Source organism: Nicotiana tomentosiformis, chromosome 6 (genome assembly GCF_000390325.3).
Source record: "Nicotiana tomentosiformis chromosome 6, ASM39032v3, whole genome shotgun sequence".
NCBI lineage: Eukaryota > Viridiplantae > Streptophyta > Magnoliopsida > Solanales > Solanaceae > Nicotiana > Nicotiana tomentosiformis.
This window is the reverse complement of record NC_090817.1, coordinates 9,055,622-9,112,237: the sequence shown is the minus strand read 5'-3', so window position 1 is coordinate 9,112,237 and position 56,616 is coordinate 9,055,622. Positions and strand designations below refer to the sequence as shown.

Sequence of the window (56,616 nt, the reverse complement as noted above, 5' to 3'; positions counted from 1 at the left end):
AATCGTGAAGTGATATATGGTGTGAAAGGTTAATAGATGAAGGTATTTGTACTTTTATTTCCAATATGTTATAAGCCCCTACGTTCTTGCGAGTAAAGGCTATGATGTTCCTAAATGTTCTAAATGCTCTTAATGTTCTATGATCACCCATGGCAAGTATTATGTTATGAAATCCTGTGGACAATCTATGAAACGCATAGGTATATTATGTTATGAAATCATGTGGACGGTCTATGAAACGCATAGGTATATTATGTTATGAAATCTTGTGGACGGTCTATGAAATGCATAGGTATATTATATTGTGAAATCCTGTGGACGGTCTATGAAACGCATAGGTATATTATGTTATAAAACGCACAGATGTATTGTGTAAGTAAACACTGTAAACGGTCTATGAAACGCACAGGTATATTGTGTAAGTAAACACTATGAATGGTTTATAAAACGCACAGGTGTATTGTGTAACTAAATACTGTGAACGGTCTATGAAAGACATAAGTGTTTAATATGACATGTGAACATTAAGGACGGTCTATGAAATATATAGGTATAAGATAAGAGAGGTATATGGACGGTCTAGTGAGACGCATTGTTAACGCATACATTACGTGCCATTTTCAGTGGCCTTGTTTGAATATGATGTTTCAATTATTTTGTATTATGTATTCCACGCATAGTTCATATAGCTCAGTTAATCCTAAACGAAATTTAAAATGATGTAAGCATAACGAGACTTGAAATGTGAATCTATGGGATATTTCGTAATTCTTGATGTACTTCATATGAGTCTTATTTGAATTACCATGATTTCATATGTTGTTCTGTTTGCCTTACATGCGAGTACTATTCCACATGTACTCACGTCCCTTTTGCCGGGGGCGCTGCATCTTTTAATGGATGCATGTATACTTCTACAGGATGATATGGATCTTTGGTAGGGATCTTTTGCGCAGCAGATTATGGTGAGCCCGCTACAATTCCAGTGGGCATTCGAGTCTAGTTGGTTTTATGTACTTAGGTATCTATTATCATAGAAGCTACATATACACTGTAGGTCATGTATTTAAGTTTTGAGTTTCGTCACGTATTTATGTTCACAAATATTTATGAAGTTATGTACCCATCACGAGAGAAACAAAAAAAAGAGAAGAAAATATTTATGGGCCATTGAGCCAAATGTATTCGATATGAAAAAAAAGATCTAATTATATTTTTGATAAATCATGCACGAGTTATGATGAGAGGTTGATGTAACGTAGGCTTGCTCGACTGGATTCATTCGATTGAGCGTCGGTCGCGCTCCTCGGTTTCGGGGGCGTGACACAACATCCAACAGCTAGCTACTTTATCATGTACTTCGCCCATCTCTCAATCTTTTCTTCTTCTTTGCAATCTTCCCTTCAAGGAAAAAGAAAGGAAAGGAAAGAAAAAATAAAATAAAATGGAAGATTAAAGAAAATCTGCTAAAAAACATCCCATTCGTTAGAGTCGATAAAGATGGAGGGGAAGACTTGAGGGAAATGGAAACCTTACTTGCCTTCTTATAGTTCTTCCTTGGTCTACGTTTCTTGAGCTACCATTTCACTCGTCTAATTAACTGAATTAGTCTAATTAATTATCCAATGTAACTCTTCAAAATTCTTCATATTCTTTGTGGCAACAAAGAGATTGGCTAACGTAAGTGTCGTTAATGTACTCATTTAATTCACTGGAATGCAACTCTTTCTTTCTTCAGATATATTTAGTAGCAATGAAGAGATAGGCTAACGTAAGTTTGGTTAAATGTACTAATTTAGTTTACTGGTTTGTGAAGAATAATTGAGTTAAATCTCATCCGCAGATTGCTCAGAGGACCAAACCAGTAAATGTTGGAAAATGAAAAGGTGATATTCTAAATAATAATTAAGAAAATTTGCTAACCTACGACAATTAGTGGCAGATGAAACAATCCTCCCCCATTTACTCCGTGATTTTTCTCATTTAATTTAGTAGAAGGCTTTTTTGGCTCAAGGGCAAAATTGTCACTTAGTTTTTAATGGATAAATTCGTAAATTAACTTTTGATTTAAAGTCTTCTTTTAGTATAATAATACTAATTTATCGGCACGTGACTTGCATGTGTATGCCGAATCATGTAGTCAACAATTTTGTATTGACTAAATAATTATACTTGAAAAATAAATTACATGTGAAGATTAATATGAACTCTCGTATCTTGACTTATCCGTTGAGGGTCAATGTGAATGGATATCGTTTGAATCTAAAAAAATGAACAAGCAAAATATAATTAGATTAAAAAAATTACTTATTTTTTTATTTTATGAGGTACAAAATGTAATAAAGCGTGTTTCACCTAATAGCTCCTTATAGCCGATATTTCTGGCGTATGTTCCTTTTATTCATTAAGGTTGCTCTGTCATGACAAGGACATAGAGTTAAAATTATTGATGTTTGTAGCTCGATAACATTAAATTGACATATTTTTAACCAACATAAATGATAAAATTGTGACGACGTGCTATTTATTTATTCTAAACTCACATTATTTACAATACTATTATAATGGTTATTGTGGAGTATTACTTATTATTTATTATGAAATGCTTTTACGTTTTTCTTCCTTGAGGTTGAAGGCATATTTAGTTATTCCTAGTTGACGTTCCTTGAGCTTTCCTTTCACACGTTTATTAATTGAATTAGTCTACATTTAGTATCTAATGCAACTCTTCATAATTTTACGATAACTAATAGCAACGAGGAAGCTGTCTAATGTAAGCTAGGTTCTTGCATTGATTTAAGAAATTTATTAATTTTCTTAAGGGTATTATAGTCTTAGTTTTATAGGGTTATTTAGGTCTTTTAATTTTCACTTTAGGCCTTCACAATTATAATATAATATGATAATATAATATATAATATATAATATGAATATGATACGATGACATGGTTTGTATACCATGAAAATATACCTTTAAGTTGTGTACCTTATTTTTATGGATAAATGGGAAGAAAGAACAGCAATTTGCCTATCCATAGTGCAAAAGTACACAAATCTAATATTAACGCATATTCGAACATCAATTCTTATACTAATAAAAGTACAATTCAGAAAGTAGAAAACAATCAATCTGTAAAAGAACTTGTAAAAAGATTAAAAATCACAATTAAAGCAGTACGAAATAATGCGAATAATCAAGCCCTTTTCACAAATATGTAGAACTACTATCGTTCTGCTTTGCACATTATCTGTAATCTCAGATCATACAATACTAATTGAATTAAACTTTTACTTCGCAAAACATTAATTACCAAGACTTCCACTCCCAGAAATAAAACGCTAATGAAACTAATGACAAATCAAATTAATCCAAAAAAAACTGCAGAAACGCATTATTTAAGACTATAGACTATATTTTAACTTCAAAAATATTAAAGAATACTATTTTTTATACTTATTCTTCCGTATTATTTGCAAATTGCATACCTCTTCAAAATCAGAGCAAAACACAGCCCACCATTTTTTTTATGTCGAAACATCCAAACAGCAACATAACAATCTTCATTTTCCTTCAATTTATGATCTTTCAACAGCTTTTTCCACCCATTGTAAAGCTTGTATATACTATTACGATGAGTCTCAAAAATCATTTCATATCAAATTCACAACTGATCAAAACTGTTCACTGAAATTCCAGTACCAAGATTACCAATTTCATGCTCATTTAACAAAGGCAAAATTGTCCTTTTCACATCATCTCTGTTCAATGAAAACTTATCTTGATCTTTGTCTAAATCAGTTTTTGTCAATTTTTTCTCAAAAGGGTAACTGCATTTTCCAATAATTTGCTCTAAATTCTGAATAGGTGGAAATCTTGGTAACTTTGTTCCATCAATACTGTACCCAAATTCTGGTTTTGGTAAATACTTTTTAGACCTTGGCTTTGAACTTTCTCCAACTTGGGTTTCTCGGGTTTGTGATTTTTCTTCAAATTCAGTACCAAGATTTCTTCTTTTTGATACTGATACCATTTTCTTAGCCTTTTCTTCTCTTCTTCTCTTCTTTTTTCAGTGCGCTTAAACCCTGCAATAGTTAAAGCAGCAGCAATATCTTCTTTTGTCATTTTCACCATCTTTTCTTTCTTTTCTCTGACTTTTTCGTCACGAGTATTGTCACGGTCCAATTTAGGATCATGACGGGCACTTAGGAGCAAGTGCCTCAAGTAAGCCTCATCGATATTTTACAGAAAATCGGACAGCGTTTCCCCTGTTTTTAGATTATTCCAAAAAAAAAATTGTCTCAAATCAACAACCAAACATCCTAATATCAATTCAAACGATAATGGCTTTATCAATTAACCAAAATAAATATCTACCACTAATAGTCCACCCACTAACAACTAGAAATACTACTTTATCTCTAACTTTGATAAGAATGAGCGATACTCAACATAAGTCTATAATAACAAAAGAATACTCAAGACTCTAAAAGAATGACTATGCAGCGACTCTAAGAGTTCAAAGAAAATACCATAACAATAAATAAAATCTCCGTCCAAGCGAACAAGTGTGAGGCTCACCAAGAATTATCAACATGTGCGCTCTAATTAATGAAATTCCCGCCCGCGTCAACTGCTGTCTCTGTAAAACAATTAGCGGGGATTGAGTCGCTAGTTCAGTGAGTAATAACACTTAACCACAACCATTTTTTATTGGGAACAAGTCAGAAAACATGCTAGTATATTAAACAGAAAATCTCATAAAAATGTCCTTTCAGAAACAATAAAAAATTTCAGTCTCATAATGTTTTTCTTGTAGTATAATACAATTAACAATTCAATAATAAGCTCGGTAACCATTGTATAATATCCATATTCACATTTGGGAGATTTCAATGAACGGATCATATAATCGGTATAACTGTGGACTTCTTCGCAAGAAGTCAAATATAACGGTAGTCCCTACTCGAGAAAAATCGGTAACGGTATGCTAGTTCTAACTTCCCACTAGCGAGGGCTATAACGGTAATTGGTAATTACAAGGTCCACCAGGTATAACGAACCCATCGTTAGCTACGGGATCTTTCAATGTCTACTCCCATTTATACTTGTCTCTGTAATCTGTATATACTTGTAGAAAATATTTTAAAACAATATAGGACATTTCGGTTCTTATCAAATCATAAAATTTCATTTCGATAACAGTAAATTCAAGTAACGGTAAAATAGATCTAGTGACAACGGCAATATTTAAAACAAGGTAATCATCTCAAATAACTATTTCGGTAACATATCGAGTAAAAGACTTGTCCCACATGCAACTCAAAATAATCGGTAACATATTCATATTAAAAATTATGTGTAAATCATGCAAGTTATGAAAACACAAATTACGGTAAGATTACTACTCACATTACTCGTGCCGAAATACCAAATGTTTCACCTCGAGCAATTCATACAAATTCCTCCAATCAATCTATAATTACATAATATCGATCTCATGTTAATTTTCCTGTTTAGGCTAATTCATAGCTAATTTAGAATACCCAGTCATCGGAGTTCATGTTTGAGTTTTAATTTGTGGATTTATATTCTCATAGAACTAGTCCAAAATCTATAAATTTCAAACTATTTAGTATACTTTATTCCTCCAAAGTTAGACCTATCAGTACTTAAACCAAACATTTATAGTCTTACCGTCCATAGTAGTTATTTATTTATTTATTAACCAAAAAAAATTAATATTGAATTCTTTTGTACTACATGAAATCGCTTAGATGTAGTGAAATAATTCAACTGATAAGAAGAAAGGTAACGTCTTAAGTCGAAGAAGAACTTTATACTTTTAATTTCAACCCCGGTTCTTCTTAAAGCCTTTGTCCGAAGCTTTCTTCTTCCTCTCTTTTCTTCTTTTCTCTTTCTTTCCTTCTCTGCTTTTGTTTTCTTCGTTTCCTGTAGCAGAATGCTTCGTTCCCCTTTCCCCTGACCCTTTTCTATTTTGCTGTTACTTTACAATGGGCTTTTGCCCATTTAATTGGCTAGTTTTTTTTTGTTTGTGTTTAAGTAATATTAAATGACAAAAATACATCAACTTAAATGTGAAGTATTACATTCACCCCATCTTATGAAATTCGGGCCCTTAATTTATAACAAGTGCATACTTGTAGAATAAAATAAATGGGGGTATGTGACTCGCATGACATCTTCAATTTCCCAAGTAGCTTCTTCAACTGTATGATTTTTCCATAAGACTTTCACGAACTCAATTTATTTTAACTGTAGCTTTCTTACAATCATGACCCAAAATCTGACATGTCATGATGGCGCCTATCTCAATACTAGGCAAGCCGATAAAATCAATAACCCCCGATTTTCTTTAATTTTGAAAAACATAATATTTAAATACAATATAAAATCCCATAAATATTGATACAAACACTCCCCAAAATCTGGTGTCACAGAGTACATGAGCATCTAATATGAATACAAGTCTGGAAAATATGGTCTATAATAGTCTAAGACCAAATACAGTAAACAAGGAGATAGGAAAATGAGAGACAAGGTCTGTGAAACACGGCAGCTACCTCTGAATCTCCGGAAAATTAACTGTGCGAGAGAATCAACACCCGCTATGTACAGAAATACCTGGATCTGCACACGAAGTGCAAGGTGTAGTATGAGTACAACCAACTCAACAAGTAATAATAATAAATAAGGAATTGAAGATAAAGACGAGCTACACAGTTATAGTTCACTTTCAGTAATTCCAGCAAAGAATAGACATGCTTTCACATCCAGCAGTTTAAGTTAAATCAATTTTATACAATTCAAGTTCATGTAATCCGTATATAAAATCTTTCAGGGAATTTCACAACAATGACGGATAGCAACTAAGTGCAACAACAAATGCCAAACAAGTACATCCTCTCAGGGGCAACAGTCACTCCACTCGTCACAACAACTCAACCACTCGGCTCTCAGCCCTCAGCACTCACACTCAATGGGTACCCGCGCTCAGTGGGGGTGTACAGACTCCGGAGGGGCTCCTACAGCCCAAACGCCATAATCCGCACGGACAACTCACGTGCTATAATATCCTGTACGGACAACTCACATGCTATACTATCCTTACCTCACCGACAGGCCCTCGGTCTTACTCAGTCCTCAACCTCTCTAGTCTCTCGACTTTCAGAAATCACAAAGATCAATCCAAACAAAGATAACATAGTGTATTAACAAAATCAAGAAAGACTGAGGTATGATACACAAGTAAAATCATGACTGAATACAAGACAGCAATTACATCAAATAATTCAATAAGTACGCGACCTCTGTGGATCCCAACAATACTATCACGTAGCCTAAGCATGATTTCTAACATGATTTACAGTCAAATTGCTTCAACACATAGAGAGCATATAGCTAACAACAAGTTATTCAACTTTACAGTTTCACGGGACGGACCAAGTCACAATCCCCTCGGTGCACGCCCACACGCCCATCACCTAGCATGTGCGTCACCTCCAAAATAATCACATGATACAAAACCCGGGGTTTCATACCCTCAGGACAAGATTTATAACTATTACTTACCTCAAACCGTGAAATTCTTTACTCTGCAATGTCTTTTCCTCGTGAATTGGCCTGCAAACGCCTCGAATCTAGCCATAAATAATTCAATTCAGTCAATAAAATTTATTGAAATTAATTTCATAAGAAAATACTAATTTTCCATAAAAATCCGAAACTTAGCTCAAAACTCGCTTGTGGGGCCCACATCTCGGAACCCGACAAAAGTTATAAAATATGAACGCTCATTCAACCACGAGTCCAACCATATAAATTTTACTCAAATCCGACATCAACTCGACCCTCAAATCTCCAAATTAAACCAAGAGGGTTTTCACAATTTTCCAACTTAATTCACTAATTAAATGTTAAAAACAACCATGGATTTGGGTTATTTAACCAATATGAAGTTAAGAACACTTACCCCGTTATTTTTCTTGAAAAACACCCAAAAATCGCCTCTTCCCAAGCTCCAGTCCATCAAAAATAGAAAATGGGGCGAAGTCCCATTTTCACAACTTAAACTCTCTGCCGAGTCATTTGCTTTATGCGATCGCGAACACTCCCACGCAATCGCGAAGAACAGGTTTTCATTGCCCAGATTTAACCCTACGTGGTCGCAGACTTTCCCACGCAATCGCGATGCACAACATCACAGACCTACGCGATCACGGACTCGTCCATGCGATCGCGAAGCACAAAACGCGTGACTTCTATTTTCGCTCCACCTACTCTATGCGAACGCGACCTTCTTCACGCGTTCGCGAGTCACAAAATCCCAGAGCTACGTGATCGCATCCCTCTTCACGCGATCGCGTAGAACAAAACTCAGTAGCCCCTAAGTTAACCCTACGCGATTGCGGATATCCCCATGCAATCGCATAGAACAAAACTCCACTGCCCAACTAAGCCTACGCGATCGCAGACACATTCACGCGATCGCGTAGAAGGAAAACAGAATCAGATATCAGAAAATTCCAGCAATTGTTCAAGTCCAAATGTTTTTGATCTGTTAACCATCCGAAACTCACCCGAGCCCCTCGGGACCTCAACCAAATATACCAAAAAGTCCTAAAACATCATACGAACTTAGTCGAACCCTCAAATCACTGCAAACAACAATAAAACCACGAATCATACCCCAATTCAAGCCTAATGAACTTTGAAACTTTCAATTTCTACAAACAATGCTGAAACCTATCATATCACATCTGATTGACCTTAAATTTTGCACACAAGTCATAAATGACATAACAGACCTATTAAAATTTTCAGAATCGTATTTCGACCCCGATATCAAAAAGTCAACCCCCCAGTCAAACTTCCCGAAAATTCAACTTTCGCCATTTTAAGCTTAATTCAACTACGGACCTCCAAATAATTTTCTGGACATGCTCCTAAGTCCAAAATCACCATACGGAGCTATTGGAATCATCAGAATTCAAATCCGGGGTTGTTTATACATAAGTCCACATCATGTCAACTTTTCTAACTTAAATTTTTAATTATAAGACTAAGTATCTCATTTCACTCTGAATTCCTTCCGGACCCGAACCAACTATCTGGTAAGTCATAGAAAAATTATAAAGCATAAATTGAGCAGTAAATGAGGGAACAAGGTTATAATACTCAAAACGACCGGCCGGGTTGTTACATTCTCCCCCTCTTAAACAAATGTTCGTCCTCGAACGGGTTTAAAATCATAACTGGAGTTTCAAATAGGTGCGGATATTTGCTTTGCATCTCCTGCTCAAACTCCCAAGTAGCTTCCCCGACTGGCTGGCCTCTTCACTGTACCTTCACTGATGCTATGTTCTTTGACCTTAACTTTCGAACCTGCCGGTCTAAAATAGCCACCGGCTTCACATCATAAGTCAAATTACTGTCTAGTTGTACTGTACTGAAATCCAGAATATGAGGCGGATCCCCGACATACTTTCGGAGCATTGATACATGGAACACTGGATGAACACCTGATATACTAGGTGGCAAGGCAAGTTCATAAGCCGTCTCTCCAATTTTCTTAACTATCTCAAAAGGCTCAATATACCGAGGGCTCAACTTGCCCTTCTTCCCGAACCTCAACACACCCTTCATGGGTGAAACATTGAGTAGAACCTTCTCTCCAACCATATGAACAACATCACGAACTTTCCTGTCAGCATAACTCTTTTGTCTAGACTGCGCCGTGCGAAGCCATTCTTGAATTACTTTGACCTTCTCTAAAGCATTCTTCTCTAAAGTTCCAAAGAATAATTAGTACCAACTGGGATAAAATGCGCAGATTTGGTCAACCGATCTACTATAACCCAAACAACATTAAACTTTCTCAAAGTCCGTGGGAGCCCAACTATGTAATCCATGGTAATACACTCCCATTTCCATTCCGAAATTTCAAGTCTCTGAAGCAATCCTCCCGGCCTCTGATGTTCATACTTTACATGTTGACAATTTAAACACCGAGCTACAAACCCAACTATATCTTTCTTCATTCGCCTCTACCAATAGTGTTGCCTCACATCCTGATACATTTTCGCGGCACCTGGATGAATGGAGTACCGCGAACTATGAGCTTCTTGGAGAATCAACTCACGCAAACCATCTACATTAGGCACACATAGCCTGCCATGCATCCGTAATACACTGTCATCTCTAATAGTGACTTCCTTGGCATCACCGTGATGAACTGTGTCCTTAAGGACAAGCAGATATGGATCATCATACTGGCGCTCTCTGATGCGATCATATAAAGAAGACCGAGAAACCACACAAGCCAAAACATAATTCGGCTCCGAAACATCCAATCTAACAAACTGGTTAGCCAAGCCCTGAACATCCAAGGCTAAAGGCCTCTCTGCTACCGGTAAGTATGCTAAGCTACCCAAACTCTCCGCCTTACGACTCAAGGCATCGGCCACTAATTGGCCTTTTCGGGATGATAGAGAATGCTAATCTCATAATCCTTAAGCAACTCCAACTACCTTCGCTGCCGCAAATTAAGATCCTTCTGTTTAAACAAATGTTGTAGACTTCGATGATCGGTATATACCTCACACTGGACACCGTACAAGTAATGCCGCCAAATTTTCAAGGCATGATCAATAGCTTCTAACTCAAGATCGTGGATCGGGTAATTCTTCTTATGTACCTTTAACCGTGTGGAGGTATAGGCAATCACTGCGCCGAGACCAATACGCGACGCATCATAATACACAGTATAAGACTCTGAACCTGTAGGCAACACCAATACTGGAGTCATAGTCAAAGCTGTTTTGAGCTTCTAAAAGCTCTCTTCGCATTCATCCGACCACCTGAACGGAGCACCTTTATAGGACAATATAGTCATAGGCGATGCAATAGACGAGAAATCCTCCACGAAGCGATGATAATAACCGGCCAAGCCGAGAAAACTCTGAATCTCAGTAACTGAAGATGGTCTGGTCCAACTCTGAACTGCCTCTATTTTCTTTTGGGTCCACCTTAATTCCTTCACTGGACACTATATGTCCCAAAAGTGCCACTGAACTAAGCCAAAACTCACACATAGAGAATTTGGCATAAAGTCTCTCATCTCTCATCCTCTGTAATACAATACCCAAGTATTGTGCATGCTCCTCCTGGCTACGTGAGTACACCAGGATATCATCAATAAATACTATGACAAATAAATCAAGATATGGTTGGAATACATTATTCATCAAATGCATAAATGTTGTTGGGGCATTGGTTAGCCCAAAAGACATCACAAGAAATTCATTGTGGCCATAACGAGTTCTGAATGCCGTTTTTAGAATATCCAAATCCCGAATTTTCAACTGGCGATACCCAGATCTCAAATCAATTTTGGAGAACACCCTCGCCCCATGAAGTTGGTCAAATAAGTCATCAATGCGCGGCAAAGGATATTTATTCTTGATTGTAACTTTGTTCAACTGCCTATAATCGATGCACATCCGCATAGTACCATCTTTCTTTTTTACAAATAGAACCGGTGCACCCTAAGGCGACACACTAGGCCTAATAACCTCTTTTCAAGGAGTTCCTGAAGTTGCTCTTTCAATTCCTTTAACTCAGCTGGTGCCATACGACACGGAGGAATAGAAATGGGCTGAGTGCCCTGCACCAAGTCAATACCGAAATCAATATCCCTATCGGGTGGCATACCCGGCAAGTCTGCAGGAAATACATTCGGAAAGTCTCGCACGACCAGTAATGAATCAATAATAGGAGTATCTGTATCCACATCTCTCACAAAGGACAAATATGACAAAGATCCCTTTCCAATCATACGTTGGGCTTTAAAATAAGAAATTACCCTGCTAGGAACAAACTCTAGAGAACCTCTCCATTCAACCTTTGGCAATCCCGGCATTGTCAACGTCACAGTTTTTGCGTGACAGTCTAAAATAGCATGGCATGGAGACAACCAATCCATACCCAGGATTACAACAAAATCAACCATACCGAGTAATAAGAGATCAACTTTAGTCTCCACTTCCCCAATAGTTACCATACACGACCGATACACGCGGTCCACAATAATAATATCAACCACCGATGTAGATACACAAACATGTGAAACTAAGGACTCATAGGGCATATCCAGATAATAAGCAAAATACGATGATACATATGAATAAGTGGAACCAGGGTCAAATAATATAGAAGCCTCCATGTGGCACACTGAAACAATACATGTGATACTGCATCTGAAGCAATAACATCTGGCCTGGCAGGAAAAGCATAGAATCGGGCCTGACCTCCACTCGATCGGCCTCCCCCTCTTGGGCGACCACTAGCTGCCTGACCCCCACCCCGAGTTGGCTGGGCGGGTGGTATAACTGTTGGTGCTGGTGCCGTCGGTCGAGAACTCTGTTGTAGAGCCCCACTCAACAGCCTAGGACAATTTCTCTTGAAATGACCCAATTCTCCGCACTCGAAATAACCCCTCCTCTGACGGAACTGCTACTCCTAATAACCTGAAGAATTACCTGTAGAAGCTTGAGCGGACGAGGCATGATGAGAACTCTGTGTTGGTAGTGCACTGAATAAAGACATTTCCGAGTGAGCACTGTAAGAACCGTGGCTAGCTGATTCACCACGATGTGCGGGACGACCCGTCTGAGCATGTCTGTAAAAATGACCCCAACCGCGGTAAAACTGACCCCCTGAAAGAACACCGTTGAAATCAACTGAACCACAAGGACTTTTAGCCTCCCTTTCAACTCGCTCCTGGCTACGAACCATCTCAATTTGACGAGCAATGTCGACAACCTCGTCGAAATTAGCACCAGACACTCTCTTTCTAGTCATGAGTAATCGCAGCTGAAAAGTGAGGCCATCTATGAAAAATGACCCCATCCACTCTGGAATCTCAATTTATTGTAGTAGACGTACGGGTCGCTGATGCTCAGCCTTGACCTGCTGGCAAGTCAAACAGCTAGAAAAAAAGTTAGCAATATCTTTCTTCAAACCTTCCCACAAATAAAATTGCTTTAGGTCATGATACATTTTTATGGATCTGGGATGTATAGTATATCTAGAGTTGTGAGGTTCTTCAAGAATAGCATGCCTCAACCCATCTACGTTTGCTACACATAGCCTGTCACCCATTCGAAGAACACCATTACTTTCAACAATCATATCCTTGTTTTTACCAACTAAGGCCTCATCTCTGTATTTGCAAAATTGCTCATCCTCATATTGGGTGGCCTTAATGCGCTCAACTAATGAAGACTTAGCGTGAGCACAAGCCAACAATGCCTCTGAATTTCTGACACTAAATCCGATACCTGTACCTTCTAGTCTGTGAATATCCTTGGCCAAAAGTCTCTTTGTAGGAGCTATATGTGCCAAAATCCCCATAGATTTTCTACTCAATGCATCAGCCACCACATTGGCTTTTCCAGGATGATACAAAATAGAACAGTCATAGTCCTTGAGTAGTTCCATCCACCGACGCTGCCGAAGATTTAGATCTCTCTGCTGAAAGATATACCTCATACTTTCATGGTCAATATAAATCTCATAAGTTTCGTCGTATAGGTAATGCCTCCAAATTTTTAGAGCAAATACCACTGCAGCCATCTCCAAATCATGTGTAGGATAGTTTTGCTCGTGCTTTTTCAATTGTCTCGAAGCATAAACTATAACACGACCATTTTTCATGAGAACACATCCTAATCCCACCCTCGAGGCATCACATAATACTGTAAATCCTCCAGAACCTGATGGTAAGGCTAATATCGGTGCAGTTGTCAGACACGTTTTGAGTTTCTGAAAGCTCTGCTCACATTCCTCCGTCCACTGAAACTTTGCATTTTTTTGTGTTAGCTTAGTCAGTGGCGCTGCTATTCTGGAGAAATCCTGCACAAAACGCCTGTAATAGCCTACTAAGCCTAAAAAGCTGCGAATCTTTGTAGGAGAAGTAGGCCTGGGCCATTTCTACACAACTTCTGTCTTCTTAGGATCTACCATAATTCCATCTTTGGATACAACATGCCCCAGAAATGCTACCGAATCTAGCCAAAATTCACACTTCGAGAACTTAGCATAAAGTTGATGTTCTCGCAATGTCTGCAACACAGTCCTGAGATGATTATCGTGTTCTCCTTGGCTACAAGAATATATCAGGATATCATCAATAAATACTATTACAAATCTATCCAGAAACGGCTTGAACACCATATTCATTAAATCCATGAATGCAGCTGGAGCATTAGTTATTCTGAAAGGCATCACAAGAAACTCATAGTGCCCGTATCGAGTTCTGAAAGTAGTCTTAAAAATATTATCATCTTTGATTCTAAGTTGATGATAACCAGAATAGAGGTCAATCTTTGAAAAGTGGGCAGCTCCTTGTAACTGATCAAACATGTCATCTTTATGAGGCAAAGGATATTTATTGCGTATTGTTATCTAGTTCAACTGCCTGTAGTCAATGCACATTCTTAGGGATCCGTCTTTCTTCTTTACGAACAATACTGGTGCACCCAATGGAGATATACTCGGTCTGATAAAACCCTTATCTAACAAATCATGCAGTTGTTGTTTTAGCTCCTTCAACTCTGCTGGTGTCATCCGATATGGCGGTATTGATATGGGCTGTGTGTCAGGTGAAAAATCAATACCAAAATCTATTTCTCGTACTGGAGGCAATTCTGGTAAATCCTCAGGAAATACATCAGAAAATTCTCTCACTTACTGGTACATTTTCTATACTAATTGTTTCCTTTCTTGTGTCATTCACAATAGTTAAGAGACCCAAGCAATCTTTCTTCAGAAGTCATTGAGCTTTCATAAAAAATACAACTTTGCAAATCTCTGGAACCTGACCCCCTTTTAGAACAAAATTGGGTTTGTTTGGTATCTCAAACTTGACTATCTTTGCCTGACAATCGACGATAGCATAGCAAGAAAATAACCAATCCATTCCCATCAGCATGTCAAAGTCAATCATATCAAGTACAATAAGGTCAGCTAGAGTATCTCTACCCTCGACCTGAATCTGGCAAGCACGATACATGTATTCAGCTAATAGAGACTCTCCAACAGGAGCAGCAACTAGAAAAGGATCATTCAATAGCTCAGGTTGTCTATTAAACCTCAAAGCAAAGTACGAGGACACATAGGAGTGAGTAGATCTCGGATCAATCAACGCAAATGCATCAAATGAACAGACAGAAAGAATACCTGTAACCACAACATTCGAGGCCTGAGCATCATGTCTAGTAAATGCAAAAACTCTCGCCTGACCTCTACCAGCATTCCCTTGTCCTTGATTCACAGTAGCACGATCTCCAGTACCTCGACCTCCATTTCCTATACCTGTAGCACCTGAAGTATTACGAGTGGTCTGAGTAGGTGCAGCTGACTGAATAGAAGCTTGGCTGAAATTCCTCGGAGGGTAAGGGCAATCCCTCAAGTGATGTCCCAACTGGCCACACCAAAAGCACTCTCCAGTCAGAACATGACACTGACCCAAATATGATCTACCACAGGTCTGACAGACTGGAGTAGTGGCATATATCTGCCTAGAATTACGATGTCCAGATGATGATGGTCCCCTAATACCCTATCTGTAATGCGACATATATGTGGACTGTGAAGACAAGTGTGTCCCTGTCTGAGAACCCTGTTGTTGTTGTCCCTGATTTCCTGTTCTTCAATTTTCACTAAAACCGCCACTGAAAGACCCTAGTGTCTTGGCCTTCTTACGTAAATCACTAGTTGCACGCTTCTCACGTCCCTTGATTTCAATCTTTCTAGCAAGGTTGACTGCATCAGAGTAGGATAAAGTCTTCATATGTGGGGCAACTGTAGTGTATAGACAACCAACCAATCCATCAACAAACCTCTAAACTCGAGCTTCTTCGGTAGGCACTAAGTAAGGGACATATCTAGCCAGCTTACAAAACTTGGTGTTATATGTTGACACATCCATATCTGGAGTCTGAACCAATCTCTCAAAGTCTCTAGCATATTTTTGCATCAGGCTGTCCGGAAGAAAATGATTCATGAACAATTTAGTGAATTCGTCCCATGTCAGTGGTGTTGCTCCTGCTGGCCTTCCTAACAATACAGTTTCATACCATGTGTTAGCCATATCCTCTAGTGTGTATGCTACGAGCTCCACATCTCTCTAACTAGAACATCCTAGAGCACGTAATGCCTTGAGTATTCCATCCAAGAAACTTTGAGGATCTATCGAATTATCAGAACCTGTGAATTTTGGTGATATCAATTTCAGGAACTCTTGTAGGGATACTTCCTTATTCCCGAAAGTCTGAGTCTGTACAGGTGCTTGTGTCTATAAAGTAGCCTGAGGAGCTGAACTTCCACCCTGAGTAGGAACCAATGCCTCTAAGACATTCCATAACCTTGCCATTGCGTCTGCAGGTAAGGCAACAGTAAGTACAACAATTGGCATTAGTGGTGGAGCGTCCTGAACTCCCTGCCCTTGCACTAGATCTCGCATAACAGCTTGGGGTTGACCCATGTTCCTAACTTCAGGTTGAGGAGCAGTATGTCTTCTAGTTTGATGAACCCCAACTTGACCGCTACCCCGGGTAGTACCACGTCCAGCAGATGAAGGTGTGCGTGTCCTAGCCATATGCAAAAGAAATACTCCAAAGTCAATCTCAAGTTATCTCAACGCACGATCAAAGAATGAAAGAAGGGAAAACATTCCTAGATGTTCAGTAGCCTCAAGATCATAAGTATGGCCGCCTACATACACATGAACAAGACTCTACTAAACATTGCTCTATGACTCGGGACTTAAAGCCTAAGCTCTGATACCAACTTTGTCACGACCCAATTTAGGATCATGACGGGCACTTAAGAATAAGTGCCCCCAAGTAAGCCCCATCGATATTTTATAAATAATCGGACAGAGTTTCCCCTGTTTTTGGACTATCCCAAAACTTTTCCTATCTCAAATCAACAACCAAACATCCTAATATCAATTCAAATGATAATGACTTTATCAATTAACCAAAACAAATATCTATCATTAATAGTCCACCCACTAAAAATTAGAAATACTACGTTATCTCCAACTTTGATAAGAATGAGCGATACTCAACATAAGTCTATAATAACAAAAGAATACTCAAGACTCTAAAAGAATGACTATGGAGCGACTCTAAGAGTTCAAAGAAAAGACCATAACAATAAATAAAATCTCCGCCCACGCGAATAAGTGCGAGGCTCACCAAGAACTATCAACCTGTGCGCTCTAATTAACGAAATCCTCGCCCGCGGCAACTGTTGTCTCTGTAAAAAAAATTAGCGGGGAATGAGTCGCTAGCTCAGTGAGTAATAACACTTAACCACAATTATTTTTTTTTATTGAGGACAAATCAGAAAATATGCTAGTATATTAAATAGAAAATCTCATAAAAATGCCCTTTCAGAAACAATAAAAGATTTCAGTCTCATCATGTTTTTCTTGTAGTATAATACAATTAACAATTCAATAGTAAGCTCGGTAACCATTGTATAATATCAATATTCACATTTGGGAGGTTTTAATGAACGGATCATGTAATCGGTATAACTGTGGACTTCTTCGCAAGAAGTCAAATATAACGGTAATCCCTACTCGAGAGAAATCAGTAATGGTATACTAGTTCTACCTTCCCACTAGCGAGGGTTATAACGGTAATTGATAATTATAAGGTGCACCGGGTCTAACGAACCCGTCGTTAGCTACGGGATCCTTCAATGTCTACTCCCATTTATACTTGTCTCTGTAATCCGTATAAACTCGTAGAAAATATTTTAAAACAATATAGGATATTTCGGTTCTTATCAAATCATAAAATTTTATTTCGATAACAGTAAATTCAAGTAACGGTAAAACAGATCTAGTGACAACGGCAATATTTAAAACAACGATAATCATCTCAAATAACTATTTCGGTAACATATCGAGTAAAAGACTTGTCCCACATGCAACTCAAAATAATCGGTAACATATTCATATTAAAAATCATGTGTAAATCATGCAAGTTATGAAAACACAAATTACGGTAAGATTACTACTCACATTACTCGTGCCGAAATACCAAATGTTTCACCTCGAGCAATTCGTACAAATTCCTCCAATCAATCTATAATTACATAATATCGATCTCATGTTAATTTTCCTGTTTAGGCTAATTCATAGCTAATTTAGAATACCCAGTCATCGGAGTTCATGTTTGAGTTTTAATTTGTGGATTTATATTCTCATAGAACTAGTCCAAAATCTATAAATTTCAAACTATTTAGTATACTTTATTCCTCCAAAGTTAGACCTATCAGTACTTAAACCAAATATTTATAGTCTTACTGTCCATAGTAATTATTTATTTATTTATTAACCAAAAAAAATTAATATTGAATTCTTTTGTACTACATGAAATCGCTTAGATGTAGTGAAATAATTCAACTGATAAGAAGAAAGGTAACGTCTTAAGTCGAAGAAGAACTTTATACTTTTAATTTCAACCCCCGGTTCTTCTTAAAGCCTTTGTCCGATGCTTTCTTCTTCCTCTCTTTTCTTCCTTTCTCTTTCTTTCCTTCTCTGCTTTTGTTTTCTTCGTTTCCTGAAGCAGAATGCTTCGTTCCCCTTTTCCCTGACCCTTTTCTGTTTTGCCGTCACTTTACAATGGGCTTTTGCCCATTTAATTGGCTAGTTTTTTTTTTTTGGTTTAAGTAATATTAAATGACAAAAATACCCCAACTTGAATGTGAAGTATTACAATTATACCCCGTTGAAGCTGTGAAAAAATTCTGAGTTTTTTTCCTTTTCTTATGACTGCGCAATGATCTTTAGTACTGAAGAAAAAGAAACCAATTTCGTGAAGAGCAGAAATAAGGAAATGTGTAGTTTCTTGGAGAAGAATAGAAGAAACGGCTAAGTTAAAAGAATATGAATTCTGAGCTCCTCTCTAAATTTTCCCAATGACTGTTTAATAGACGGTTTTCTGCATACACTAGAGAGTTTTAATGATTTGCTTTAACCAACATAACTACCTATTGCCGCCACAAAAGTATTTAAAAAGGCAAAGAGAAGAAAAGTATAGTAACACCTAAATAAAGTACCAACAGAAATTACATTAATTCAACTTAAATTTGTTCTACACATGTCACCATTGACGTTTAAAAATCTACATATCTACATAATTTTGGCCTTAGAGTGAGTGATATTTTTATTCCCCCCCCCCCCCCCCCCCCATTTTTTCTTTTTGCTTTTTGTATATAAAGATGCAATTTTGCTCTTGCGGAAAAGCAAAGACAGGAAAGAGAAAAAATAATATGTTCTACTTATACTTGCTGAATTTATCTCTTAAATTGACATCAGGATGTTGATTTTAATTTAATTTTTCAATTATTTTGAGTAAGTTTAAAATTATTTTCTCGTGCCAAAATAGATGAAGATATTGTTAAAACTTCGATCAACAAAATTGAAAAAGGAATGATTAAAAGGTGAGTAACAATCTATATTGCTTTTTTACTATTAATGTTTGCAACTATCAACATGACTTTATGCGTTAAGTATATCAATGTAATTATAATGTCATATTGGGATGTTACCGACTGGTTATGTAAAGTTGGTGATATGAGACTCTTCGCGCTACTCGGAGAAAATATTTTTATTTTGATCGAATCAATTTATCGAATTAAGTTTGATTCACATATGAGAATTTTATCTCTATCTCTACAACTAAATTTAGAGGAAAAACCATTATGTAAATTCACTAATTCTTTCACCACAACATAAAATGCAGACAAGTTAATTATAATAAAGAGATCCTTAAAGCATACCATATAAAAATGCAACGATAATTGTATAATAAATTTATTGCTTTTATAATATTAGACCATTTAGACAGTTTCAAATAAAAGTTATAAAGGAATTGGACGCATTCAAACTTAATGCAGGGTTGTTGACTCTTATTCAAGCCGGGGAATCACTGCTTAACAGCCTCGCGGCCAACCATAACAGAATATTCTGGTAATCCAATAAAGAAAGATACTCAAAAAACAAGAAATAAAGAAAAAAGAGACTGTCATTGGCGTTTGATTTTTTAAAAAAAAAAACGGGTGAAAGTTTTCTTTCAAAATTAACATTTTCCATCTTGTAAAAATTATATTTCAACCAAAATTTTACAAATATTTAAAACGTGTAAAAAAAACGATTTTCCGTAACTCTTGCCTCTACTAGCTATAATTTTGACCTTCACGGAAAACAAACAAACCACTGCAGAGACATCTCACCCTGCATTACCATTTAACAGCGTGATCAGCTACTATTTTGGAGCATAAATCTCATTGTCCAAAGTGAACGCCAATCACAGATAAGTATAACATTGTCAGGTCCCCAAATTCAGAATACAGAAGTAGCTCTTTGGATAGCATAAGCGCTGTCAGAATTCCAAGATCAAGCTGAATTATTGATCTTAATAGAATAGACAGCCAGGTGTATATGAATAGGAAGCAGGCAAGACCTTGTCGAAAGTGAGTTCAGTGGCTCTGGTCAGTAGCACGATTGATATAACATAGTTACCTCTTAAACCATTTCAAAACCGTGTATGCACTAAAGGGGAGTTGGGGGGGGGGGGGGGGGGGTGTGCAGAAACAAGTAGAAATGGTGAAACTGTAGAAATGAGCGGGCAGGGACAAGCCACAACTACTCACTTTATGCAAATAAAGTGACGAAGATTTCACCGCTCGACAGCCGCTTACTGATTTTTATTTATCCTGGCACTTAAAACGTGTAATCAATTATTTCTCCAGCACTATGTTGGAGCACAACAGGGGTACCACAACCTTGCTGGAAATGAAATAAGCACAAAATTTGGATGTTGAAACTCCGAGTTCAGGTCCTGACAAATCAAGGAGGACCTGATATTCAGCTCAAGCCAATTAAAAGGACCATAGTTTTTCTTCTGCAGCAGTTTTAATAAGCTTCTTGGTTATAGCAGATATTACCGGATCACACTTGAGAAGGCATACAGTACAGTTTGTCAATGTAACTTCCTCTCGAGCCTAGCAAGTCTGGCTTTCGCAAGACATTCGAGAGAAGGAATAAAAGCTCCGGCAGCAAGGTACCCAGAGTTATCAGCCCGTCGAAGGAACCATTCGACTTGTTTAATGAAATGGTACCGGTGGATACTTGTCCATTACATACTTGATCAATCGCAAAACCAACGAAATTATGCAATCACTACTTCCAGCTCTTCTGAACTTGATCAAATCCAAGGAAGCCAGGACTCCGATTGAAACCACATCTCATAGCATATCATCTTCAAATGGAAATCCTGCACATTGCAAAAGTATGACTCATAATTGAGAAGCTGATTGCAAATAACTTGATCAAAATAGCCCACGAACAATATTCTTTGGTCAGACTTACTGTAAACCGAATATTTTGAAGGCTAGTCACAGTCCAGGTGTATGTCTATGCACTAAGGTATTTGGGCGGTCAAAATTGCCTATTGTCAATAGAGGAATCATCTTTAACCAAAACTTAGAACATTATAGAAACATAAAGATGTAAAAAAGCTACTATCAGACTCTATCAACTCACAGGAAATTACCAAATCAAAACTAACAATATAACATTACCTGGTGACAAGCTCACCTATTTTGACCAGATGGCAACAGGGTTCAAAAGAACAATTAGACTTAAACGTAAGAGTGGGATGGGTGGTGGGGAAAGAGAAGTCCATAAATCAAATTTTACATCACAACTTTACACTCCTGATGGGAACACAGGAAGTGCTGCCTTTGATATATCACATTTCCAAACTTCTCAAAATTTCTGAGATACAATCCCATTACCAACATGTTTGTAACAATTCATTAGCTCACCACAAAATTAAGCGATAAAGATTACAACACATGCAACTTTGCGAGTAATGAATCAAGTGAAGAAAATAACCACCCATGTATGCACAAAGGAACTGCACAATTTTTTAGAAATCACATATGATCTATTTTACATGGAAAAAGAGACATAAGATGTCGCTAGTGCTTCATTTTTCAGCGGACAGGAGCCACCCTGATCTTAATGCAAGGATGGACCAATTCGTTTATAGTCATCTTAGGAAAAATATCTAACCCGAGCTCCCAAAGAAAGACAAACAGCTGCTACCATCTGCTTTCATGTCCAGCTCAGTCCACACCCTCTTCAGCTTGTGAAATTGCGAAAATCAGGGAGCAGACCATGATCAGCCACCCGAATCATCCATACAAGCTTATAATCACAGAATAAGGATGAGCTGCCTAATTGGACGGCACATTAGCCTCACCTTCATCTTAATCCTGAAAAGGAAAGAAAGGATCTTGTTATCATGAATCAAAATGCTTCTTGTCCACAATCACAATTGCGATGTCCAGGAATATGCCACCCGTCCCCAAAGCAAAGACACACGAAAAGAGAGCAAGAAGAGTACCTATTTATCACTTTGCAGAAGAAATACGTCGCAAGGAGGAAATCCAGCTGCTGCCATTATCACCATCATGAGTTGTTTCAGCAGGCAATGCAGGTTTTGTGGCGTTTGCTCTTGGTAAAACAGGAGCTAATGAAGTAGATGGCATGTGTGCACTACTTAGTACCTACAAGATGAAATGGAAGTTAATGAGAAGCCTACTTGGGCAGAGATATTAGAAGGAAGAATAATAATAAGACATGGTAAACAGACAATGCTAAAAGCGAAGAAAACTTTATCTGAAACAAGGCTATGAAAAAGTATTACTTACATTTCTCTCAAGATTGGCAGAAGTTAAATTCCTGTTAGTTGGTGACTTAAATTGCATACGAATTCCAGGACTGGAAGGATTGTTCGGTCTTATGCGATCAGTCACCTCAGTAACATAAGGTCCATTGTTGCCTGTAGAAACTGTAGAAGGAACAGCACAGCAACCTTATTACAGCAACAGAAAGTGACTTGAAATCCAAAAAATACAAGTATGTCTCCACTAGCATACTTCTATCTTTAATTTATCTGCCAGTCCTTTACACTTTAATGATGGGTTATAACCACTCAACCCAGAATACGGAAAGTATTTTGTGCTGGTAGAATCCAGAGAATGCAAGCCACAATCACGAAATGATAAGAGATTCAGTTACTAACCTTGACGCTTTTCAACATCCATTGGAATTGCCCGGCTGCTCTCACCGACAACTTGCTGCAAAAATAACAGCGCTAGTTCAAAAAAGGTTAAGGAAAGAATCAAAACTTTGATAAAGCCTAGCTCATGCAGCTATCCTTGACTAAAAAACTGTATTATTCAGCCCGTTGAAACGGAAATATTTATTTAAGCAAGCAACAAGAAGAATTGTAGAAGCTCAAAATATTGTGGGTCATCAAACTGAGAAGTGACTAATCATAGTCAAAATGAATTCAGGAAATATGACAAGCTAAGAATGATACCCGGTGCTGTGGTTTACTTGTTTGTGCCTGTTGGTACTTTAGGATGGTCCAATCAAATATGTAATCAAATTCATATCCTGCATGACACATAGAAGCACGTCAGTTGAACTTCTGCCAACGGACTTTTGTGTAATCAGCTCAGTAGGATATTTTAACAGAGAACAATGGTATTGTGTCCAAGGACTTGATGAGCTTAACTTACACATACCTTGACGGGTAAAAAGCTCACGGAATAGGCGCTTTAAAAATCCATAATCAGGCCGCTGATCAAATGTCAACGAATGACAGTAATGGAAATACGAAGCAAACTCAACAGGATGAGACTTGCATAAAACCTTCACCAATAAACAGTACAAAGAGTCAGAATAAGAACCTTAAAAAACTGTTTAAAAAAAAAAGACAAAATGAGCAGTGGCTAGGGAAGCTATTCAGTGTCCACGTGCCTCAATAGGAGTTGATAACTTCTTTTGACATATTTTGTCATACTTTTGCTTCTTTGTGGCAGCTTTTAGACCCTGCCATGGGAGGCTGTTGAAGAACCAATATATTGGTTAAAACAATATTTGATACACGTGCATGTAGAAGGACCAAAGAGAAAAAAAGGTTTAATCTAATTGGAAAAAAAACACGCACCTGCCTCTCAAGAAATAAAGTAGGACATATCCAAGAGATTCTAAATCATCCCGCCGGCTTTGCTCTGCATAACATACAAAAATGATTTAAATGTTAAGAGGTTCTGTTTTAACAGCTTTCTTTCTCACAGGCAGGATAATGGTTACTTATTTTTCTTTCCAAATGGGGGAGATGATGGGGAGAGAGAAACAAGCAAGGAAAAGAATATGTGTGCTTACCAATTCCAAGATGAGTATTACAACTGGCATAACGTGCAGTTCCCGTTAAATTTTTGTTCTCTCTGCACAAAAGAAAAGATACTAAAATTAGATCTATAATGCTGCATTTCAAAGAATGATCGAGGTTCTCTTTTCGAACTTTTAACCAAATAAAATTACAATCAGGCATCAACACTCATGAGAGTACCTGGAAGCTTAAAGGTAAATGATAAATGATGAAATTAGTTCAGATTAGAAGATTCAAAAACTTAAATACCTGTAAGGAATATGGCGATTTGTAGTTGCATCACGATATCTTTTAGCAAGACCAAAATCAATAATATAAACCTGAAATTTACACAATGAGAATAGTATTCAATCAGAATAAAAGAAAAAGAAACAAAACAATAAAATCAATAAAAAGAGGTGGAATGTAGAGTACCTGATTTGCTTTTCGACCAAGACCCATCAGAAAGTTGTCAGGCTTAATATCCCTGTGTAGAAAGCCTTTAGAGTGTACATATTCAATTCTGGTAATCTGATAATAGGAGAGGCACAAGAACCTGATTAGCCAAGCTGCTAAAAAGGAAAAGCCAGCAAGAAATTCAAACAATAAATTGCTTAATTAAAAAAAAAAAAGTCCAAACAATAAATTGAACATGGTGCAAAAGTCCTAAGAATTTATTGGAAAGGCACCAATCTTTTTGTGCTGTTTAAAAATATATTAAGGTTTAATATTTCTCCAATATCTATGTGACGAGAAAATCATTGACAAAAAAATCAGACAGATCAAACATAGACTCTGGTGCAGTTATGTTAGACTGTATCCCCAACAATTTTACTTAAAAAGAATTGCTGAGAATTATAATGGATAAGAATATTGGGAAGGGGGGAGTCCAATAGGTGGAAATAGCAGCTATTGTCAGACAGGTTCTAATTGTACCGAAACATAGTCGCACAAATGTTATAAAGAGTGTTGAGGAAAACTGTTGTTACCATCTGGTCAGCCAACATTAAAACAGTCTTCAATGAAAGCTTCCGGTCACAGTAGACAAAGAGATCTTCCAAACTAGGACCCAGCAAATCCATGACCAGAACGTTGTCATCACCATCCACACCAGACCATTTTATATGTGGTATACCACCTAGAAAAGTACAGAAAATAAATTACACATAATCAGTATTCTAACCATAAAGTGCACAAAATATACATCAACATCACTAAAAAAAATAAGTAAAAAACATACTTCCTCCTTGGAGAATATTGTACAACTTGGCCTCGTAGAGAAGTTGAGGATGTTTAGTCTTATTATTCTCCTGCAAAAAGTCTTATCATGTTAGATCCCAGCAAGATGTGAATAACCAGGGGAATAAAGAAAGTTACTAATAATGCAAAAGTTACTAATAATGCAAATAACCAGTGGAATAAAGAAAGAAAGAAAATACAGAGAAAACCGTGAAAATATATCAACATCATTCTACTATAACAGTAATCAAGGAAATCTCAGTCTGCGGCTGATAAATTAAATGCTTTGGCTAGGAAAAATTAGTAAAATTATATTTAAAATATAGTTAACAAACCCTAGTTGCCATATATAGCAGACAGACTCCACAAATAGCTGTCTTTAAGCTCTTTTTCAATAGCAATTGTGTCAGGGCCAGCTTGTGCGCATCACAACAATTCCACCAGGAACCTGTTACGTCCCACCAGCACATGTATCAGGTCTGGGCAGCTTGCGCGCCCTCGATTATTCAACCAGCACATGTACCGGTAACTCTGCCGACGAAGTGGAATTTGAACCTAAGGCATCATGGTTCTCCTCCCACTTCACTGGCCACCACCAGGCTACTTCTCTGGGTGCTAAGTAGCTGTCTTTAATCTCATATCCACATAATGAGGATTCCAAAAAGGAAGTACAAAATTTACCTCATGATCCAATTACAATTAGACTTAACTAGTTTACCTTCCTGATACACAAAGCGCTTATCAAATGAAAAGGAAACATTAAACAAAATCAACAAAATTCAAGGCTTTTAAGCAAATAAAAAAACTCACAATTTTTACTGCGACGATCTCAAACGAATCAATATGTGTAGCTGCAAAAACAAAAATCCACGCATAATTATCAAAATTCACATCAAACTTTAAAAGTATCCAAGCTCAATTAATAAAATAATGCTCAAAACATATAAATTACACTAACCGAGGAAAATTTCACCAAACGATCCACTACCGATTTTGCGACCGAGCTTGAATTTACCTCCGACGATCCTTTCCATAGCTTAGATCGACGGCTCAGATTAGATCAGATCAGATTCTTCCAGATCATGAAAAACAAAAAAAATGCGCTTTTTTGAAGATTCGGAGTAGTCGCAAATCGAAATACACAAACGAAAAAGGGATTAGTAATTGAAATTATCTAAAAATGAATCACGCCGGCGAAGAACGTCAGGATTTTCCGGTGAAAAAGACGGCGGAGAGGAGTTTGGGGGGGGGGGGGGCGAGGGGGTAGGTATGAAGTGGTGAAGACTGATGCGGTGAGGGATTAGAGTATTTTTTCCGTGTATATGCTCTGTGATTACGTTACGGTTCACGAGCGCACAAATGAGGAAAGAGGATAAAGTTGCCACGTGGATCACCAAATTGTGGTTGGTTTGACTTTTGCGGGACTGAATAATGTAGTTTAATTGGCCCATTTGAAATACTGGGCTGGATTTTGGTTAAGGATATGGGCCTAGCCTAGCTTATGCAATTGTGTGATCGTCCTTTTTAACTTGTACCCGCTTTCTTTTTTCATTTGCATCTGTACATTTTGTTAAAAGCATTTTAAAAAGATAATTTTATTCTTATTTAGTAAAAGACTACTTTCTCTCCAAGTATACGGCATGTTGTCTCTTGTCTCTGTCTCTCTCCTTCTTCGCGGTTTTGATTTGTTCTTCTCTGAAATCAAACGGTTTTCGGCATTGCATCCTGCTTTATTTTGCAATTGTTTCTTTCCCAACAACACTAAGTATAATCACGGGCATGATTTTAATGGTTGCTTTTGTACATTGCATTAACTTTGTATGTGATTTTAATTTAGGATTAGTTTTATGATTTAATTTCTAGGTTTTTTGTTGATAGTAATCTTAGTTGAATTGTTTTTCTTTTTTTATTTGTGCTAAAATAGTTTCCTAGGGTTTTAGTTTGATTAGTGTATTAGTTTTGTAGGTTTTACTTTTACGATTAGTGTTTTTAGATTTTTTAAAACTATGTTTGTGTTTTTGATGAAAATTCTATATATTCTTCGGTGATTTTTGGAGACGTTGAAATTTTTAAAAACTTTGAGATTCAAATAGATGTTGCTATTAAAGTGTGAAGTTTTTAATAATACTTCAAGGATAACTTAATTCTAGGAGTTGAAGCTTTGTTTTGTATTTTGTAAAAGTATTTTTGTTTTATTTTTGATAAACTTCAACATTATTTGGAGTTGAATTTGTGTTCTGTATTTGTAAAACTACAGCATATTTTGACTGAATTTTTTATTCTGTAATTGTAATTTCAGTATTCTTAAAGCTGAAGTTTCGTTCTGTATTTGCTGAAGTTTTGTTCTGTATTTCTCTGAAGTTAAAGGGCTTTAAAATATATCTTAAGCTAAATTGTGCTGAAGTTTTAACTGATTTTTTTGATAATGTTCTAAAGTTATTTTTCCTACCTTTAATTTTTTTTTAACAGATGGCATCTACGAAATCTAAAGCACCTAAAGATCCTAAAGCACCTAGAATACGTAAAGCTCCTTAAGTCCCTGTTGTTGTACCTACAAAATCAGGGGAGAGATATTATGAGATTCGAGATTGGTTTAATTATCGTGCTTACTGGAAGGGGAACCACGATTTGAAGGGTTTAATTACAACTTTCTTGACTCCTGCACAATAGGAGAAGCTAAATAATGGTACATTTCGATATATCATGGCTATTGAGAATTTCCATTGCAGCATGAAGTTGGTTCACTATTTGATTCTTTCTCCCGTATTCACCAATGATTGAGATTCCATTAGTTTTAAAATTTTTGGCGGTGATGTGTCATTCAGCCTTGAAGACTTTCACATTATGTGTGGTTTGAGGATCACAACACATAATGTTGAAAAAATAATTAAACGAGAGAGCAAGATTCTGAAGCGCTATTTTGGGAAGTCTAAGGGTGTGACCTTGAAGGACATTCGAGAGTATATGATACGGAATCAAATTGAAAATGATGGTGTGAATTTCAAACACGTATGCGAGAGTGATGAAGATGTTGTAAATCTTATGGAAATTCTTATTGTGGAGTCTATTTTGTTCGAAAGAATGAATGAATCAACTGTGTTGGAGGAGTATGCAGCTATTGTTGAAGACAATGCTTGTCTTAATTATCCTTGGGGCAATGCGTCTTATAAGAAGCTTATTACTTCAATGAAACATGTTTTGGATAACACGGACAAAAATAATCCAACTGAGTATATTGTAGGTAAATTTTCATATCCATTATGTGTTTGGTTCTATGAGCGCTTCCCAGATATTCGGGACAAGTATTTAAAAGATTACGACTACCTTGATGTCTCTTAGGTTCCGAGGATGTTACGTTATACATCTTTGGGAGAGCCTAAATTTAAAGAACTTCATGAGTATTACTTCAGTAATCATGGTGTAAGTTAATATTCTTTATTTTTCCTTTTTCTGTAATTTTGTTAATATGTTGACGTATCAGTTTATTTTATTTTTGATAATATACTTTTTTGTATTAAACAGAAAAATCGGACATTTAGGGTATTGGAGATAATTCTTACCGAAGAGAAATTAAATTCAATGCCTTTAATTGGACAATTACCATGCAGTCATATTCATTCGAAGGTACTGAATCTGGTTCCTTCAACTGGTGAATCACCACGTAGTTGGAGTCGATCAAAAGAAACCAATCGAACTCTTGTAATTGGAGAATCACCTCATACCCAGAGTCATTCTAAATGTTCTACAACGTCGTTTGATGATGAATTATTTAACAAAATATGTCGTGTAAGTTTTTTTTGTGTTTAAATGATGAAAACAATGATATATTCATGTACATTAACCAAATCCGAGTTAGAATCACTTACCCCGATGAATTTCTTGAAAATTCCACGAAAAATCGCCATAAATCGAGCTCCCAAAGTCCAAATATGAAATATGAGATGAAACCCTCATTTATATGGTACCAATCTGATCTCCTGATGTGATGACCGCAAATTTTTTGTGCGGTCCGCACATTCCAGATTCTGCGGCTGCAATCCAAATTGTGCGGCCGCACCTCAGCAGCCTTTGCACTACCAGGTTTCAGTAAATTAATCATAACTTTCTCTACAAATGTTCAAATGATTAATGGTATACCTTTTTTGAAACTAGATTCAAAGGGCTACAACTTTTATTTTTGAATCATCTCCGAATTCTTTGTAGATTAAAAGATACAAGCTTCCGTAATCGGACCATCGAACCTGCAGAATCCCTTTTCTACGGTCGCGAGAAGAATTCTGCGGTCCGCACTTTTCCTTTGCGTTCCGCACATGAGGCTTTGCCTCAGCACTCCAAAATGTGCCCCCCCCCCCCCCCCGGCACTTCAAAAGTTTCAGAACAACATCAGAGTGCAGAAATGTCCAGACTCGCTCAAAACTCATCCCGAAATACACCCGAGCCACTCAGGACCCCGTACGAATGTACTAACAAGTTTCAAAATATATTACAGACCTATTTGAGTCCTCAAATCACATATAACAACATCGAAATGACGAATCATACCATAATTCAAACTTAGAAAATTTTAAACCTTTCGATTTTAAAAACTCGTGCCGAACCATATCAATTCAACTCGGAATGAACTCAAATTTTGCGTACAAGTCATAAATGAAGTAACAAAGCTACTGAGATTTTCGGAACCACAATCCAAAACCGATATCATCAAAGTCAACTCTCGATCAAACTTATGAACATTCCAAACCTTTAAATTTTTAGCTTTCGCCAATTGGTGTCAAAACCTTCTAGAAACATCCAAATGAAATTCCGGGCATACGCCCAAGTCCAAAATCAACATCCGGACCTAACAAAATCATCAAAACTCCGATCCGAGGTCGAATACTAAAAAGTCAAACTTGGTCAACTCTTCCAACTTAAAGCTTCAAACATGAAATTCATTCTTCCGAACTAATTCCGAAACACCTGAAAACCAAAACTGACGATTCACACATGTCATAATACATCATATGAAGCTATTCATGACTTCAAATAGTTGAAAGGAGTGTACATACTCAAAATGACCGATCGGGTCGTTGCAGATGGAGTCGAGAAAATACTTCCGCAGAATACTCCAAGGCTCCCCAACAATGCCGCACTATTGAATGAAGCTGGAGTTGCTGAGATCGACAAAGGTATGTAGTCTGGTGATAGCGCAGTGGAAGGAAAATGTCAATGTATTCTATACATCACGAATTTATTACATTTGATCCAAGTATTTATTTTCAGTTTGAAATTTTACATACTTTCTTTTCTTTTTTGTGCTTTTAATGATTATTCAAAAAGACTCGATGCAGCCGAAAAAGAAATTGGTGAGCTCATTCGTCTATATGAAAAAGTAGAAATACATCTCTTCACACGTGTGGGCTCACGGACAGGTGTGAAGTGTCTTTGTAGTATTTTTAAAATTTAATCAGTATTATTTAATTTCTTTTTTGCATGAAGATATAGGCATATTTGAGGGTAATGCAAGCAGATCCGTTGGTATGCAAACACCATCTATGTTGCAATACTTAGACCAGGTAGTTATTTGCTGCAATTCGATTACAAGGCATTGTTTTTGCCTAATGTGTGTTTCTATCAATTTTATTTATGTATATATTTTTCTTGTTTTTTTGCAGATCTCATCTGATGCATCACAACTTCTTCCAAATCCTAAGAGAAGGAAGGTGTCCAGTTCTCCTAATGTTTTGCGTGACACCAGTGATATCCCCAACTTTAATTTATGTTCATTTTCGCTGGGTAGTACACAAGAGACTGTTTTAAAAGCTAATTTTGTTGTTGGTGGTGGTGGTGAAGAGAGACAAGAACATCATGAACAACAAGGAGTTGGTCAAGTATCTGCCCTATGGCTGTGGATTTTTCCCCTTCTACTGAACCGCAACAGTTAGTTGCAACTGAGCAGCAGGAACAACAAGCAAAAAGAAAACTAGCCAAAGTAGGGAAAATGATTCGTATGGAGAGTATTTGGTTGAAATCGCCTTACGTCATTCCTAATCAAAAGGCAAGTGGGCAAGATTGGAAAGCAGGAAAGATTACACGAAGGTGTCCCTTCCATTATGTAAATCAAGACAGCGGATTGATGCAGAGATTTACAAACTGGTTGAAGACGGATGCCGGAGAATATAATTCCAAGCCATTCAGATTTGCTGGAATCGATATTCCAAAGTCATTATTTACCGAGCTCTTGAACTCTACCTCTAATCTTGCAGATGAAGTAAATTATTAAGTTTGTTTTTTGAAATGGTTTTGAACTTATTTCCTAAAACTTCAGCCTTATGTTTGTTTTAAAGCTTTTGTACTGTAATTTGGTAAACTTCAGACTTATGCATGCTTAAGTTTTTTAGTTCATTTGCTAAAACATCATACTAAAAGATGCTGAAGTTTTGTCCTGCAGTCTGTAGTTTAGCAATGAGTTTTTCCCTAAAAACTTCAGACTATAAATGTTGAAGTTGTTTAGTTCATTTGCTAAAACTTCAGACTAAACATGCTGAAGTTTTTGTCCGGCAGTCTCTAGTTTTGTAATGAGTTTTTTTCTAAACTTTAAATTAACATGCTGAAATTTTTTAGTTTATTTTCTAACACTTCATGCTGAACATGTTTAAGTTTTTGTCATGCAGTTTTGTAGTTTTGTAATGAGTTTTTTCTAAACTTCATACTTATGCATGCTGAATTTTTTAATTCATTACCTAAACTTATTTTTTACTTTGAATTATATTGTGGTTAAGTTCACATATTTTCTTTTGTTGTTGTTCATTTACAACATATTGAAGTGGGCATATATTTCTTGCATAAAAAATATTGCTACCACCTTCCAAGTTATCCAAAATTAAAATGTGCAGTAGCAAATTTACTTTTTGATCTGATCAGTATATAACTAAGTTGGCTAGTGTTCATCCTTCAGATGAACAGAAGGAGAAAATTAGAATAAGGAAGGAAAAGAGAATGGAGGAGAAAATAAAAGTGGAAGAGAAAAAGAGCAAATCAAAAGGAAAGCGGGCTATCAAAAATAAGTGATTGAGGAAACTGTGGATTATGAAGAAGAAGTGGAGATTGAGGAACTTACCGAGTTTACCTGGTTTATTGAAGAATCAACTGCTGAAAGGTGACCAACTACGTAAGAGGCATTGACCTTTCATGTGGTATCTCATGGGCATCTGCCGAAAAAGTATTATTTTCATTTCGACTCAAGCCAAATGTTTGCCAGTCATCTACGCACTACTTTCTTGGAATTCTGCACTTTCAAACCAAAACTATATATGTGTACGATTCCTTGAGCAATTCACCATATGAGCATGCATTGTAACATGTCCAAAATTACGCCCGGTTGATCCCACACTTGCTCGAATGCTTGAATTTTGGCACACACAATAAAACTTATAGGGAAAATCCTGTGAAAAGTTTTATGATTAAGTGGATGAACACACTCCTACAGGAGAACAAGTACGTGTTTGGCATATGTTTACCATGCATCTTATCTTTATCATTTTTTCTTTATTTTTAGAGCTGTGTTATTATGTTAATTAATCTTCAATTTTTTTCATGTTCTTTTTGTAGCGTTGATTGTGGTATACTTGCTCTTAAGTTCCTTGAGTTACGGTTGAAGCAAGATGATGTCTTCAAATTCAAACAAAGTGATGCGTTGACATTCAGGAGAGAATTGGTTGCGAATCTTTGGGCTCATGGAAAGTGGAAAGAAGATAGCGGATATGAAACTCCAGAAGAGCAACTAGGACATGACTATGGAGAATATGAAGACATTCTATGTGAATTTTCTCAATAGAGAATAAATTGTAAATGAAAAATATTTTTTTTGTTATTTTTTCAATGATGTAAATGAAAACAAAATTGGATTTGAGAATATATATTATTGTTTGTGAATTATGTGATGTCTATCTTTTAAATTTTTGTTCTCTTCGCGTTAATTAGCCTGAAGTTGTCTTGGATTGTATCAAATACTTTTGTCTCTTTTATCATGAACTTAAGCATGTTTTGTGAAACTTCAGCATGTTTAGTGTGAAGTTTTAGCAAATGAACTAAATAACTTCAGCACGCATTAGGAGAAACTCATTAGAAAATTACATACTGTAGGACAAAAACTTAAACATGTTTAGTCTGAAGTTTTAGCAAATAAACTAAAAAACTTCTGCTTGTTTAGACTGAAGTTTCGGATAAAACTCATGAAAAAACTGTTGATTATAGGACAAAACTTCAATATGTTTTGGTATGAAGTTTTAACAGATGAACTAATAACTTCATCATCCACTAGCATAAAGTTTTAGCTTCAATATGAAACAACTTCATGCTACATTAGCATGAAGTTTTAGCTTCAGCCTGTTTAGTGTGAAGTGTTAGGAAATGAATAAAAAAACTTTAGCATGGATAAGTTTGAAGTTAAGCAAAAACTCAATGGAAAATTACGTATTGTAGGAGAAAACTTTAGCATGTTCGGTCTGAAGTGTTAGCAAATGAACTAAACAACTTCAACATGTTTAGTTTGAAGTTTTTAGGGAAAAACCCATTGCTAAACTGCAGACTGCATGACAAAACTTGAGCATGTTTTGGTATTTTTTAACTTGAAACTTATCTTTTTTGTATGTACCAGTTACTTTTTATCTTTTACCACCTAATTCATCTTATATTTAATTTGTCTGGCCATATAGTAAATGACCTGAAAAGTTACTTTTACATTTAGAAATAGTAAATAAAGCCTTTTAATTTGATTATGTGAAAACTTTGGCTTTCAGACTGAAGTTATTTTTTTACTATAGAAAAATTGTGGACTTATTAGGCCGAAGTTACATTTCTTTTTGCATTTACCACCTACTTGTTGTCTTTTACCACCTACTTATCTTGTTACATTCAATTTCTCTGAACGTAAAATAGTAAACAGACCTGAAAAGTTACCTTTACATTTATATATATTAAATTGATTAGGTGCACACTTTGGCTATATTAACAATCTCTTCACTTGAAAATTTCATAGTCATCCATAGACTTCTATCATATATCTTTAAATTCATATTCATCCATAGCCTTTTAGCTTTTTTAAAGAAATAATGTCTGATGCTAGCGGAAGTAAGAAGCTTACGATGGATGAACTTATGTAGAAGTGGTAGAGTTTAAAGTCCGATTAGAATAGTAACGTACCAATGGCTAATCTTATACAGAAGTGGGAGCAAATAAAGGCTGATTGGGAAAGAATCATACCACCATTTTTTGTCGATGAATCATTGCAGAATAGGCTGAACCTCGAACGTAGTTGTGAAGGTTATTCAACCTTGTTCGACAAGGTTGTCCAGCAGTTTGATTCTTCTATGTTTCCCATCAGGGACGACTATACCAAGATGGAAAATAGCTTGAAGAGACTTCTTTATCTTATGGACAAAGTAGTAATTGAACAAAATCAGTTGCGTGATCAATTCAACAAGTTGAAGTGCGATCTCATGAGACTTTGTGGTCTTTTACCCGAGTATCATATAATTATCTCTGATTCGGATGATGATGAGATATATAGAGAACTTGAGGAGTACTGTTCTGATGATGGTGGTGATGCTTAGTTTTTTTAATTCCTTTTTTATGTTTTTCTTCTGTATTTTTGTTAATATTTTTTATGGATTTCTTTTGTTTTGTGTGATATTTTATCTTGTAATATGTATATATAAATGAAAATCATGTTTCGTTTTTGTGTATAATTGTTTTGAATTTTGAAGGCTGCACTCTCATTTTAATATGGTGTCTTCTTTTGTCTCACTTTTTGAGTCTTTGTTTGATCCCTCTAATATCTATCACCTTTGTTCAAGCCTCCCAAATGAACTATCAAGACTTGCAAAATTTTTATCTCCACCTAAAGTTGAATCTTACTAGCATCATCATCATTTTCTCTGCACTCTTTGTTCTTGGAACAACTGTTTATATGTATATATATATAACTTATCCATGCTAAATTTTTTTTGTTCATTTCTTAAAAATTCACACTAAACATGCTGAAGTTTTATCCAGCAGACTGTAACTTTTGTAATGAGTTTTTCCGAAACTTCAGAGAAATCATGCTGAAGTTTTTTTTAGTTTATTTTGCTAAAACTTCAGCCTAAAAACCCTGAAGTTTTGTCCTGCATTATGTATTTTTTTAATGAATTTTTGTGGAACTTCAAACTTATTGTCACGACCCAAAATCCACCTAGTCGTGATGGCACCTAACCCAACCCTTTATGTAAGTCAATTAACAACTATCCAACTTAATAAGATTTATTAAGATAAGAAATGATAATACACCGCTTTTACACAAAAATTTCCCAAGGACTGGTAGTACAAATCATGAGCTTCTAAGATTTAGAATTTATAAAGCTAGTATGAAATAAATACACCATCTGTTTAAAATGTACATAAATAATTTTTTATAAATTTAAGGCTACCATGAACAAGAGACAGCTACAACCGGAACGCAGGTACGTCTTCAAATCCCGCTCAAGTCGATCACAGTAACATCAACGTCCAATATCTGCACGCAAGGTGCAGAAGTGTACTATGAGTATAACCGACCATATGTACTCAATAAGTAACAAACATAACTTTAGGTTGAAAGTAGTGACGAGCTGGAATACGGGTCAAAGTCCAACACCAATAGCCAACAACGGATCATAACAATATAATGAAAGTGGTACAGGAAATAACTCAGAAATAAGATGTTCAGCTCGTTCACAGTTCCAAATAAATAGACATGCTTTTCAAGTATAACAGAAACCCAAATCTTTTACCGAAAATACCAAAATATGAGTAAGTTTGAATAACGTAATTTTCCCTCCAAAACTTTTCAACAGGTACATATTTCATTATCAAATGGCATGAGGAAAAGTACATCTCTATGCCTACATGTCAGTGTGTATGAGAAGTCATGAATGACGTGATATCGTACATCATGAGGAAAAATGTGTCTCTATGCTTGTATGTCAAGTGTGCATGTCAATGCAGTACAACATAGTGAACAACCATATGCATACTCTCAGAGTATCAATCCACTCAGTCCTCCCAATCACTCGACACTCGCACTCTCACTCAATAGGTACCTACGCTCATTGGGGGTGTATGCAGACTTTGGAGGGGCTCCTTCAGCCCAGGCGCTATAATCTGTACTGACAACTCACGTGTTGCACAGACAACTCACGTGCTGCACAGACAACTCACGTGCTGCACGAAAAACTCACGTGCTATAGTATCAATAACCTCACAATAAGGCCATCGGCCTCACTTAGTCATCAATCTCTCTAGTCTCTCGGGCCCACAATGCCATGAAACTAGCCCAAAATGATGATATGATGTGTCAATATATAGCAACAGAGACTGAGATATGATATGAAATAAATGAACATGATTGAGTATGAAATTGCAATGTAAGCAAATAACTCAACAACATTAATGACCTCAATGGGCCCCAACAGGATAAGTATGTAGCCTATACATGGTTTCTAACATGGATGACAGCTCAATAACTCTAGCACGTAGAGATTTCATGTTTACAGATAAGTTCAGGTAATTACACAGCACCACAAAAATAACGGAGTTACAATTCACACAGTGCACGCCCACACGCCCGTCACCTCAACAACAAACATATAACACGAAATTCGGGGTTTCATACCCTCATCACTAAGTTTAGAAGTGTTACTCACCTCGAACAAGACGAGTCCAATGCCGAGCAAGCTAAACAATACTTCGAAAATTCCATTCCGCGCGTATCAACCTCCATACACCTTCCTATCTCCTCAACTCAAGCCAAACGATTTGTATCCATTCAAACAATATGCAAATTAATCAAAATATACTCCAATGCTTTAAATTTAACAATTTATAAAAATTCCCAACTCTGCTCGAAAAGTCGGCATTGGGGCCCATGTCTCGAAATCCGACAAAACTCACAAAATCTGACAACCCATTCAATTACGAGTCCAATCATACTAGTTTCACTAAAATCCGACTTCGAATCAACATTCAAATCCCAAGAATTCATTTTATGAAATTTCTATAATTTTTCCCAAATTTCCATCTCACAATACTTATTAAATGATGAAAACAATGATATATTCATGTATAATAACCAAATTCGAGTTAGAATCACTAACCCCGATGAATTTCTTGAAAATCCCACGAAAAATCGCCACAAACCAAGCTCCCAAAGTCCAAATATGAAATAGTACTCTAACCCTCGTTCATATAGTACAAAAATTTGATCCCCCATTTAGCTGATCGCAAAAGTTTTGTGCGGTCCGCAAATTTCGGGTTTTGCAGCCACAATCCAAATTGCGCGGCCGCACATCAACAACCACTACACTACTCGAATTCAGTAAATTGACCATAACTTTCTCTACAAATGTCCAAATGATGGTTGGTTTACCTTTCTAAGAAATCGTCTCAAAGAGATACAACTTTCACTTTTGTATCATCTCCAAATTCCTTGTAGATTAAAAGATATAAGCTTCCGAAGTCAGACCATCGAACCTGCAGAATCCCCTTTCTACGGCCGTAAGGGGAATTCTGTGGTTTGCAATTCACCTCTGCGGTCCACAATTTTTCTCTAAGGTCCGCACATGAGGCTTTGCCTCAGCACTCCTAAATGTGCCCTCGCACTCCTACTGTTCCAAGAACATCATCAGAGTGCCGAAATGCCCACACTCGTTCAAAACTCGCCCCGGAACATACTCGAGCCACTCGGGACCCCATCCGAATATACCAACAGTTCCCGTAACATAACACAGACCTACTCGAGGTCTCAAATCATACCTAACAAAGATAAAAACACGAATCGCGCATCGATTCAAGCCTAAGAACTTATGAACTTCTAAATTCCACATTCGATACCGAAACCTATCAAAACACGTCCGATTGACCTCAAATTTTGCACACAAGTCTTAAATGACATTACAGACTTGTTCCAACTTCTGTAATCGGAATTCGACCCCGATATCAAAAAGTCCACTCCCAGTCAAACTCATGAACCTTTCAAACCTTCAAATTTCCAACTTTCGCCGATTGGTGTCAAAACATTCTAGAAATATCCAAATGAAATTTTGGGCATACGCCCAAGTACAAAATCACCATCCGGACCTAACGAAATCATCAAAACTCAATTCCGGAGTCGTTTACACATAAGTCAATATCCGGTCAACCTTTCAATTTAAGCTTTAAACCTTGAATTTCATTCTTCCAAACTAACTCTGAAATACCTGAAAACCAAAAACCAACAATTCACACAAGTCATAATATATTATATGAAGCTATTCAAGACTTCAAATAGTAGAGGGAGCGTAAATGCCCAAAACGACCGATCGGGTCGTTACATTCTCCCCCACTTAAATATACGTTCGTCCTCGAACGTGCTAAGAGTTGTTCCTAAACCTTGAAATCTCTATTGCGCCTTACCACACACATACATGTGGGTGATCCCACGCCACCTTATTCCATATAGGCCTGACAACATAACATAATTGAAGATCATTACTTTAACCTTAGTCCGTAAAACTTAGGACCCAATTTCCAACATCCAGAACTTCTTACAAGACCCGAGTCTCACATCTACACACTGTATAAGTTTGAACAAGCTGTATCAAGCCATAACCATAATCCCAGATATTATCACATAACATGCTACACAACTCGCCTACTCGCAGCACCATTTCCGATCATGGTAACTAATCGAAACCAATCCAGTACTTGTATTAAACCACATATCAAACTTTGTTCCAAAACCTTCGTACATTGCTGATAATGAAAGAAACACGCGGAAATCTCATGACCTCTTATCAGATCAACAAGTCATGGAGCTCTCTCATCCCAACCAGAACCATAATCACTTTTTAAGCCGACTTTCAATATTATCCTCCCGAATATACCGTAATCAAACCTGATAGTACCCATTCTAGGTCCAATGACCTTATATTATTAAACAAAACTATCCCACAGACTTGCCACACCAATATAACTCAAGCCATAACTGCGCAATTCGTGTACCCAAAAATAGGAAATGTCTCAAAGAAGAGAATCGTTTCGCAAGTTCAACAAGCACCACTACAACTGCAATGCTATGAGCTCATCATACATAGTAGAACCAAGACACACGAATTTAATAACAATAACCATCTTTTCTAGAGTTCACATTAACATCAACCGCACGGCATGGTCACACGCCTCCAGTCCAAGCATATCATACAGGAGCAATCAAACAAGTACACATGAATCATCGTAACTGGTCCTAACTACAGCACTCGAATGACTAACACATCTTTCATGCACGATCATCCCACGAGGAATACTTCTATAATTTTTCCATGCCACATAGCAAAAATCTGAATATCAGCAGTAGATCAACCATGCGAATACCGCAATACCAACTAAACATTTGTAAGTCAAAACACAATGCGCCTTCTGAAATGCGCACCCTTCTTAGAAATTACCGAGCAGTTATAACATTCATCTAAATATCTGAAACTGACCATGTTGTCCAAAATTCGGGACCTTCCATTCAAGACTGAACTGCCACCTTGTACATGTAAATTTTAACCCCGCACATCACACCACATCTATCATGCCATCATGTGAAAGGCATGAGAATCTCATTATCAACTCTGAGTCACCAGCAAATTACATACCCGGTTAGTTAGAAACCTTTAATTTGCTTTCTTCCAAGAGAAAATCACAATACACAACACGTTCCTCACGCCGGTAAAAAATATCCAGTTCAAACCATGGTAGAAACTATCAAGAATAATTTAAAATCCATTTGCACATAATCAAGCTATCAGAACTAAATTTCTCTAACTCGACCAAGCCACGCAGGTCACCAAACCCAAGAATATTGCCGCCAAAACATCTATAGAGCATCACCACATCATTATTACCCATAAAAACTGAGCATACCATTACCATACTGGTCTAGCCTACTACCTAGTTGTCCTATTTTCTCAGAGTTTCTTTTGAATTGCCCTCAAGTTGTCACGTATCCTTGTCAGAACACTACGATCCTTACCCAAAGCTCACTACAAGACATCCTAACATAAGACGACATTTCCCTAAGGCCCATAAGCCACTTTATTCTTCTTAAGCACCCCCATAAGTACCACAACCGAAACACCCACTCTGAAAGTACCTTATGTGAATTTAAAATTGTTCTTTTACCTTTATTATACTGGAATGTAGAATCCATAGTCATACACAATTACCGCAAGTCCCGGCACCGTCAAATGCAAATATCAGACTTTATCCATACACAAGTCCGGAGAAATCCTCAATTGCTATATATAAATCTCGAACCCATTAGAACTTTCTCGAGAGCCACCCACTTTGCTCAAATCCAAATTGCACCGTCCGAACAGGCCAAAAAACACATGCCACATTAGTACAACAACACTTAAAGAAATAACCCTACTTTAACACCATCAATCAATTTTATACTCCGTGCGCACTACATCCTTCAAATAACAACTTAATCATTCCATGATTTTCATATACTTATAAAGTGCAATATAACCCGTATTCAGGAATTTCATTATTCTAGTCTTCCTCGATCTCAACCTCTGCAAGTCATAACTAACCCACAAGTATGCCTCAGACCAAAACCAATACAACACATAATTGCGCAATCAAATCGAGATAGCAGACTCTTCCACTTGGCTCAAAGCCGTAGAATAAAACATCTGATAGCTCATAATACCCATACAGTATTACTATCATGATATTACAGTCAGTTCAACAAAAATTCTTCTCAAGCTCATGCAACACCGTCCATAAAATACCTCAATCATCCGCTAAGCTCGCATTTATTCTCTTGACAGTCAAGTCGACTTTCTCACCCAGATTCAAATTCAAATCTCAACACATAAACCCCGCCGGTAGAAACGAAACTCTTCACTCAACATTATATGGATCACACCTCCGTATATTACTCCGTAGGAGATTATCCACCTGCTTAGCCTCAAATTGGCATCTTGATATACTTTTTTGCAGCCACAATCACTACGCGATCACTTAATCTTCCTGAGTCTAAACTCATTAACAAGACATGAGAATTTAATTTGTCTCACAATTTTACAACGTGAAAGATCCTTCAACACACTCATAACTCGAGACTATACATCAAATCAAGACGGAAATCAAGCACCCAATGACCCTTTTTAAATCTCGAGAAACTCTTTCCGTCACGTTCAAACCATCTGAACACATTCCACAGTCACATCATAATCATCATTTAGTCATTTCACCGCCTATTGAGCCACAAATTCCACTCATAGGGACACTACCAAACGCATAAGTCCAAATGTACAAGTTCACATAATTGAAGCTACCGAGCCTAAGCTGCGGTCGAAACCTGGCCTCAAGTCCTCTAGACTAGCCCATTACCAAAACATAGAATACACATCTCATCGAGTCACAAGCCGGCGATGCACAGCTGATACCGAGCGCTCACATACGCATACGAATGAGTGGAAGGATTTCAAAGAGTTTGTTTCAAGCTGAATCAATTCTGCACGATAAGGAAAGAAATATGGGAAGTTTATCCTAAATGCCCTGTAGCCTCTCGAAGATAAGTATGGACGTCATCATACCGATCTGCAAGACTCTACTAGACACTTGCTTATGACTTGTAGAACCTAGAGCTCTGATACCACCTTGTCACGACCCAAAATCCACCTAGTCGTGATGACACCTAACCCAACCCGTCAGGTAAGCCAATTAACAACTATCCAACTTGATGAGATTTATTAAGATAAGATATGATAATACACCAGCTTTACACAAAAATTTCCCAAGAACTGATAGTACAAATTATGAGCTTCTAAGATTTAGAATTTACACAGCTAGTATGAAATAAATATATTGTCTATTAGAAATGTACATAAACAGATTTTTTATAAATTTAAGGCTACCACGAACAAGAGACAGCTAAAACTGGAACGAAGGTACATCTTCAAATCCCGCTCCCGTCGATCACAGCAACATCAACATCCAATATCTGCATGCAAGGTGTAGAAGTTTAGTATGAGTACAACTGACCCCATGTACTCAATAAGTAACAAACCTAACCTTAGTTTTAAAGTAGTGACGAGCTGGAATACAGGTCAAAGTCCAACATCAATAGCCAACAACAGCTCATAACAATATAATGAAAGTGGTATAGGAAATAACTCAGAAATAAGATGTTCAGCTCATTCACAGTATCAAAAAAATAGACATGCTTTTCAAGTATAATAGTGGAAACCCAAATCTTTTACCGAAAATACCAAAATATGAGTAAGTTTTAAATCATAATTTTCCTTCCAAAATGTTTTAACATGTAAATGTTTCATTATCAAATGGCATAAGGAAAAGTACATCTCTATGCCTACATGTCAGTGTGTATGAGAAGTCATGAATGACGTGATACCGTACAACATGAGGAAAAATGCGTCTCTATGTTTGCATGTCAAGTGTGCATGTCAATGCAGTACAACATAGCAAACAACCATATGCATACTCTCAGAGTATCAATCCACTCAGTCCTCCCAATAACTCGACACTCGCACTCACACTCAACAGGTACTTGCGCTCACTCAGGGTATATGCAGACTCCGAATGGGCTCCTTCAGCCCAAGCGCTATAATCCGCACAGACAACTCACGTGCTGCACAGACAACTCACGTGCTGCACAGACAACTCACGTGCTGCACAGACAACTCACGTGCTGCACGGAAAACTCACGTGCTATAGTATCAATAACCTCACAATCAGGCCATCGGCCTCACTTAGTCATCAATCTCTCTAGTCTCTCAGGCCCACAATGCCATGAAACTAGCCCAAAATGATGATATGATGTGTCAATATATAGCAACAGAGAAGGAGATATGATATGAAATGAATGAACATGACTAAGTATAAAATTGCAATGTAAGCAAATAACTCAACAGTAGTAATGACCTCAGTGTGCCCCAACATGATAATTATGTAGCCTAGACATGGTTTCTCACATGGATGACAGCTCAATAACTCTAGTACGTAGAGATTTCATGTTTATAGATAAGTTGAGGTAACTACACAGCACCACAAAAATAACGAAGTTACAATTTACACGGTGCATGCCCACACACCCGTTACCTAGCATGTGCGTCACCTCAACAACAAACACATTACACGAAATTCGGGGTTTCATACCCTCAGTACTAAGTTTAGAAGTGTTACTTACCTCGAACAAGACGAGTCCAATACCGAGCAAGCTAAACAATACTCCAAAAATTCCATCCTGCACGTATCAACCTTCATACGCCTTCCTATCTCCTCAACTCAAGCCAAACGATTTGTATCTATTCAAACAACATGCAAATTAATCAAAATATACTCCAATGCTTTCAATTTAATAATTTATAAAAATTCTCAACTATGCTCGAAAAGTCGGTAGTGGGGCCCATGTCTCTAAATCCGATGAAACTCACAAAATCCGATAATCCATTCAATTACGAGTCCAACCATACTAGTTTCACTCAAATCCGACTTCGAATCGACATTCAAATCCCAAAAATTTGTTTTATGAAATTACTGTAATTTTTCCTAAATTTCCATCTCAAAATACTAATTAAATAATAAATATAATGATATATTCATGTATATGAACCAAATCCGAGTTAGAATCACTTACCCCGATAAATTTCTTGAAAATCCCACAAAAAATCGCCACAAACCGAGCTCCTAAAGTCCAAATATGAAATAATACTCTAACCCTCATTCATATAGTACAAAAATCTGATTCCCCATTTTGCTGACCGCAAATTTTTTGTGCGGTCCACACATTCCGGGTTCTGCGTCCGCAATCCAAATTGTGTGGCCGCACATCAGCAGCTACTGCACTACCAGGCTTCAGTAAATTGACCATAACTTTCGCTACAAATGTTCAAATGATGATTGGCTTACCTTTTTGAAAATTAGACTCAAAGGGATACAACTTTTGTTTTTGTATCATCTCAAATTTTTTGTTTATTAAAAGATATAATCTTTTGAAGTTAGACTATCGAACCCGCAGAATCCCCTTTCTGCGGCCGCAAGAGGAATTCTGCGGCCGCAAGAGGAATTCTGCGGTCCGCAATTCACCTCTGCGGTCCGCATTTTTCCTCTAAGGTCCACACACGAGGCTTTGCCTCAGAACTCCAAAATGTGCCCCCGCACTCCTACTGTTCCCAGAACATCATTAGAATGCCGAAATATCCAAACTCATTCAAAACTCGTCCCGGAACATACCCGAGCCACTCGAGACCCCATTCGAATATACTAACAAGTCCCGTAACATAACACAGACCTATTCGAGGTCTCAAATCACACCTAACAAAGATAAAAATACGAATCGCGCATCGATTCAAGCCTAAGAACTTATGAACTTCTAAATTCCACATTCGATGTCGAAACCTATCAAAACACGTCTGATTGACCTCAACTTTTGCACACAAGTCTTAAATGACATTACTGACCTGTTCCAACTTCCAAAATTAGAATCCGACCCCGATATCAAAAAGTCCACTCCCGATCAAACTCATGAACCTTCCAAACCTTCAAATTTCCAATTTTTGCCGATTGATGTCGAAACATACTAGAAATATCCAAATAAAATTCCGGGCATACGCCCAAGTCCAAAATCACCATTCGGACCTAACGAAATCATCAAAACTCAATTCGAGAGTCGTTTACACATAAGTCAACATCTGGTCAACCTTTCAACTTTAGCTTTAAACCTTGAATTTTATTCTTCCAAACTAACTCCAAAATACCTGAAAACTAAAATCGACAATTCACACAAGTCATAATACATCGTATGAAGCTATTTAAGATTTCAAATAGTAGATAGAGCATAAATGCCCAAAACGACCGGTCGGGTCGTTACACTTATTCTTTTAGGCTTGAAGTATTACTTTTTATATATGAATACTTCATGCAGAAAGGTGTAGTTTTTTTATATTATATATAGGTGTGTTTTGTGCGTGTGTGTGTATGTGTGTTAAGGATATGTATTTCACTTATAATTTTTTCTTGCTGAAGTGATTGCGTACTTTTTAAGAATGCAACCAAACCTATAAGCCGCCAACAAAAATGAGTGGTTTGTACTTCAAGCAATATATAAATGAGTATTTTTCAATCCAAGAGCTTTTTTTTATTTCTATCAAAACAATCACATTTCACATATATCAATCAATAATGAAAGTCTAAATTCAGAATATCTATCTTCCTTTAGAATGAATTTTTTTCCAAGGATTATTGAACGTTGGAGTATTTTTCAGCGTGTTTCTTGGAATATGGATGAGGTACTGGAGAAGACAATCAAGTGTTTATGTTATGCCCAATTTATTTACAGCAACCAGTGACTACATTTGGTAGACTTCAATCGTACTGATTCAGTCGCAGAGATATACCTCTTCTTTTGTCTTCTTCCTTGTAGAATCTCTACATCGGGAGGTTTTGTGATTTGAGATTCTACATTTTGTGGTATATCCCATAAATTTTTATCTCCCACAGTATTGACATGCCCTTCATATGTTTTGAACCATATTTTCCTTGAATACCATTTTGAGCAGTAGTCAGATTTCTGCAAATATCTCTTATTGATAGCAACAATTGCATGTGGACAGGACAATTCATCAAGTTGGAATTTCAAGCAGTCACAAGTTCTCTTCTTTAAGTCCACAATGAATTCTATTCCTTTATTATTTATTCTAAACAACATTGAATCAAGGTTGAACACCTAAGAAGGAATAAAAAAGTAAAAAAACTATATTAGTGTATTATTGCTTCAAAACGAAAAAGTATGAAGTTTTTTATCTGTAAGCAGTAAATCACTGTAGTCATAAAAAGCTGAAGTGATTATGCATTAGTTAATTACTTCAGAAAAAACATGCTGAAGTAAATTCTGAATTTAACTAATATACTTACAAACATTTTGGAAGCCAAGTCTATCTTCTTATTCATCTCTTCTTCTGCCCGTATTGATACTTTGTAAAAAGTTTCATGTGCTGTTTTTCTCCGTTCGTAAAACCACTGTCCCAACTTTTCTAGGATGAAATCTAGCATTCTTAAAACATGCATCTCTCTCATTTTTAGTAACACGGAATTCATTGATTCTACCATGTTTGTTGTCAACATATCATAACGTCGTTGTGGGAACCACGATCGAGCCCATCTCTCTGGCCACTCTTCAATTATGTAATTGTATGTTTTCTTGTCAACACTTTTGATCTGGGACATTAACTATTTAAAATCTTCACGTTTGTATGACCTTGCAGCGCTTTGAAAAAGGTTTATTACCGTGCTTTTTGCATATCTTTGCTTTAAATTCTTCTCAAAGTCATAAAGGCAGATACCATGGTGAGCTTTAGGATAAAATTGTCTAATCTCATTTGCGATTGATTGATTTCTATCTGATAAGAAAACCAGTTTATGACGGACTTCAATTGCTTTTCTCATTTCCCCGAAGAACCAAATTTATGCATCATTGTTTTCTGAATCTGCTACACCAAAAGATTGAGGAAATATTTGATTGTTTGCATCCTTTGATACAACAACAAATAGAACACCACGATATTTTAACTTTAAAAATATTGCATCAACTGCAATCACGGGTCTACAGTAACACCAACCAGCTATTGATGTCGCAGGAGCAAAGAACATGCAAGCAAACCTGTATAGGTGAAACACAAAAAACAAATCATAAGGTGTGAAGTTTTCAAATAGGAACATTTGAAACTTCAGACTGATGGTTACTATTTTTTTGCTTACCGATTCTGCTCATCTCTTTTTATTCTAGTGTACGTCCCTAGGTTTCTATGCACCATCATGTGTAGATATGAAGGAAGAATCTGGTAGTTCTCTTCTGGTGTTCCTTTTATACAAGAAATAACTTTTTGAATAGCGCGCCATGCCTTGTGATATCCAATGTCAATTTCAATTTTTTTTTCATTTCATTTTCTACAAAGGCTGGTGTAACCTCAATCGTTTTATCCCGAACATGTTCTAAAATTTGTTCACTTATAAAATTTGATATAGCATGCTTCTGATATGATTTTCTTGCATCAACCGAGCATTCATGGTTGTTATGCAATTTTATCACCCTAAAAAGTGTGAAATTATTTTATTCTGGTAGCCCATACATTCCAAACACATTTCTTCACAATGCATTTTAGCTCGTATCTCTTTGAATATGATCTAATAGATGTGAATTCAACTTTTTGGTTTATCTCCAAGCTGCAGAAAAATTTAGTCATGCTCTTCTTGTTCTCAAAAATTGATCCTACTTTTATTTCCTCAGGCAATGCATTGGGCCAAAGTATTTTACACGGTGGAAATTCTTTGAACTTTATCCTCACTCTTTTTCTTGATTTCTTAGAAGCAGTAGAAGTTTCAGCAATTTCTTCAATTGTATCTGATGTTATCAGTATAAATTCTGTATTTTCTTCATCTTGGTTGTTGCTTATCATTGCAGGAGATAACAAAAACTTTGTTGGATTGTGTGTTGGTTGTCTATTTATATTATTTGATGTCCTTCTTCTTGTTGGGCCTCACCAAACTGGTATGAATTTATTGTAGCGGTAGGTAATTCTTGCAGCGTTCCATATTCTGAATCAGCTGTAATGTTAGAAGGTTGTCGCTCGTTGTATACTTCCATTATTGATTGTTCTACTTCATGTTGATAATCAACAAGTTGTTCTGAATCTATTATATATACAAGAGATGGTTTGAATATTGCAGATTCTAAAGCAGCTATACTGTCAGAAAGTAGTTATATTTTTTCGACGACAAAATGGCAATTCTTGAAGGTAGAATCTGTTGTTAGCAAATGTATACAAGTTCTGAGTTCTTCTTCTGAAGTTACAAGCATCCCTTTGCTTGTATTTAGTTTGATATCAAATCATATTTTTAGTGAATATTTGGTTGAATCAAAATATGTGACTTCACTAATTTTTTTCAGGAAAGTATTGAATGATACTTGTTTATTAACTAGAACAAGTTTTGTATCATGATCCAAGTAGTTGTAATCAAAAGTCCACCTCCCATTGAAATTTATAACAAGGAAAATCGAACTCATCCTGCAAAATAGAAACTTCAGCATGTTTAGTGTGAAGTGTTAGGAAAATGAACAAAAAAATTTAGCATGTATAAGTATGAAGTTTAGAAAAATTCATTAGAAAATTACATACTGCAGGACAAAAACTTAAGCATGTTTAGTCTGAATGTTTATCAAATGAACTAAAAAACTTCAGTTTATTTAGACTGTAGTTTCGGATAAAACTCATGACAAAACTGTAGACTGCGTTACAAAACTTCAGCATGTTTTGGTATGAAATTTTAGCAAATTAACTAAATAACTTCAACATGCATTAGCAAAAATTTATTAGAAAATTACATACTGCATGACAAAAACTTAAGCATGTTTATCCTAAAATTTTAGCAAATGAACTAAAAAACTTCAGCTTGTTTAGACTGAAGGTTCGAAAAAAACTCGTGACAAAACTCTAGAATACGTTACAAAACTTCAGCATGTTTTGGTATAAAATTTTAGCAAAGTAATTAAATAATTTTAGCATGCATTAGCATGAAGTTTTAGCATGCATTAATGGTACTATACATGAGTATGTTTTGTACATTTTTAACCATAAAATGTAACAAACACATTTAATATAGTAATTATTTTGTATTGGGGTATGTGTTAGTGTAATAATTATATTTCTGTGACATTCATGCACCCTTTACACTGGACGTTAAAAATTCCTTTATGCCTTTTCATATACAATGCATAAGTTTTTTCACCTATATAAGTATGCTATGCCTTGTGAATTTATTCACTCAAACACATATATTTTCAATTGATAAAAAACAAAAGAGAAAAATAGATGTTGTCATCAAGCAAATCATTGATGAAATAAAACAAGATATCATAGAGGCATACGAGTTGAAACTCGATGAGTTCATAGACAAGTATGAAAGGGATTTGGAAGAAATCAACACCAAGCTCGACATGCTGGAGATGCTGGCCAGAGATGGCTCCTATGATAGTCTTGAAGCCACTCGTGGGTCTGACGACGATGATGGAATGGATGTATAGTTTTTTTTTGTTCTTTGTTTTGAATAATCCTTTTATTCAAAGAGTTATTATCTTATTTTTAGTTTTAAGTAATTTATTTATGAAATATTATATGTTTTTGTTTTAATATTTTTTTGCATTATTTTTTTATATTAATTCTCATTAAACTCATAAAATAACAAAAGGAAAAACATAATTTTTCCTTCAGCATAATTGTTACGACCGGACCGGTCATTTTAAGCATTTGCACTTTGCTCGGTAGTTTGAGGGCATGAGTAGCTCCGTATGATGTATTATGAATTGTGGGAATCGTCGGTTTTGGTTTTCAGGTTATTTGGAAGTGATTTGGAAGAATGAATTTCATGTTTGAAGCTTTAAGTTGACCAAGTTTGACTTTTATTTATTTAACCACGGAATGGAGTTTTGAGGGTTCTGTTAGATCCGGATGGTGATTTTAGACTTGGGTGTATGCACGGATTTGCATTTGGATATTTCTAGAAGGATTCAACGCTAATTGGCGAAAGTTGGAAATTTGAAAGTTTGGAAAGTTCATAAGTTTGACCGAGAGTTGACTTTGAAGATATCAGATTCAGATTGTGATTACGGAAATTGGAATAACTTCATTATTGTCACGACCCAAAATCTAACTAGTGGTGATGGCACCTAACCCAACCCGGTAGGTAAGCGAGTTAACCACTAACCAATTCCAATAACAATCAATAAAGCAATTAAGTAAAGAAATTATCTGAATCTGATACATTCTAAAGAACTGGTAGTACAAATCATGAGCTTTTAAGAATAGATCTTACAAAGTTGTAATAAAGTAAATACATCGTTTGTTTGAAAAGTACATAAACAGAGTTTTATAGATCTAAGGCTACCACGAACAAGAGGCAGCTACCACCGGGACTCAGGTACATTTTCAAATCTAGCTCCCATCGAACACAACAACATCAGCAGCCAACATCTGCACGCAAGGTGCAGAAGTGTAGTATGAGTACAACCGACCACATGTACTCAATAAGTAACAAACCTAACCTTAGGTTGAAAGTAGTGACGAGTTAACAAAAAGGTCGGGTCCAACACCAATATTCCACAACAGTTCATAACAGTATAGTACAATAACAAAAGTGTATCTAAGAAATAAAAGACTCAGTTCATTACCAGTTCCAGAAAAATAAGCATTTCTTTTCATGTATCTCAGTGAAAACCCAAATCTTTTACCGAAAAAGCCAAAATACGAGTAAGTTTGAAAACTTAGGTTTTCCCCAAAACTCCTTTCAACAAATAGTAAGATATTTCATTTTCAGATAGCATGAGGAAAGTACTTCTCTATGCCTACATGTCAAGATATAGGTAAAATCATAAATGTCCCCAAAACTGGGTAGCAGAAGGAAATGCACCTCTATGCATGTATCTCAAGTACGCATATCAAATGCAATGCATCTCGATGATGAGCTCATGTACTCACACTCTGAGAGTACTCAATCTCACTGTCTCGCATTCTCTCTCACTATGCTCAGCACACTCAATCACTCAGCGCTGTACAATACCCGCTGCGGCGTGCAGCTCGATCCATATTTATAGTCGACTGTGCTCACTGGGGTTGTGCAGTCTCCGGAGGGGCTCCTTTTAGCCCAAGCGCTATATCCTCACGGACAACTCATGTGCTGCACGGACAACTCACATGCCATAATATCAATATCTAGAATCGCACGGACAACTCACGTGCTATAATATCAACATCTGGAATCGCACGGACAACTCACGTTCTATAGTGTCAACATCCTCACAAACAGGCCCCCGGCCTCACTCAGTCATCAATCTCTCCAGTCTCACTCACGGGCTCATAATGTCATGAAACTAGACCGACAACAATGATATGATGTATCAATAAATAACTGAGACTGAGATATGATATGAATGCATGAATATGACTGAGTACGAAATATCAATGAAATCAGTGAAATAACAGCAAGAAACGACCACTATGGGTCCTAGCAGTATCGTCATAAAGCCTAAACATGGTATCTATCATTATTGACAGCTCAATTACTTTATCACATGGTGAAAACATGGACATTAATAAAGTAGGACCACTATACAGTGCCATGGAAAATAGCAGAGTCCCAATTCACATGGTGCACGCCCACACACCCATCACCTCAACACAAATCACATAATACGTATTTTGGGGTTTCATACCCTCAGCTCCAAGATTAGAAGAGTTACTTACCTCGAACAAGCCAATACCAATGCCGAGCAAGCCAAGCAGTGCTCCAAAGATGCCATCACGCGTGTAGCGACCTCCGAACGGCTCAAAACTAGCCAAAAGCAATTCAAATACATCAAATAAATCCAAGGAAATAATTCCAAATGATAAAGATCGAATCCTTTATCAAAACCCAAAACCGGTCAAAAATCACACCCAGGCCCGTGCCTCGGAACCCAACAAAACTCACAAAATCCGACAACCCATTCAATTACAAGTCTAACCATGCTAGTTTCACTCAAATCCGACTCCAATTCGATGTTCAAAACTCAGAAATTCATATTATGAAACTTTAGGCCAAAACCCCCCAAATTCTTCTTTAAAATTCACAATCCAATCACCAAAAATGAAGGTAGATTCATGGAATAAGATCAAAACCAAGTGTACAACACTTACCCCAATCCTTGTGATGAAAATTGCTCCATAAGTCGCCTAAACTGTGCTCCAAAATCCGAAAATGGGTGAAAAATCACGAACCCTCGAACTTAAAGGGTTCTGTCTAGTCAATCCGTACATGCGGACAAGAGGCCGCACCTGCGACCTTCTCTTCTGCGGGAACAATCTCGCTTCTGTGAGAACAGCTTGGCCAGCTCTGATCACTTCTGTGATGCCTAGGACCACACCTGCGGTCGCGTTTCTGCGCATGCACATATGCGCCCTGGCTTCCGCTTCTGCGGGCCTTCTCATCCAGGCTCTCATCTCATATCTGCGACGCCTTTGTCGCACCTGCGAGCCCATTTCCGCAAATTCGGAAACACCAGAACCAACAGCCTTCAACAATGCAATATGCAACGAAAATGATCCGAACCTCATCCGAAACTCACCTGAGGCCCCCGGGACCTCAACCAAATATACTAACAAGTCCCATAACATAATACAGACCTACTCGAGGCCTCAAATCACACCTAACAATATCGAAATGACGAATCACACCTAAATTCAAAATCAATGAACTTTAAAACTTCAACTTTCATAACCGATGCCGAAACCTATAAAATTACATCCGATTGACCTCAACTTTTGCACACACGTCACATTTCACATTACGGACCTATTCCAATTTCCAGAATCGGATTCTGACCCCGATATCAAAAATTCAATCCCCCGGTCAAACTTCCCAAAAATTCAACTTTCGCCATTTCAAGCCAAAATCAACCACGGACCTCCGAATCACAATTCGGACACACTCCTAAGTCCAAAATCACCCAACGGAGCTATTGGAATCATCAGAATTCAAATTCAAGGTCGTTTATACATAAGTCAACATCCGATCAACTTTTCCAACTTAAGTTTTCAATTATGAGACTAAGTGTCTTATTTCACTCCGAAAACCTTCCGGACCCGAACCAATTACCCCGGAAAGTTATACAACAATGGTAAAGTGTAAATCGGGCAGTAAATGGGGGAACGGGGCTGTAATACTCAAAACGACCGGCCGGGTCATTGGCCGGTCGTTACATCCTCCCCCACTTAAACATACGCTAGTCCTCGAACGTGCCAAGAGTTATTTCCAAGCCACCACATCACTATTCCATCTTACAATGCACGTACCCGGGGGTGACCCCACGTCACCCTATCCCATATAGGTCTGATAATACAACATAACTGAAATTTCTTAATTCAACCTAGCCCACATGCCTTAGAATCCAATTTCCAACATCCAGAATTTCTTATAAGATTTTAGTACCGCAACCTACACACTATATAAGTCTGAACAAGCTGTACCAAAAGCTGTAACCATAACTCAAATACTCAAAACTCAAATACCACATAGCGTAAATGCTCGAAGCAATGATTTCTAATCACAGTAACTGCTCAAAACAACCCAATGCCAGTAATAAATCTTATATAAAACAAGACTCTATTCTAAAACCTTCGTACACTACCGATGATGAAAGAAACACGTAAAAACTCATAACCATTCATCAGATCCACCAGTCGTGGAGCTCCCTCTCTTTCGACAAGAACCATAGCAAACTTCTAAGCCAACTTTCGATATTATCCTTCCAAATATACCACAATCAAATCTGATAGCATCCATCCTAGATCCGACGACTTCATCTTATCAAATACCAACTACTCTACTGACATGCCACACCAATACTATCTAAAGCCACAACCCGTGCACCAATAAGCAACATTCCAGATGTACTCAATCACAAAAATGACACAAACAAGAGAACCGTCCCGCATGCTCGACAACGCAATGCTAAGAACCCATCACACACCGTAGAACCATAACACACGAATCTAACACCAAGGATTATATCTCAACATAACTCTGCCGCAATGCGCGACCCCATCCAAACACTGATCCATATGAAATACCTCAGCCACCATGCTCAAAATCAAAAACCACGTGCAATCCGACATCAAGTACTCAAAGTGCATTGCCATAACCATGCAGAAGCAAATGAAACAATGCCCCACAAACTCGAAAGAACATAACCAATGCGCAACCACTCATGCATCACCCAAATACCCATCTCGTGCAAATTCCGCTATAAGGCCCCAATAGAACTGCACTATGGGTGCATACAACCAATGAATCACAACCCCTCGTAGCATAGAAGAGTAACTCACCGAACATATCGGAACACAAATAAGATCAACAACAACCAAATGGCACATCCCTCAACAATAGTAGTATGGAGCCAACCAATCTGACTCGGTGTAGAATACACACCCTAATTGGGCCTACCAATGGACCCCCAAATCAACTTCGGGCACCCACACATGGATAAATAACCCTATGAAAGCCCACAATGACTGAATCATAACACATACTATCATCTAGCTAGCTTTGACCATGACTTCACAGTCCCCAACCATGAAATAACCTGCTCTTGAGAACTCCTAGTCTACAACTACCACGCTGTCCTATTTTTCCAAGTCACTTCCAAATTGCCTTCAAACTGATACTTCTCCTTGCTGGAACACCACGACCCTTAAAATAAAATTCACCACACAAGAGACCCTAGTATAAAACCACAACGCCCTAAGGCCCATAAGCCACCGAATTCCCTTTTAAATACCCCAAAAACACCGCAACCGAGACATCCACTCCGAAAGACCTTATGTGAATTTAAAATTGTTCCTCTTTCCTTTTTCTTATACTAAAATATAGAATCCATAGTCATACAGAATTACCGCAAGTCTTGACACCATCCAATTGTCACGACCTAAACTAACCCCTGTCGTGATGGCGCCTATCGTGGAACTAGGCAAGCCGACTCATTTCCAAAACAAACCGATATTTTCATTTCAAAGATAATTTTAATGTTATTTAACATAAAAACCTTCGTAAAGGAGTTCCAATCAAAATAAAAGTGCAGAAGGAAAAGCCCGACATCGGGGTGTCACTAGTCATGAGCATCTACTACAATCTGTCTAACAATATCAAGGCTAACTCAGCCTGGAAAATAACTAAATACAACTAGAGGAAGATAAGAGGGAGAAGAGCACGGCTGCGATCGCTAGGCAGCTACCTTGCTATCCCCAGGAAAATCTGCAATCAGAACAATCAACAACTGCTACCGTGTCCAGCTACACCTGGATCTGCACACAAGGTGCAGGGAGTAACGTGAGTATGACAACTCAGTAAGTAACAACAATAAATGAAGACTGAGCAGTAGTGACGAGCAATAAAGCATATAACGTTCATATAAGGAAATCTCAGTAAATTACCACATGCTTTAAAAATCAGGATTTGAATCAAAACATCTCGTTTAAACCCAGTTCCAGTAAAAATCATTTAAAGATATTTTTTTCAACAGTTTTCAAACAGAGGAAAAATGCAAAGGTGAGCAAAAATGATAAAATCATAAACAGCCCCTCGGGCAAACCTCACAGTCACTCGTGCCACTCGGGCATACCTCACAATCACTCTTGCCACTCGGGTATACCTCACAATCACTCATGCCTCCCAGTCACTCAGCACTCAGCACTCGGCAGTCACACTCAGTAGGTACCTGCGCTCTCTGGGGCTGTGTACAGACTCCGGAGGGGCTCCTTTAGCCCAAGCGCTGTAATCTGCACGGATAACTCACGTGCTATAATAATAAAGTATGCTGCAGGCGGGCAGCCCCGATCCACACTCATCCTCACAAATCAGGCCCTCGGCCTCACTTAGTCATAAACCTCTCAAGCCACTCGGGCATTTCAGTAAAACAGGGCATTCGGCCCAAAACATTTATATGCATCAAAATAGAGCCATAAAACTGAGTTATGTGGTAAACAAGTATAAACATGACTGGATATAGATTTTCAATCAAAAACAATGAGAGGATGGTAAGAAACAGCCCTTAAGGGTCCAAACAGCATTGGCGCAAGGCCCAAACATGGCATTCAGCCCAATTTACAGAAATTCTTTCTAAAATATATAAGTATCATATGGTTTCAACAAAGTATGCAACTTTACAGTTGCTACGGGGTGGACCAAGTCATAAATCCCCAACAGTGCACGCCCACATGCCCGTTACCTAGCATTTGCGTCACTAAAAATAGTAGAATGATACAAAATCCGGGGTTTCATACCCTAAGGACTAGATTTACAATCGTTACTTATCTCAAATCGGTCAAATATCTACTCCGCAATGCTCTTGCCTCTGGACTCGGCCTCTAAATGCTCGAAATCTATTCACAATCAGTAAAATACCAT

At 37.2% G+C, this 56,616-nt stretch overlaps 3 protein-coding genes and 1 long non-coding RNA gene across 8 annotated transcripts; all 4 read right to left on the bottom strand.

The window, feature by feature from the left end:
- Positions 1 to 14,852: 14,852 nt before the first annotated feature.
- On the bottom strand, positions 14,853 to 16,172 carry LOC138893545 (uncharacterized). Its single transcript, XM_070178166.1, has 4 exons — positions 15,980 to 16,172; positions 15,749 to 15,883; positions 15,548 to 15,645; positions 14,853 to 15,503 (listed from the first exon to the last, which is right to left on the bottom strand). The coding sequence occupies exons 1-4, from the start codon at positions 16,170 to 16,172 to the stop codon at positions 14,853 to 14,855; spliced, it is 1,077 nt and encodes a 358-aa protein (XP_070034267.1).
- Positions 16,173 to 17,200: 1,028 nt separating this feature from the next.
- On the bottom strand, positions 17,201 to 18,244 carry LOC138893501 (uncharacterized). Its single transcript, XR_011409029.1, has 2 exons — positions 18,120 to 18,244; positions 17,201 to 17,344 (listed from the first exon to the last, which is right to left on the bottom strand). It is a non-coding gene; the product is annotated as an uncharacterized lncRNA (long non-coding RNA).
- Positions 18,245 to 19,983: 1,739 nt separating this feature from the next.
- LOC104116042 (casein kinase 1-like protein 3) lies at positions 19,984 to 26,862 on the bottom strand. Of its 5 annotated transcripts, XR_011408333.1 has the most exons (17): positions 26,383 to 26,397; positions 25,908 to 26,294; positions 25,574 to 25,643; positions 25,323 to 25,471; positions 24,769 to 24,864; positions 24,604 to 24,674; positions 24,348 to 24,409; positions 24,130 to 24,193; positions 23,940 to 24,024; positions 23,705 to 23,831; positions 23,497 to 23,573; positions 23,197 to 23,251; positions 22,823 to 22,962; positions 22,516 to 22,678; positions 22,182 to 22,384; positions 21,050 to 21,378; positions 19,984 to 20,943 (listed from the first exon to the last, which is right to left on the bottom strand). XR_011408333.1 is itself a non-coding variant. In XM_070177085.1 (15 exons), the coding sequence occupies exons 1-14, from the start codon at positions 26,604 to 26,606 to the stop codon at positions 22,523 to 22,525; spliced, it is 1,269 nt and encodes a 422-aa protein (XP_070033186.1). In that variant the 5' UTR covers positions 26,607 to 26,862; the 3' UTR covers positions 21,798 to 22,384; positions 22,516 to 22,522. The 5 variants fall into 5 exon arrangements, 2 of the variants coding, with proteins under 2 accessions (XP_070033186.1, XP_070033185.1); XR_011408334.1 differs by lacking the exon at positions 25,908 to 26,294 and adding an exon at positions 26,531 to 26,861 and having other exon boundaries at positions 19,984 to 21,378; positions 26,383 to 26,423; XR_011408332.1 differs by having other exon boundaries at positions 19,984 to 21,378.
- Positions 26,863 to 45,958: 19,096 nt separating this feature from the next.
- LOC104116044 (uncharacterized) lies at positions 45,959 to 47,070 on the bottom strand. The gene is made up of 3 exons (XM_070178165.1): positions 46,912 to 47,070; positions 46,540 to 46,842; positions 45,959 to 46,351 (listed from the first exon to the last, which is right to left on the bottom strand). Exons 1-3 carry the CDS (start codon positions 47,068 to 47,070, stop codon positions 45,959 to 45,961), a joined length of 855 nt encoding a protein of 284 aa, XP_070034266.1.
- Between the last annotated feature and the right edge of the window lie 9,546 nt (positions 47,071 to 56,616).

Excerpts from the sequence above, each read along its gene's own strand:
- LOC138893545 (XM_070178166.1), bottom strand. The coding sequence starts at position 16,172 with ATGGCTAACACATGGTATGAAACTGTATTGTTAGGAAGGCCAGCAGGA. Across the intron at positions 15,884-15,979 it reads AACATATAACACCAAGTTTT|TTGCCCCACATATGAAGACT; the intron begins GTAAGCTGGCTA and ends TATACACTACAG. Across the intron at positions 15,646-15,748 it reads ACTAGGGTCTTTCAGTGGCG|ATAGGGTATTAGGGGACCAT; the intron begins GTTTTAGTGAAA and ends GTCGCATTACAG.
- LOC104116042 (XM_070177084.1), bottom strand. The coding sequence starts at position 26,042 with ATGTGCTGGTGGGACGTAACAGGTTCCTGGTGGAATTGTTGTGATGCG. Across the intron at positions 23,252-23,496 it reads CAAGTAAACCACAGCACCGG|CAAGTTGTCGGTGAGAGCAG; the intron begins GTATCATTCTTA and ends TTATTTTTGCAG. Across the intron at positions 22,963-23,196 it reads GGATGTTGAAAAGCGTCAAG|TTTCTACAGGCAACAATGGA; the intron begins GTTAGTAACTGA and ends TTCCTTCTACAG.
- LOC104116044 (XM_070178165.1), bottom strand. The coding sequence starts at position 47,070 with ATGAGAAAAGCAATTGAAGTCCGTCATAAACTGGTTTTCTTATCAGAT. Across the intron at positions 46,843-46,911 it reads AAAGATATGCAAAAAGCACG|ATCAAAAGTGTTGACAAGAA; the intron begins GTAATAAACCTT and ends TTAATGTCCCAG. Across the intron at positions 46,352-46,539 it reads ACTTGGCTTCCAAAATGTTT|GTGTTCAACCTTGATTCAAT; the intron begins GTAAGTATATTA and ends ATTCCTTCTTAG.